We start from the raw sequence: 72089 nt of genomic DNA, 5'->3' as shown, positions 1-72089 counted from the left end.
CCTGACATTGACGTTTGGCCTCTCCATGCATACACGCATAATACACCAGCACACATACATACATACAAGCATATGCACATCCATGTATACAAGAAAACTAGCAAAACCCATCAACCAACCAAAGAAATACATGCCAAGAAAAAGACAAAAGAAAGATGTACATTTTCAATAGAGTTTTATCCAGGAGGAGCCGTGGCGGTGATCTTGCTACTACATTTGTACTACTGAACTCTACTCTTCATTTCGAATGCTTCCCTGCCATTTCACTTCTGTAAGTGCCTGTGCTTACTTACCATCTGGCCATGGGGAATTAAGTCAGGCCAATTGAAGGGGCCACAGAAAAACTGAGGCTGTGACCATTTTATTGAGAGCAATTAAACTTTTTATACCTTTATCAGCAACAGAATATAGTGGCAATCGCCAGGATCAATACAGTTGTAGTTGCCGGGATAGAATGACATTTGCAAGCCATGCAGGGTACACAAGAGTAATGTCTAAGACCAATTGCCCTGCTAAGCTTCCATGCTTCCTTGATTTCTAAGGGAACATAGAGGGAAGCACAAATTTACTCCCTGGGGGAGTGCGTTGGACTCTCAGGAACTGGAAGGCACACTGTGCCCCAGAAGCCATGGACTCTAACCTGAGAAGCCTAATGACACATGCCTCTCACTGCATCTAGACCAGGCCAACTCCAAGGTTCCCTACTCACTTCTGAGATTTAATTTCATTGTTCACACCTGGCTATCTTCTTGTCAACATGTCTGAGCATCTGTGGATTCAGATTTTTTTTTTTTTCCTGTGGGTCTTTGGGGGTTGTTCTGTGGAACCTGCTTTTCTGCGATGTTTTCACCCTTAAGTCTGAAGTGGCCAGAGAGAGCTGTTGTATAAAAGTTCACAGTTTGCCAAGCTCTGCTCCTGTGGATCTTCTAAGAAGTTGTGAGAATACACAGAAATCGGGTCCAGGCCAGATGTTAGGTTCCAGAGAGCAACTGTTGTTCTGCTGTAAATGGGAACGGTGTTTCAGCATAGAGCCTGAAGTTGCTGTCACGTGGAAGCAGCGGTAACTTCCACGGGGATGAGAAAATACTAGATCATATCCTAAGCCTATCACCTACTGAACGGTGCTCTGAAGAAGTCAAACAGGCCAGCAGCACCCTGGTAACCTGATTTTCCCCTCTCCACTGCCAGAGGATAATGTCCCTCAAAGACTCACTCTGCTTTTCACCTGGGATTCCATCATTTGTCAGGTTCTTCATTCTGTCGCCTCCTTGCTAGCTCACTGCTGTGCTACCGTCACCAATATCTGGGTAGTTTGGGGCAGTCAGATCCACCCAGGAGCAACTTCCCAACCATCCGGAATCAGACAAGAATCGCACAGAAGTCTTAGGGAAGGTAAAAGAGTAGAAAGTGTTTGGGGCTCTCCTTTCGGCACTCTGTGCCATCACTGGAAACTTCAGGAGTATAGCTTACAATTCTTCGAGGTTGTGGGATTAGAGAATCCTATCTGTTTCTAATTCTAGCTGGTCCTTTTAAGCTTTGTTGCCGATGCTTCTAACACTCTACACTCCATACCCTTAGTTTATCTCTACCTTGCCAGCCAAGATGACCCTGGGTAGGAAACAGAAATATTTACTTAGAGATGTTCTGGACTTTAACCAGCACTGCAGCCAACATCAACAGCGAGTGTTCTGGTTTTAAAACATGCTCCAGGAACCTCACAGTCGGCTTGCAAAATGAATTACAGTTAGACATTAACCACACAAAGAAATCATGCTCAAAGAATGGCCATGTGCGGAGTCTAATGTCTAAGTAGCTTTCTCAGTTTTGCAGATTTGTGGCCTAGATAAATAGTGCATAAAGCAGAATATTCGAATTTGTTATAGTAACAGGTAATCCCAAGTCCCAATGATTTAGATCAGTAAAAATTTACTTCTTGCTCATGCTTCATGGCCATTTAGGTTAGCTGCAAGCAGCAGGAATTCTTCTGGGCTATGGCTAACATTAAAGAAGGATCGTGGTGCACCACACCCATTTCTTAAAGCTTCTACCTAGAAGCAGCATGCTACCTTTGCACACGTTTCACTGGCTAGCAATGCAGGAGATCAATTTCAACATCAAAGGGAGAGGAAATACTATTTCCCAGGGAAAGCAGCTAGAATTCTCAAAATTAATAAAATTAACTAATGGTTATATTTTTCTGCTAAGGATTTCCTTTTAAATGCTGATTTTAACCGAGCATCTCATTTTCTATGAACTATGTCCCCAAAGACAGTATCTAGTAAATTGTAACTCTCACTGTAAAACAAATGACTTGTATTAGACTGCTTAAGTTTCCACACCAAAACACTACAAACTGTGCAGTTTAACTGATAACAACTGGTTTTTATCACAGTTACAGAGGGTAGGAGATCCAGGGGAAAGCATGGCTGGTTCTAGTAAAGGATTCTCCTGTTGTGTTACAGGAATCTGCTTATTTTCATGACTTCTGTGAGCTCAGAGAAGGACTGAGCAAGCTCTCTAGGATGCCTTCATCCTGAGGGCAAGAACATCCTGAGGGCCTGACTCTTACAATGTTGTTTCACTCTAATTCCTTCCAAAGGACCCATTTCCAGATGTCATCACACGGCTTGGTTAGGATTTTAATATATGCCTACCGGAGGGCACAGAATTCAGCCCTTCTTATGCTCACTCCCACCATCTACAATCAGCTTTGCCTTGGAAGCCCCAACATCCAAGTTCTATTTTTACTTTATTCTCAGTGGGCATATGCCTTGGAGTTCTTTGATTCACTGCGAGGACTCCCAATGTGTCCAGGGTTTTGTTGAACATAAAGTCAGCCGTCTTTTCCTAGCTTGGTGTTCCCTGTTTCTTCTGTGGCCTGACGATGGTTCACCCCTTCCCCAGAGCTGAGCCTCTCATATTATCATACCTCAGTGCTAGAGCTGAGTGAAAATCTTTTCCTTTTATCATAGAAAACTCTCTGTTCCTTGTCCCATTTCATGTGGCCCGCAATTTATCGCTGATTGCCTTCCTTGGTTCTTTCATGTCACAGAACCCCAGTTAATTTCAGTAGGAGAGAATTAATTATTTTTGTGGACGGCTGCCATGTTTGTCTTCTGTTTCCTTTCATCACTCCTCTCCTTTTGTGTCTAGACAAAAAAGTCATTTACAGTTATTTATAGGCTCCGATTCTCCTGCTGGACTTCTGTGATTCTTTTCCTTTGTCACATTCTGATTATTTTACGCCTGTGTTTGAAGCACATCGGAGACAACCCAATGATCTTGGGATGAAAATCAGGGTCAAACCTCCTCACCATGCCTGTGAAGTGCTGCAGAGTTGGGCTCTGGCTTTCTGTCCATTTGCACACGCTTCTCATCCTCGTTTCATCTGCCTGGCTTGCTCTCTGCAGTGGGCAAGCCAAGCTCCTCACACTCCTGGCCCCCGTCTTTGCTCCTCTCTCATCTGCAGGATTTTCATCTGATGGCTGGTTATATCCTTTTCTCCTCAATGAGATTTCCCTGACCCTCTTTCTTAGGGTCAGGGCTCCTGTAGTTTCAGGTTTCTCACTGCCCTGATCACATCCTTTATAACAAAAAAACAACCAATAGCATGTTTAATTTTTTCTCCCTTATTAGAATATGCAGTGAGGACAGAAGTCCCACTTTCAACATGGCTGTGCTCAACCACCTCTCATAGTGCCTGACATGGTGGCATAATTTCCTAAGCTAATGGTTGTATTATCATTGAATCACAATTTGCTTTCTTCTTTTGTTTGTTTGTTTGTTTTGTTTTTTGAGACAGAGTTTCTCCACGTAGTTTTGGTGCCTGTCCTGGATCTCGCTCTGTAGAGCCGGCTGGCCTCGAACTCACAGAGATTGCCTGGCTCTGCCTCCTGAGGGCTGGGATTAAAGGCATGAGTCACCACCACCGCCCAGCCACAATTTGCTTTCTTATAAGTTTTATCCGGAAAACTTAGTTTCAATCTCTAGCATCTTGCAGAAGACTCTCAATGTTCCTTTCATGTGAAAATGTATTAAATATTTGAGGATATTTGACATCTTAGTGGGTATTCTTTTCCCCTAAGTTTAATATTCATGACTCCCTCAGTTATGATATAGACAGGCAATGTCTGTTTATGACCTTCACTACCTGTTCACTATGTGTTTGGTTAAAGTTATTATTACTCATCTCCTTTTGACATTTGGTCCTTCATCCATTTCAACTATCCTTCGAACGATCTAGGAATAGTACATATCTTGAGAAATAGCTGTAGTTGAATGTTTCCTAGACACACTCTGTCCTAAAGATGACAAGCTGTATTCATGCTTAAGAATAGGTTTGCCTGGCGACGGCGGTGCACATCTTTAATCCCAGCGCTCGGGAGGCAGAGCTAGGTGGATCTCTGTGAGTTTGAGGCCAGTCTGGTCTACAGAGCGAGTTCCAGGAAAGGCACCAAAACTACAAGGAGAAATCCTATCTCGAAAAACCAAAAAACCAAAAAAAAAAAAAAAAAAAAAAGGGATAGGTTCATTTGCCATGGTTGGTTGGTTAAAGAGATATGAGGGGCAGACATAGAAGAAAAATGCCCTCTCCTCACTCCAGAGTTTACCTCTAATCACCCCTTTAGGTATAAGTGGAAGAAGGAGTTTTAACCTACTACTTGCCACTAAGATATTACACAGTTCATACTTAGTAGTGAGTGTAGCCACTGTACTTTAAAAGGCAAGATTTTACTTGCTCTCTTGATCTTTTCCTTCCATCCACATAGATTGTTCAACTGCATCCCTAAATCCTTTGTTTTTTCTCCTCTGTCTCAGTATGTGTGTTGTTGGGTTAGCAGAAATAGATATACTCCTAAGACCAGGAAAACCATCATTTTATGTTGAGTGAAGAATAGAGAATCCCCTGAGGATCCTGGTCTTGTGTGGATCCTGACTCCTCCTAGCTTCTCTTTGACCTTTGAGGCAGTATGTTCTATGAAAAAGAAAAATTGCATATTCATGTTGTTTAGTGCTGACATATAATTTTCCATTTCTACTAGCAGAATCTGAGAATCCTGAGCAGATCATGTTAAACAGACATGATTGGAGGTAATGCTTATATTTAGGCTGTTAGACCTACCTGCTCTGTGCAGCAACAGTCTAACACATTGCTCTGTGCTCAGTGATTTGCTCATTCAAACCTGCCACATGAGAAGCACTCTTCAATATATCTGCCTTTAGTTGGATCAGAGTCTCTGTGTTGAAAGAAACTATTCATTTTAATATTGATTCATTTTCTTACAAATCCATCCTATATAGATTGAGTCTAATACATTATGCAGCAAACCCTGAGCTATTTGAAATCGATTGGAAAGACTGACTATATCCTTAGAGCACTTTCTGATAATGAGGTTTATACTATCTTCTTTTGACTGTTAGTGAGAAACTCTAAGTTAAATTTGAGGAAACTCATAGGCAAAAGTGTCTACAGATTGTTTGGATTGTTTATTCAAGTTCTCCTAGTTTTCCTGGTTCTGTATTCTTGATGGGATGATACCAATATTCTCAACTCCATTTTACATAAAGAAACTGATAAATACGTGTATGTACCTGGATATAAAATATTAGCAATTTTCCTGGATACTGCTAATTTTTGTAATTTTAAGTAGAGGCACAGTTCTGATGAATTTTAAGTTAATTTGAATGTACTTGCTAGGGATATTTGCCTAAAATAAAAAACATTAGGAATTCACTTTATTATATTCCTTGTAGACTGAAACTGTCACAGATGAATTTAGAAGAAACAGATTAATAGTACCAATTTATCACTCTTTGCTCTCACTCATAGATTGCTGGGAAATTACCAAGTGCCTCTGACAGGTCACCTAGCTTATTTTTACAGTGGTAATATTTGGATATATATTTAAAGTATCTTATATCTTATTGTGCTTATTGAGACTTAGTGAAGACCCCTTCATAATTTCCGGGTTTGTTTTGTACTGAACAACAAAATAGTTAAAAGAACCCACTGTGTGCTATGTTTAGTTTTAGGCACCGAAGATGCATAAATGAATGAGACAGAGTTATAAGGAGACCACAGCTGTGTGTCTTTTCGCCATCATGTGAAATAGTAAAGTGAGTATTACTCATGTTATTGTGAAGAAATAAGCCTGTGGTTTTAGACATTCTGCCATATTGTGATGGTATAGGGAGAAAGGGAATTGGAAATGCAAAGGGTATTGGGTAAGTAGAGTGGCATATTTAGACCGGAGTGATTTCTTTAGATTAGCAATCTCCTTTGGACTGAGGGCATACTTTATTTTTAATGTTAGACCTGCTGGTGAACAGATGAGCCTACTTAGCTATTCATGGATGCATTTTGCAGTTTAAATATTTGTGTTGACCAGTGGCAGTGTTCACAATAAGAGGTAGTAAACAAAGATGTACCACTGCACTTCCATTGTGTTGAAAGAAAGGGATAAATGAATTAAACACATCAAAAATATATTCAGGCTCAAGTTATGTTGTTCCTTGTCATATGATAGAAATGATTTAAAATAGCAATTAGCATCAAATTCTAGCAATGTTAAAAGTTAGTAATCACTAAAAAAAATTAAAAATATAAAGAGCAGTATAAATATAGATGTGTTTATTCTGCATAAAAGTGCATGCTCTCTGGCCTGAAGTAGATGGCTGTCATAGCATATTTATAATCTGTGGGAAAAGCAGACACTAAAACAATGTGCATATTATATGATTTTATTTCAGTTAAAATATGTAATACGTAGAATTTTATAGATAAAGAATAAATTTTAAAATTGAGGAAGATCTGTAATTTCACTTTATATAAAACTGGAAATTTCTCTCTCTCTGTCTCTGTCTCCTATGTGTGTATGCAAGAGAGAGTGTATGTGTATATGAGAGTATGTATGTGTGAGTGTATATATGTGTGTGTTTGTGTGTGTGAGTATGCGTGTGTGAGAGTGTGTGCGTTTGTGGCATACAGTGAAATTGCATCAGAATATGTATATCAAGCTGAGTTTAATCTAGGTGGCGAATTGTTGTAACTTGTGCCTATGCATTATTTCATTTATCAAAATTTGAATGATAAATATGTACTGGTTTTCAATATGAAAAAATTTAGTCATTTTTTTTAAAAATGAAAAGCCATAAGCCAGGCAGTGGTGGTGCAGGTCTTTAATCCCAGCATTCAGGAGGCAGGTGGATCTCTGAGTTCAAGGCCAGCCTGGTCTACAGAGTGAATTCCAGACCAGCCAGGGCTACACAGAGAAACCCTGTCTCAAAAACAAACAAACAAAGTCATTTCTGTTTTTACTTGTATATTCAGCTTCTACAGTAGACTCATAATAAATATTGTTTTATTTTCATTTTATGTTATGGACGTTTTGACTGAGTGTATTTTTTAAAGACTTTTTTTTTTTAACTGAGTGCTCTATTTGCATGCATGCCTGCAAGACAGAAGAGGGCATCAGATCCCATTAGAGATGTGAGCTTCCATATGTTTGCTGAGAATTGAACACAGGACCACTGGAAGAGCAGCCAGTGTTCTTAGAAGCTGAGCCATCTCTCCAGCCACTAAAAATTCCTAGACAGTTCCATATGTGTATATTGTGAATTTTTTCTTTTCTTTTAACCTTTAATCATCCTTTCTCATCACAACAAACAAAGGCTCCCCCCCCCACTTTTTTTGAGACAGGGTTTCTCTGTGTACCCCTGGCTATCCTTGAACTCACTTTGTAGATCTGGTCTACAGACCAGGCTGGCCTGGAACACAGAGATCTGCCTGCCTCTTGCCTCCCAAGTTCTAAGATTTAAGGGCATGCGCCACCACCACTAGGACTGAATGCATGTTTAGGTACCATGTGTATTTGCATGCCATTCCAACAGAGGTCAGAACAATCCCCTAGGACTGAAGTTACTGATGGTTATTGGCTGCCCTGTGGGTGCTGGGAATTGAACCTGAGTCTTCTGGAAGAGCAGCTAGTACTCTTAACTGCTGAGCCATCTCTCCAGCCCCTCCCATTTACATTTTAATCAATAAATATTAACATTTTAAAACATGCTTTCATTGAATTTCTACAAAATGATATGCCCTGAGATAATGTAAGAATAGTCCCCTTTCTCATTATACGTATGGCTTTAGTTTAAAAAAAAAATGTAGTTTTTTTTCTGGGTGGTGGTGGTGGTGAGTTCAAGGCCAGCCTGGTCTACAGAGAGAGTTGCAGGACAGCCAGGGCAGTTACACAGAGAAACGCTGTCTCAAAAAAACCAACTAACCAACCAAACAAACAAACCAAAAGCAATTTTTGACATCCATTTCAAGACTCTGTTCTTTGTACAGCAGTGTTGCCTAAACCCCTGCACTGAGAACATTGCCAGAGCAATTTGGGTTCTTGGATGCAAATTTCAATGATTTTGATTTCATGAAAATTTCAATAGCGTCCTGCAGCAGGCTTCTCTCTTCGCCTTGTGTGCTGCGCCACCTGAGTGCGGAGTCACTTCTCGAGGATGAGAAAGGTCCTCAAATGTAGTAACAAAGGGAGCTTGGTCTCCTGTGGGTGAAAGCGCATTTGAAATACAAATAAATTAGGTTGCGCTGTCTTTGACTATTTAACTTGTTTTATATACTTCCCGACATAGATGGGGTAAAATCTGTGTATTTTTAACATTGATAATTTGTAAAATGAGTAACAGGTAGAAACATTATCTATGCCCTTTAGTCGTGCTTTTCTGCATTCATGTACTAGGGCATTGCTAGATGAGGATGCATCCGTGAGTACAGCAGAAAGCCTCTGCCATTGTGCTACAGACATTCCAGAGAGTGTGCTCTGAAAATAAACACAACGCATGGTGAGATCATATAGGACTTTATGAACTTACTCCACATGGGAAACGTGTTGGGGTAAAAGAGTTCCGTGGTGCTGGTAATACACTACAGGCCACTGAAGTGACTGAAAATGGTGTGACTAGCTAGAAGACTCATTTTCTAGACTTTTAGTTAAGGTTGAATACTCTGACAGCTTTCATCTGACTCATGTAAACATATCTAGTTGTTACTTTAGAACACATTTCATTCAGCAACTCCAGCGGGTGCTAGAGGTAGAATGGAAATGTGACAGATGTTGTCTTTGTTCTCATGGAGCTCACTCAGTGAGAGTCACATAGATTCGGATATAAAATACTAAGGGAGGGAAGTGGTGTTTCATGGAGATGTTGTAGATATATGGAGTGGAGCCTTGAATCTGTGAAACAGGAAAGGCTTCCCTGAAGAATGAAATATGGGGTACACCATGTTCCCAACAGGTTCATAGTGGAGATCCTGTTCCCAGAAGATGGAGCTTGCTCCCTAAAGCCCAGGAATTGGAAGAGAGAATCACAAATATGCAGATCAGAGACACTCAATGGAGCTGCAGGGAATCAGAGGAAGCATGGTTCCCAGGGGAGTGCTAGGCAGGCTAGTATGGTCAGTGTCTTTTAGAGATGGTAGTAAACTAATCTGAAAGGAGAGATGAAGCCTGGAAGAGACAGGGAAGACAGAGGAGGAAAATGGGTCTGTGGTTCATAGATCTTCAGCAGTTTGTAGAAATGGTTGAAGACAGCACAAAGTTATCGGCTGATGATGAAAGTGTGCCATGTCTAAATTCAACATTTAAGAAGAGAAGTCATTGTCTATGATACCTCTGTGTGGCAGGTAGCTGCATTACATATGACAGAGAATGTCTCTACAGGTAAAGACGAAGCACTAAGAAGCAGTCAATGAATGAGGCAGTGTGTGCATTTTGCATATGGCCAGGAGAATAAATACTGGACCCTGGACTGGTGAAAGGATTTGAATGGATGCAGAGTGACCCAGAGGCCTGGAGATGGCATGAATGGATGTGTTGCATTGCTGATATGTAGCAACAAGCGTGTTGTATTAGGCAATGTACAGCCAAGAGATTTTTCAATTTACACGTTCCATCGTTTCCCTCTACTTGGTTGCGGTCGGTAAGAGGATCAAGTCAGGGAAGTATGATATTTTCTGACCATCTTAAAATAGTTGTCACTTAATTAAGCTCTTCAATTTCAAGGGTCCTTGCACAATGTGCCAGACAGTGTAAATAGCATTCTGGAGCCTATTTAGAATCAGCATTTAAAACGTTGACAGCACAGTATCATCCATCTGTGTTATGCTTTCCCAGAGCTGTGAAGTGACTAGGAAGTGCTTTCTCTTGTAGACCTGAACCACCGGGATTAAAATATTACAATGGTGAAAAAGATGAAAGTTTTAGGATGTGTTCTAGGAAACCATAGAGAAGATTTTTATCCCCAAAGTTTAACACCACACTTTCAAAAATTATGTAGGTAATACAGGTTTGTGGATGGAAAGTGAGGTAGGAGCTGCATTTGGAGAACCAGTGAAGGAGAAATCCAAGGTCAACCCGCTTTTCCTATTGATTATGTACTCTTGGGCAACCTGGCAAGAAGCCAAACTCATCTTGAGTTTCATCCAGCAGAGGAGGGAGAGACTGTGTGCCCAGGAAGCCAGGCAGCATTTCTAGCAGGTGGGACTAGCAGGCATGTTCAAATTTTAGAAAAATCTGACACATGGAGGCCTCCTCCTTCATGACAGCAAGTGCTCTGATATTCAACAGACTACAGTCAGGCTTTTAGCATCTTACACTTCTTGCAAAGGTTTTATGTGCACTGAGATACTTTCCCTTGCATCCAGTCACCGAACCCTGCCAAGAGAGAAGGGATTGAAACATAAATCTCGTCTTATTACCAAACCTAATTTGTTCCCTCTCATTCTGTCTGAATGCCTGATTCTCACCGTGTTCCCCTGGCATAATGAATTCCTTAACCTAGAGTTTCAATAAAATCCTCCATAATTTATTTTTGTCTTCAAATTTGTCATAAAAATGCACTGACAAGGCACAGCCCAAGGTGGTGTGGAGTGAGCTGCCTTGATCTGTTTGTATAGATGGAGATACACTACAGCTCTCAGGTGGGAACGCTGACTCTCTTCTTTGTTCCTTTAAAAGAACATCTATTAATTCCAGCGAGGTTTCACAGTCGGAAAGTACGTACAAGTCTTTTTGCACATAGGCATTGAGAAATTCTGCTGTATGAAAATTTACCTATCTCTGTTAGTATGATTGTTTATTTTGTTTGGTGGAGGTCTGATATTAACATTTAAACAACTAAGGAAATCATGTAAGAAAGGAGGCACTCACATATGTTCTTCCGAGATGGCATAGCTAGAATACTATTTTTAGGATAATAAGCTCAGTGGTTAAAGTGTCATGCACTGAAGATTAAGTACTGGAGGAAATTAATCGGGAGACAAGCACAGGGTTATGAGGAAGAAATCTCAGTCTCTCATTAGTGGAGTCAATCAAGAATTTTCAAGGAACCGTTTTTATCCCTGGCATAATCTTGGGGTCCCTATCTTAAACTTCAGGGAATTCTTTAACATTTGTTATATTTATATCCTTTCTTAATTAAAGATCTCAAGTCTTGAAGGATACAAAATTAGAAGCATCTTTGAGGTTCTCAGGACCCTCAGGAAGTTTCAGTATTTCGACTGGGTCTGAGTGCTTTCACTCTCTAGTAGCCCTTGACATGTAGTCTGTCAAGGGAGACATACCAGCAACTGTCACTCAGTATGTACTTTAGTCACAGTGAAGGCAAAAGGGGAGAGGAACAGAGAAAACAGACATGCAACCAGCACAATAATGGCTGTCAAGGAAAGGCCAAGGCAGGAAGGTGTGGAGAGGAGCCACTGGGAACAGATGACTCCGGCCGGGGGGACTTTCTTTTCCTTAGTTGTCTAAAGCAGTACTTTATTCTGCCTGACTCCCTTTCTTTGCAAAGAAAGTATCTAGACTATTCCTGGGGACTTCAAAGCAGGTTATACTTGTCACTGAGAAACATGTGGATAATTGTGAAGAAACTGCCGAACACCTCTGAGTAAATATGTTGTGTGTGTATGTATGTGTGTGTGTGTGTGTGTGTGTGTGTGTGTGTGTGTGTGTGTGTGTATTTAACATGGTGTCAAGATTTTCATGCTGTGTTTCCATCCTTGCTACCCCTCCCTCAACCCCTCCAACTCCTTCCATGTCTCTCCTTACAATTCATGACCTCTCCTTCAATTATTTCTCTCTCTCTCTCTCTCTCTCTCTCTCTCTCTCTCTCTCTCACACACACACACACACACACACACACACACACACACAATTTATAAATACAGCCTTCTGAGTCCATTCAGCATTTCTCATAAGTATATGTGTATAGGGTTGATGGCTTCAGATTGGGTAACCTATCAGGGCTCATCCCTGGAGAAGACTGCTTCACTTTCTTTCAACAGCTATTGATTGCCTGTAGGTAGGATCTTCATCTAGGGTAGAATGAGATGTGAGCTTTCCCTTACTCCTGTTGGTATCTCCATCGGTGGTGTCATTGTGAATCTAATTTAGAGATTTCATGGATGCATCTTCCCTGCCACAAATAGAAGACATTATCTCACAGTAGACATCCTGGTCCTCTGCCTCTTAAGATATCCTCAAGGGCTCAATAGAGACATTTGTAACTTGAAGGTAATCAGCAGCCATCTAATTGGACTTCAAGCCCACTTAATAGGAGGGGTGAATTCATGCCCGAGACTGTCAACCCAGTCAATTATGGTCAGTGAGGTCCTAGGAATTAGAGAAGAACCTCCCACTGTTACCTTCCTGAATCAGCAGAACTTCTATCTGGATACTTATCCTTACACCCACAGTGGAGCTCCTACTCCTCATCAGTGAAGTGACCATTACAGAAAAACACAACTTGTCAAAATAAATGTGGGGTGCCCAAAGCCAAATGATACCTGCAACACAACTCCTACATGAAAGGCTCCAGGAACATCACAGGAGAGGAGGTAGCAAGACATCTCTGTGTTTAAATATGTAGCTCACTCAAATCTAGTGCTGTCTTTCAGAAGTCACTGACGAAACCCAGAGTGGGGAAAATATGAAATCTAATTAAAAAGCAAGTGTAGTTTGGGGCAGGAGAAGGGTAGAACAGTGAGGGGGAGTGACCTCCCTTTGCCTTGCACTGTCCTCCAGCTCATCTGCCCACCAAACAGAAAACCTTCTTCTCTATTGTCATGGAAGAAGGTGGTGAACAGAGAGAGCATGTGCTAGGCTGTTCTTTTGGAGCCTGGCATTATTTGCAATTCTTCCTTTCAGGCAGGTACTCTTGATTTCCTCACTGAAAATTAATAGCTGCCATTCTTAATGCCTGCGGGCCAAGTTTTCTCTGTGCAATACTACAATTTCTCAGCATTTCACAGCCAATTCCCCATTACTTGAAAATTCATAGCAATATGTCTTTAGGTTTCCTTCTGTCTGAGGTAAAATAGCCATCATACACTGTCAGGAAAATTATCTGAAATATAGAAATAAGCAAAGGAGAATACCGGAAGTCCTTTTGGAGCAGAGAAGAGCATTGCTTTTCACTTTAACGGATTGGGAAATATGTGCTGGCAGAGGTTAAACTGTGTGTTTGAACTGATCAGATATGCCCCTGGTTTATGTTTGTGGCTCTGGTGAACATAAACCAGTTTTGCATCTAAGTCAACAACCTATTATATTGTACATATCCATGTATTTGTGCAAAAAGGCAATCTTCTTAAGCAAATTTTGGGCTGGTTTTATCTGCTCGCTGGTTTCATTGTATGCTTGTCCAAATGATATGATTTTACCAGTTTGAAAATCACTCTTTGACAATATATAGCAGGAAAATAGTAGTCTTTTTGAAAGTAAGAAATTTAATTGTCAAATTGTTAATCTAATGCTCCGGAGTTTTAAACATATTTATTTTTTATGTTTCAATTTATTTATGGCAATCACACAGAAAGAGACTTAGTGTCCTTATCTGAAAATTGTAATGGGGGGTCCTAGGGATTCAGTACAGACTAAATGTCATTTGAAAGAAAATGCAAATTTTAAAGTGGAATAGAGTGGCTGGTTTTGTTTCTTGTTAAATTTTTGTGTATTTTAAGCCCAGGGAACTAAAATAACCATAGGAAAACAACGAAATTAGGAGAATCAGACTTAGAATAATTGAACAAACTTTTGTAAACATGAGAGAACTAATGTCTATCCTCATAGCCAAAGAAACACACAAGTTATTTAAATAAGCCAAGTGCTGTGAATGAACTTCCTGGTATTTGTTTTAGTCAAAAGTCCACTTGTAGCTGGACTGGATATTCATGTGACAAAAAGCCATCACAGAGGCTCATTGTCGTCAGGAGTCAACCTTGTCCTTAAAGTGAGCACTTCCAGGTCTTCAGTGAGCTCTGGCCACGTTCTGGACACAGACTTAAAAATTGCCTCGATGAGACCTGTTCTGAAGAAAGGGCTTCATGTGTGTAACAATTCAAAACAGTCACCAGAGGCTTTCCATTCAGGCGGAATGGGTTCAGGCAAACATTCATTCATGGCCATAGGAAAGACACAGTTGAACTACAGTGATATGATTTTCTGCATGGATATTTGTTCTTGTCTGAAAGATGGCTTGTAAAAGAGTGATTAAGCATATTTTCTTAATGGAAATCAGTATGATTTTTACATTAGCAAGAATGTATTTTAAATGTGATGATTTTAGTTTTAAAAACATATTACTAGGAGCAGCAATGAAAATTTCTAACTCATATATTAAGCCGTTTTACTTTTTAAAACTCTGTTGTCTTTTACATCAGACATTGCTGTGGGATATTCTGTATGTCCTGTGGGAGCCCATTCTTGGGTTCCTCGTGGCTTTACCCAGCAGGTCCACATAGAGGATGATCAGGACCACGGGCCTGAAAGCAGGTGTCTGAGATGATCTGCACTTGGCTGTGCTGTGGGATGGTCTGTATGTCAAGTTGCTCTGATTGGTCAATAAATAAAACACTGATTGGCCCATGGCTAGGCAGGAAGTATAGGCAGGACTAACAGAGAGGAGAAATAAAAGAACAGGAAGGGAGAAGGAGTCACTGCTAGCTGCCACCCTGACAAGCAGCATGAAAAGATGCTGGTAAGCCACGAGCCACATGACAAGGTATAGATTTATGGAAATGGATTAATTTAAGCTATAAGAACAGTTAGCAAGAAGCCTGCCATGACCATACAGTTTGTAAGCAATATAAGTCTCTGTGTTCACTTGGTTGGGTCTGAGTGGCTGTGGGACTGGCGGGTGATAAAGATTTGTCCTGACTGTGGGCCAGGCAGGAAAACTCTAGCTACAAGACATTTCCTTTGTAATGTTCATAAGTGGTCTGATGGGCCTCTCATTCTCATATTGCAGAAAGCAATACAATATTGTTCTGACTTTCTCACTAGGGTGATGAAACAACTCACTAGGCCAAACCCACTCTGAGTCTTCTAGCAATAAGCAGGGGGAATATAATATTTTAGTCTATCTCTTTTATTTACATTGGAAGTAGTTTAAGTCTATTACAAATGAGTACCAGTTTCAGCTAATCTATCAGTTATCTAATTCTGTTAAAATCCCTTCAGCATTCCCATCCCCACCAGCCCCCAGCCTACCTGCGAAATCAATTTCCCCTTCCCAGGGAGATCCATGCATTTCCCCTTTCAGCCTTCCTTGTTACTTAGCTTCCCTGGGTCTGTGGATTGTAGCATGATTAACCTTCACTTAACAGCTACTATCCACTTTTAAATGAGTACATACCATGTTTGTTTTTCTGGGTCTGGGTTACCTCACTTCGGATCAGGCACAGGGGTGGTGGTGGTGGTGGTGGAGGGATAAAGCACTGGGAGAAATCACTGGAGTTGTAGGACATTTGGGGGGCTGGGCAATGTGGAAATCTAGTGCAATGGAAACTCCTTGGAATCTACAAGGATGACCCTAGTCAAGACTCCTAGTAATGAGGAATATGGAGCCTGAACTGGCCATCATTCTATGACCAGGCAAGGCTTCCAGTGGTGAGACTGGGACAACAACCCAGCCATAAAACCTTCAACCTGAAATTTATCCTGCCTGCAAGATGTGCTGGGGCAATTTGCAGAACTTGTGTGAGTGGCCAACAAATGAAGGATCCAGCTTGAGACCATGCCATGAGAGGGAACCCATGCCTGACACTGCCTAGATGGCCAAGGAACAGAGGCTGGATACCCCAAAGACCTAGGGTAGAACAAAACGTGATTGGTAAAAAAAAAAAAAAAAAAAAGTAATGAAATAATCCTTAACAGTATTCTGCTGTACTCATAGACTACAGGCTAGCCCAGTCATCATCAGAGAGGCTTCATCCAGCAACTGATGGAAGCAGATGAAGAGACCCACAGCCAAACATTATGTGGAGCTTAGGGAACTCCGAGGAAGAGTGAGGAGGAAAGACTGTAGGAGCCAGAGGTGTTGAGGACACCAGAAGAACATGGTCCACAAAATCAACTAAACAGTGCCCATAGGGGTTCACAGGGACTGAAGCAACCATCAGGGAGCCAGTATGGATCTGAGCCGGGTCCTCTACATGTATTTTATGGTCGTGGGTCTTGTTGGTCTTGTGAGAGTTGGGGTTGTCTCTGACTCTTTTGCCTGTCCTTGGGATCATTTTCCTTCTACTGGGTTGCCCTAAGCAGCTTTGATTGAGGATGTGTGCCTAGTCTTGCTGTAAGTTGTTATGCTGTGTTCAGTTGATATCCCTGAGAGGCCTGGGGAAATGGAGGAGGAGTGGATTTGGGAGAGAGGAAAGGTTAGGAGGAGGGACTGGGAGGAATAGGGGGAGGGGAAAATGGAATTGACATGTAATACAGGAGAAAAATTAAAAGATCCCTTCAGCAATAGCTTGTAGCTTATTTATGCATTCTTGATAGTCAGGGATCTTACCACTTGTTCACACTATAAAGGCTCCTCACCTTTCCTCTTGCTTAGGGCAGCCCAGTAGAAGGAAAATGATCCCAAGAGCAGAAAGGCTAAAGAATCCTATAGGAAGAGACATGGATTCCAAGCATCACATTATGCTGTGGTGACTGCATACAACAGAGCAATGTTCACTGCAGGGGAATGATTCAGAGCAGTTAATTCCTGTGGGTGAAATGGAGGACAGCTAACCTATTATAGGAAGAGATAGAAATAGCCTGAACTGCTGCTACTTTGATTCATTTCCCGGTGCAGAGCAGCCGTATGGCTTGTACCACTGTGTAGCTGGTGCATGCAGGACAGCACCCTCAGTGGAGCCCTCGGGGACATGCTAGATTCTCAAAGTCATCAAAACGAGGCTATGGTTCATTATTTAGGAATATGGATATGTTCAGGGATGGAATCTCTGGAATCCAATGAACATGGGGACATCTGGGCTGAGACCCAAGTTGCCCTGTGCCTTGTAAAAGTGGCTTCCAGGTGCCGCTTGTCCTCACAGCAGGAAAGGGAAAGGGAATATCATTTTTCCTCTCTTTGTAAGTGTCCCAAAGCCACAGGTACCAGATCATCTACTCGGAATCAAGTTAATGAAAATTTAGGGCTCTCAACTTCCCTAGGAAATCTTAAAATAATGCCTACTTTATACAATAAGGACTCAACATGGATTCTGCAGCTGTCAAGAATGGCAGATATCAGATTATCTGTGACAACAGCAGAAACATCCCTCTTTCCCAGGTGGGATCTGCCATAGCTGAAACCTCTTGCTATCTGTATTTGACTTTCTAGAGCTTTCTGGGAGGGCCTGTAGCCAAATGATTTCAGTCCAGTGAGCTAATACTTGGTTTTTAATACTGGTCTTTCCTAAATTATTCTTTCTTTTCTTTCTTTCTTTTTCTTTTTTTTTTTTTTTTTTTTTTTTTTTTTTTTTTTTTTTTTTTTTTTTTTTTTTTGAGACAGGGTTTCTCTGTGTAGTTTTGGTGCCTGTCCTGGATCTCACTCTGTAGACCAGGCTGGCTTCGAACTCACAGACATCTGCCTGACTCTGCCTCCCGAGAGTGCTGGGATTAAAGGTGTACACCACCAACTCCACCCAGCTTCTAATTCATTCTTGTTGATTACTAGCAAAAACGTGGCTGGAGACTCCCCACTCAAGATGACAATTGACTGTAGGTCAGTGGTTCTTAACCTCCAAATGCTGGGACCCTTGAACACAGTTCCTCATGTTGTGATGACCCCAACAATAAAATCATTTTCATTGCTACTTCATAACTCTAATTTTGCTACTGTTGTGAACTGTAACATTTTCTGATGTTTTTTGGGTGACCCATGTGAAAAGGTCATTCGACCCCCCAAAGGGGAGAAACATTGTTTTAAGCACTAAATGCTTTCGCTCTCCCAGGCACCCACACCACACCGTGTTACCGGCAGCAGTGCCCAGGTGGGGGTTAGGGAAGAGTTACTTGTTTCACTTTATAAGCTCCAGTCACCACAACTTCCTAAGTTTTTGTGGAGTATTTACTCTTCAAATGTGAAAAGGAAATACAAGTAATTTAGAAACTCCTTTAAACCCAAATTAGAGAGGATATTTTCAGCCATTAAAAGGATGTCATTCTGTGATTTGAGTAATCAAGGTGACAGGCAAAATAAGCAGGGATGTCTCTTATTTTCTTCCACAAGTTACGTGATTTAAAAATTGTCAGCTAAATTTTCCAAGGTCACACAGGATTTTGATTTTTAAAGTCTTGTGGGTTATGCCAGCAGAGTCTTCCCCTGATGGACAGAGAAGGATGTTTAGAATGAGACTTTGATGGACAGAGAAGAAGGTGTAAAATGAGACTCCGGATACCAGACAGATTATTAAGCATAAAATGTGGTCCTGGCTTCCTTCGGAGACTCTCAGCACCAAACAGCAGTGCCAGGAGGCTTTTATGAGAAAAGACAAACATTCCCACCAGGTGACATGCCAGCAAGATTCACCTTGCTGTTTCCACTTTCATTTTCTGTAAAGCAGAATTCCCAACAAGGATTTGGTGATATGTGTCCCCGGAGACAAGGTCAAGCCCATCAGCTTTGATTTCCAGTTGTGAACAAATAAGCCAGTGTTTCCAATCAATTAACACCAGTACACTTTGATTCAGACATTCAAGCTGAGTAACAATGCAGTCGGGCGAAAGTTCCATATTGTATGTCTAAAGGTACAGAAGCCTCATAACTCCCTTTTTAAAATTGGGGGAAATGTTGATAACAAACAAAAGACTGAAAAGAAATGAGAACCTGCTCTCATAATAAAAGGAGGAAGAGTCCAAGGCACGCTTCCAACAGAGGATCTGGAAAGGATTCCAAAGGCAGTGACTAAACAGTGATCAGGAAAGGACTTTTGTCTCCCACACAAGCTGGAGCCTGTTCTCCTGGGCTACGGTGCTGCAGTTTGCTGGAGTTTCTGGCTTTCCTTTGGATTTTCACAAAGCTTTCCCGTATTATGAACGCACTTTTGGACCGGGCGCAGCTTAGATGGGTGTCAATGGAGAAAATTTGAGCTCAATAAAAGGAGCCGCTGATAGAGGGAGAAACTCTTTTGTATATGTTCTCTAAATTGTAAGAAATTAGACAAACCAGTGAATAAATCAGAGAAAACGTCCTCTCTGATTTTGCCTGGTGCCCAATCAAAAGCATGAGCAGGCTTGTCTGTTGGACAAGTTGAGGTTGGGGAGAGGAGTGGACAGAGGAGGTGATGGTGGGGAGGGACAGAGCAATAGTACTCAAGAATTGGAGCATATAACAGACTTGACTGCCAGCCCCACATTGCTGTTAGCCGCGTGGGTCACCTCGGCAGGGCTGTTTCACACATTAAACCAAACTCCATGTACCCCTGAAATGGAGAAGTAATAGTTCTTAACTTACAAGAATTTTTGAAGATGGATTAATATAACACCAAGAATACCCTGCACACATTGCCTGGTAAGTGCTTGGTAGTAGTAAATGTTATAACTGTGCTTTCTGCCGTCCTCGTCGTAGAAAAGAAGGGCTCGGATGATATTAAATCCAATTCTTGTTAGTCTCTTAGTTGTGAGTCTGAAGTGATTACTGGAACCGCAGGTTAAGATTTGGGGTGCATGCAATGATGCAAGAAGGTAGCCTTAAAGGTAAATTTGTCCTGCCGAGCACATCCTCAAGGTCCTCAGCTTTGCCAGTTCACCCGTCGGGCTGTTTGCTAAGCAGTTGCCTGTCTTCGGAAACAAGGCTTCATGTCTTGTGAGCGTTCTATCCCGGGTAAGCCCCACAGCACAGTTTCTTTATTAGAAACACAGGGGTCATCTGATAAATCCTGAGCCCTCACGCTTGTAGCAACTGCACTGCCATGTGGCATAACAGCTTCTCGAATGTAACAGGGATATTGCCTTCTCGTTGCCTGGATTGATGAGGATAAAGTGCTATAATGGGTGGAAAGCACAGGACCCAAGTGCTAACCACATGTCAACTTCCTGTGTCTTCTACAAAACACAACAGCAGCCACGGACCCTAACACAGGCCAAGCAAATTCTCAAGAATTTATGTCATTCTCTGGCTTGTCCAGACAAATGGTTTAGGAGGGAAAACATGTCAACATCTGGTCATGTCTATTTCCCTTAAAAATTTATACCTGCCAGGCTTAGGGGTAAATAGCTTTTCTGATATATATATATAAAACAACACTCTGGTTTTTAAGGATGAACAATACTTAAATCTCAATGAAAAGTAATAAGAAATGGGATTTGGGAATCTCTGTTTTACTATAATTAAATTGGGGATATCACCCAGATTATTATATTAAATACTACGTTTATAAGCCTGGAAAAATATAAATCCTAAAAGCAATTTATAGCTCTCACAATATTGACCATTTTCTGGGTTCTTTTTAGTTCTCATCCTAGTGACACTGGGAATGTTTGCAGGATCAACACTGTTACTCGATTAGCAGCTGACAGCTTGGCTGCTTCTCTGGGTATCTGCAGCTTTGAAGGAATTCTTGACCTACTTCTGAATTCATGTTTTTTTCCCCAGTAAGTTCAACCTTCAGTGATTATCTTAGCCACAGATATTTACTCCAATAACTGCTCAAAGATGAAATATGTCTAGACCAAACCTAATACACTCCAGCCACATGACTACTTTCACTTATGAAGAGTGCATCAATTAGAGAAAACTAAAAATAATAATGGTTTTAAAAATGAAGTGATAGTTTGTGTTTTAATTTGTGTTTTTATTTTGAGAGAAGTGTGTTAAGTAACTCTTCCATTGTTTTCTCATTAGCATTTCTTCACATGAGATTTTTCTACCAGACTACCAAAATATGACAGGATGTAATTACTCATAAATTAAATGCTTTTTAAAAATTCATGTGTGTATACTTAAGAACAAAGTATATCCATGATTAATAGAGCTATGTTTCAAAATTTAACATCCTTCTCAAGGGCTTTACTCATAATTGGGCTCCCTTTGAAAGCTTTAACTTTAACACATACACATGTAAGAATCTACAAAAGGGAGATTTGGGCTAAAAAAATCATAGAACTCAAGTTTTTAATATCTGTCTCTATGTGCTCTGAGTAACAATCAACCTCACTCAAGGATAGCATTCAGAAACAGAATCTTTTGAAAGTTGTGTTTTACAAGAAATATAGAAAAAGAAAGGAAGTGATGGTTACTGAGAGCGGGGCATGTCTTGGACAGTATATTTTTTGTTGCTTTATACTTTGTTACATGCTGGGTTAACAGTGAAAATATTTCGCAGTTTAGATGTTTAGACTTGATTTAAGTCTTGGTGCAATGTAATAAAATATGGAGGATTGTAAAAGGTAGTAAGTGGTGAACCTGGCTAACAATCTAGCCCGATATGACTTCATAGGCATGGGCTTTCCATGGCCCATGAGGAAGATGGGGCTGTTTTTGTGTGATGATTATTTTGTGCTAGTCTGTAAAGGAGTGTTGATAAACTGCTACACTCTTTATACATTTTCATTGTTTGGTGCCTGTGGAAGCCTGCATTCATTGATCTGTTTTCTTACCAAATGTTTACTGAGTGCTTACTGTCTGTGAGTGTTTCCAGGTGACTGTTCTTCACAAACTCATGCAGTGAGCTTATTAGGTGGTGGATATTGGAAAAGTGATTGCATTCTGACCACACTGACCAAACCAATGGATTTACCTCTTGATCAGTCATAATGATGGCGTTATTGAGAGGTGATAAAATCAAAAGATGGGCCTGAATGTAGAAAGTAGGTCATTGGGGATGTGGTGTGGACAAGATGTATCCTGTCTCCTGACTTCCCTTTTCCGCTTCCTGGTTACACCATATGTCACACATTCTTACCACCCTGATATTCTGCCTTACCTCATGCAGAAGTGATGGACTTAGCTGAGTCTGGACTGGGACCCCTGGGATTATGAAGCCAAATAAAACTTTGTTCCTTTCGTCTGTTTTCCTCTGGAATCAGAAACAACGATGGAAAAGTCTCACTAACATTGTGTCTTTCAGGAACTATTTCACAATATGGGGTTTAGTGAACAGCACAGACAAATATTCTCATCAGACCTTTGGAGTTTTCCTGTGGGTGTTCAATAGAACATTATGGTAATGTTCAGTTTCATTTTCTAGCATGTGTACTTTACTTCTTAGGATCTCCAAATTTTAGGTGATACATAGCTATGAAGAATAAAATCCAAAAGTCCCAGCATGCCTGGCAACTTGACTGAGAGAAGGAGGAGATCTGGTTTGGCGTGGCTGTTTCATGGAAATTTCTTCTAGATGATGCTACTGAACCCTTTCCTGCCTCTCCTCTCTCCTGTTAGGTGTTGCTTGGGATTCAGGGACAATGGTCAGGACTTTCTCTTGGAAAAGGAGGACCAGGATACATTCACAATAGCAGAGAAGGAAGTTGAAAGTCCCCTGGCGAACAGATGACAGAAGACCTCCCAAACCAGCTTTGGATTACCCGTGGATGCTGTTTAGGAAAGAGAAGCCAAACTCTTCCCAGTGCAGCCAGCTGCAACTAACAGTAGAACAATGAGCTTGAACTTGGAGTTGGTTTGCTGTTTTTCTTTGTTCACATTGCCTTTGTATATTCTCCTCTCACAAGCAATGTCCTACCCGACCCAACCTCTAGACTTAGGCATAGTTTTCTCAGGAAACATGCCTTGAGATCCTGAATCCAACAGTGCTTGAACTGCCTTCTGTCAAAGCTAGAGTTCCTGCATATTGCCTTTGTTGTTGTGGAAGCCATTGTCAGTCCAGTAAAGAACACGGATTTATTAAATAGTGTGGGTGTATTTGTTCTTACTTATGCTGTCCTCATCTTATGTTTGATAAATGCCATAAACAATATCAAATGTAGGTTAGCAGAAGAACCGAGTGTGTGGAGTTCTACCTCTCATTCTCCTATTTTCACAGCAGATGATGTGAATTGCAGAGAAGCTAAACGATTTATTTGCCCAAGCCTCCTTAGTTCTAGTCAACTGTAAATGACACTTGTTTCCTCCAGGTCACCTACTAATTGTACATCTAAACCTACAATTATGTAATCAAGGATGTCTTTCATTGCATTAATCATACTAGAATAGTTACCCTTTAGTGGAAAATTATATATATATATATATATATATATATATGTATATATATATATATATATATATATATATATGAATAAAAGGAATTTGAATAATCTTCCCTCCCGCATTCTTTAAAATCTTATCAAATAGCACAACAGTAGAGGATGTCATACCACAGAGTTCAGTTTCTCTGTGGGGAAGTATCTCCTTGAAAATCCCTCCTGATGTGTTATCCAGTCTGAGTTCAAAAGTCCCTAATGTGGAGGCCTTTGACAATACCTTTGGAAGGTTGTGTTGCACATAGAAGACCAGCATATATTGCTGAATAACTAGGGTCTCAGTAATGGCTGTCCTTTGTGAGAACACTTTTTTTCTCTCTCATTTTGTTCTTGCCTTTGAATATTCTGTCAGTTGCTCTCTGTATGTATTATGTGAATTGCCTCTTCGTAAATCCATTTGACTTACACCAAATTCTAAACAGTTTATAAGCAATTGTGAAATATTTGATTTGAATATTTCATGCTTGGGAGTTAGACTCAGCAACACTTTGGGTTTTTTTGTATAGGTAAAAATTTGACGTAGGGGAACCCATCTAGTAACCCATCATAACCATTTATGTAATTTATGTTATACTCAATACATATACATACATATACATATACAATATATGTATTGAGTATAATTATAATCTATTAATACACATATATAATAGATTTTTTTCATACAATAGATCCTGATTATGGTTTTCCTCCCTCTACTCCTCCCAAATGCTCTCCACCTCCCCTCCCATCCAGATTTAACTCATTTCTGTTTCTCCTTAGAAAACAATCAGGTTTCCAAGGGAGAATCAAGAGGGAAGCGGGAGGGGACAGGGAAGAAGGGTAGGAGTATGGAGAGAGAGACAACTAAAATTAAGAGCCATTTGAGGGGTATTATGGAAACTGAATACAATAGAAACTTCCTAAAATACATTCATATATTAAGGCAATCTAAATGAAATCACCAAATAATGTGGAAGACAGCCTCAATTGGCCATCTATTGTCACCAAATGAGACAAACCAGGATTAGGTTTCCTATAATTGACTTGTAGCCAAAGGGGTCCCATAGGACTCTCCAAACAACCCAGGCTGTTGCCAAGATTGTAGGTTGCTCCCTCTAAACTGACAGCAAAGTCCCATTGCTGAAGACAATATGCACATAACTCATTGAACATGGAGATGTTGAGTGGAACCTACACAGAGCCTTCTCCCCTACCTCTGGTACCTTTGGTATAGGAAGATACTCTGTATGCTACCAAAAGAGAAATGTAAACACCCACCAAGCCATTAAACCCTCTGGTCTACAGTTGTGTCCTGCCTGCAAGATGTGTTGGTGGCAAAAAGCTTGTGGAAGCAACCAACCAATATCTGATTTGACTTAAGGCTCACTCCACAAGATGGAACCCATACACAACACTGCTTGGGTGACCAAGGACCTAAGACTAGATAGTCCAAGGACATAGGGTAAAACCAAATACTACTATTGTACTAAAGGAACATAGCAATAAAATGACTCCTAATGACTTTCTGCAACACTAATACATCAATATCTTACTTAGCCATCAGAGAAAATTTATCCTCAAGCAAATGGGAACAAATACAGAGATGCACAGCCAGACACTTTGCAGAGAGTGAAAGATCCCAGAGTACTCAGCTCTAAATGGGATGTCTTCATCAAATTTAATCCCTCAGTGTTCATGGAACCCTGCTGAAGAGGAGGCAGAAAGAGAATAAGAGACAGAGGTGATAGAGAACACCAAGAAAGCAAGGCCTTCTAAATCAACATGCACAAAGCTTGAATGAAATTACAGAGAACTGGATGGATCTCTGCCTCCAGAAGGCTAGGATTAAAGGTGTGTGTGCCACCAGTTTCTGGACTCTATGTCTATCTAGTGGCTGTTCTGTTCTCTGACCCCAGATAAGTTTATTAGGGTACACAATATATTGGGGGACACAATATCACTACACTTATTCTTCCTTATGGATGCCAGGCCTTTGCTTGGCTTGTTTCTTGCCAGCTTTTCTTAATTTGTCCAATCTACATTTTGCCTCTGGGCTTTTGCCTTCTCTATTATATATACCTTTCTTTACTTCTTACTCTGTGGCTTTCTGTGCTGCTTGGTGGCTGGCCCTGATGTCCTCTCTCCTCCTCCTTATCTTGCTCTTCAATCTCTTTATCCCATATTTCTCTTCCTATTTATTCTCTCTGCCTGGCAGCCTCGCCTATCCCTCCCCTGCCTAGCTATTGGCCATTCAGCTCTTTATTAGACCAATCAGGTGTTTTAGGCAGGCAAAGTAAAACAGCCTCACAGAGTTAAACAAATGCAACATAAAAGAATGCAACACATCTTTGCATCATTAAACAAAAATTTCATAGCATAAACAAATGTAGCACATCTTAAACTAATACTCCACAACAGATAATACTCAACTTCATATGGAAAAGCAAAAAATCCAGGATAGCTAAAACAATCCTATACAATAAAAGAACTTCTGGAGATACAACTATCCCTGATTTCAAGTTGTACTACAGAGCTATAGTAATAAAAACTGCATGTATTTGCATAAAAACAGACAGGTAGATCAGTAGAATTGAATTAAAGACCCAGACATATATCCATACACCTATGGACAGCTGATTTTGATAAAGAAGCCAGAAATACACAATTCAAAAGAAAGCTTCTTCAACAAGTGATGCTGATCTAAGTGGATATCTACATATTGAAGAATGCATTTGGGGATTGATGTGGAAAACTAGTACAGTGGAAACTCCCTGAAATCTTTGAAAGTGATTCTAGGGAAGTTTCCTAGCAAAGGGGAGGAAGGGGGAGTGTAGAGCAGCCATCTTCTATTGGTAGCCAAGGCTTCCAGCAATGAGAATGGAATATCAATCCAGCCACATACCTTATGTTTACAATCTGTCCTGCCTCCAAAATGTGCTAGGGTAATGATGATACAGAACAAGTAGACATGGTCATCGAATGACTGGTTCAACTTGAGGCCCACACCTTAAAAGGAAGCCCACATCTGACACTACCAGAGGTTGGAGAGAGACCCAGGATAGAATCAAACAAGAGTAGGAATACAGTTCAATGAAATGATTGCTAAAGATGTTCTGCTATAGTCATAGACTAGAGCCTAGGCCAGCCATCAGAGAAGTTTCATCCAGCAACTAAGGAGAACAAAAGCAGAAACCCACAGCTAAACATGCGGCAGAGCTTGGGCAATCCCAAGGAAGATGGGAGAGGAAGGATTGTGGAAGCCAGGTGTTGAGGACACCAGAAGAACAGAGCCCACAGAATCAACTAAGTAGGGCTCATTGGGGGTCACAGAGACTGAAGCAATGATCAGGGAGCCAATATGAGTCTGAGCTAGGTCCTCTGCATATAATTTATGGTTGTGAGTCTTTGTGTTCTTGTGGAACTCCTAAGAGTGTGACTGGGGGTGTATCCTACTCTTTTGCCTGATCTTGGGACCCTTTTCCTCTTACTGGGTTGCCTCATCCAGTCTTCAAATGAGGATTTGTGTTTAGCCTTATTGTAAGTTGTTAAGCTGTGTTTTGTTGATATCCCTGGAAGGTCTGCTTGTTTTTTGAAGGGAAACAAAGGAGAAGTAGATCTGAGGGAGAGGGGAGGTGAGGGGGGACTGAAAGAGTGGAGGTAGAGGAAACTTCAGTCATGGTATAATGTATGAGAGAATAGTAATAATAATAACCAAGATATGATATAGAAATGATAAAAAGGCAGATTATTAAATCTACTTTAATCCAAAAACAACTGTTAACCTTATATATTTTAAATCAGTATGGACTTTATTTTGTTATGCTGTATATATCTTTCTACTTTTGTTTAAGGTATTATGTTTATGCTGTTCATTTAAAAATGTAATATATGGAGTGCAATGCTGCAGCCCCAAGATGAAGCCAGCCGTGGATGAGATGTTCCCCAAGGGCACCAGGCCCTACGTGGACCTGGATGAGGCTAGAGGGGGCACTGGCCTCTTGATGGACTTGGCAGCCAATGAAAAGGCAGTTCAAGCAGACTTTTAAAATGATTTTGTACATCTCTCTGATGATGATGATGTCCAGTGAAGCTGTCCAGTCATGTATGCTCCACATTTGTGATGTGTCTCAAATGTGTCAGGACACGATCAGATAATCATAGAGACCTTGCAAAGATCACTAGAAATCAAGAACTGGTGAGCCAAAGAAGGGGGACTGTCTGAACTTGCTGGGTGCTACTGTCTCCAAGAATGCTAGCCCCTTGTCCTTGTTTAAATTAAAAAACAGTACCATAAAAATAAAATAAAAAATAAAAATGTAATATATAATTAAGAAATATGGATTAATATTCATTTATAATAGCCAATTTATAGTCCATGTTAGGTATGTTTTCAAGGTCATACAGAGATATATTTCAGATAGATAGGCAATTTTCAAACACTTAAAAGACCTACAGAATATGACCTTTTAAATGTTTTAAGAACTTAGACTTTTCATGACAATGAGACACTTCTGCTCTTGGCAGCACCAATTATTTCAAAGAGGATGGTGGGCATGGAAGAAATTCCACATGGAGCTTTTTTTATAGCAAAAGCTAGCCATGGGGGCAAAGAAAGTGCCCTTGCCTCGACTGCTGACAGTGTTCTATACAAATTGGACAAGTAGGACACACCAAATAAATTGACTAAAGAACTTTACCAAGACAAGGTAGGAAACTTGTTCAAAAATCCTGCTGCACAGGTAAGTCTGTCAGACATGCTAAGCCTGTAAGCCAAAGATGGATGCCCCAATGTTGTAGAGGAACTTTGAGTGACTGTCAAGGCAGCCTGATCTCCCTGTCATTAGGTAATATTACATCCTTCTGGGGTCTTTGATGGCATTGAAGACTAAATAGTATAATTTTCCTTAGTTATAATAGAAAGTAAATTAGATACAAAACTTTAGACACACCAAGATAAGATAGATAATTATTTTCTCTAATTTTATCAAATGCAAATGGATTGGATATGTTACTATAATTCTTACTTAATAACTGTTTATGTTTTACTATATAAAGGTTAAAATCTTCCTTTTTAATTAGACAAAGAAAAAGGGAAATGCTGTGGGATAATGCTCTTGTATACTGTAAAGATTTGTCACTCGAATTGGTTTAATAAAATGCTGATTGGCCAGTAGCCAGGCAGGAAGTACAGGTGGGACAATCAGACTAAGAGAATTCTGGGAGGAGGAAAGGTGGAATCAGGAGCCACCGGCCAGACACAGAGGAAGCAAGATGAGAATGCCATACTGAAAAAAGGTACCAAGCCATGTGGCTTAACATGGATAAGAATTATGGGTTAATTTAAATGTAAGAGCTAGTTAGTAATAAGCCTAAGCTACTGGCTAATCATTTATAAGTAATATTTTTTTTAAAGATTTATTTATTTATTATGTATACAGCGTTCTGCCTGCATGTATGTCTGCAGGCCAGAAGAGGATACCAGATTTCATTATAGATGGTTGTGAGCCACCATGTGGTTGCTGGGGATTGAACTCAGGACCTCTGGAAGAGCAGTCAGTGCTCTTAACCTCTGAGCCATCTCTCCAGCCCTATAAGTAATATTAAGCCTCTTAGTGATCATTTAGAAATGGCTACAGAATGGGGCAGGACAGAGAAGTGTTGCCCTAAAGGTTACTATGTTACCCTTTTCTTCTCTCTTCTCTCACTCTCCCAAACACTTCTTCCACTGAGTATTTTTTATTCTTCCTTTTCAGCCTCTTCTTATCCACTTATCCCTATTTGTCACTATGATTTTTTTTTTCGGTTTCCACTACTGACCTATACGCTTTGGTATGGGATTGCATGCAGTTTTCTTTTTTAAATAATTGATATTATTATATCCTCTGTAATTCTATTTACTTCACATTGTGTTCTCACATATAGAAAATTAATACACAGATATCATTGCATGAGCTTGGAAGAAAAGAAAATAGATGTTTGAAAAAATTCCATGTTATGTGAAATTCCATTATGACAACTAGTTATTACATGGACTCAAAAACCATGTAGATTATTGTTGAAAAGCAACCAGCATTAGCTAGATTTGTTTCTTTTTTTCTGCATGAGGAAGCTGAGCTGAAAAAAGTCAATTTGTCAAAGGCCATGTAGTTAATGGAACACCTACCAATAAAACTAATCTGTCTGCTGAGTGACCTTTTATGACCTGTGGATGCCTATGCATGTCCCAATATATTCACTGTTGAGTTCTTCAGTATTTGTTACTGCATTATATCTGCATTAAAAATGATTGCAGGCTTAACAAGAAGCCTTCATAACATACTGTCTCCACCTTGTTTTCCTTCCCTGGCTTTAATGTCATATCATGATGATTTAGACACCCCTTGCATGTATTTTTGTTAAGTATTATTTGGTGAAAAATATTTTTCTTGCATTAGGCCGCATTTTTAAAGTTGACCTTGGTGTTGAAAAAGCCTTGCTTCATTAAGTGGTATTCTGAGACCTTGTCTCCCTTCATTCTATTCACACCTATTTCAGATCTGCTGCAGATCCATTCATCAATGGATAGAAGAAAACATACCAAAAGGAAGGCTAGCAAAGTGTTGTGTACCACTAAGTGAAATGTAACATTGTAGGTAGGGCTAGTAAAGGAGGCAGGGATGCTTGCAGGCTGTCGAATGGCTGGAAATTGCTTGGAAAGGACATGTTGCATTTAGTGTTTAGACAACTCATGAAACCATTTATTGTTTAAAACTGTTTTGAGCCTGGGAGAGTAACTTGTAAAGTTAAATAAAGTGATTAGATGTATTCTGGGAAGTAAAGGGTGAGCTAAGGATGATTGGGAAGAGAGTGCTAAGGGCTGTGTCTTAGGGACAACATTGATGAGTTTAAATAATGTCAAAATATGTGTAAAATAGTAAAGTGTCTAGAGATATTTAATAGCTTTTAAACTTTTAATAAGTCCATTCTGGTTTTATTTAATGACCAGTTAGGGAAACCTTTCTTACTGAAACATTAGGATGTAGACTCATAAAATAAAACACAGCTTTTTAGTGGATGTAGTGATACTGCAAGACTTGATGAGAATAAAGAGAGTCTAAATTAAACAATAATAATCGGGAAGCAGAATGTTCCTGGGGATTAATGACAGACTGGATGGAGTTGATGGACCATGGCTGTTCTGTGGTCCATTAACCTCAGTTGATCATTAATTCCCAAGAAATACCTGATGGTGAGGTCATTACTACAATTATCACCTTATAGAGGAGAAGGATTCTAGACTCCAGAGTGGTGAAGTTAAAAGGGTGGTGATTATTTAATCTAATATGAGTGTTTCACAAACCAGAGGGTTAAAGTGAGTATTACACAGACCAAAGGGCTGTAAGGATCACTTGGGTTCTCAGTTTGCAATAGGGAAGGAGGAAGAAATTGACATTCTTTTCATAGAGGTTTTGGTGATTGTAGGGCAAAGAGGTATGGCAGAAATACACATAGTAATGGCAGGGGTGTGGTTTGTTTGTACTGCACTTGCTTAGCATGTATAAGACCCTAAGTTGGAGATGTACACATCTGCACACACACCACTAAAAACAGAAAAAAAAATAGTGAAGGCATTTTGTTCAAATTTGTCTTTCCTCTTGAACAACAATTTGTGTGATGCTGAAAGTATTTCTATTGAGGAAAAATTTTCAATAATGGCAGAGTTTGGGCAGGATATTGAGTTTGGCATAGGTACTATCTCATTTACACCAGTTTTACTGAGTCAAACTCAATAAATAGGACAACTGAAGTGGACTAGGAAGAGCCTGAGATGTATTGAGTGCTTACATTCTTCAATTTTCATTGAAGGTCCTGAGATGGGTGACAGTACCTCTCAGTTCCAGTGGAGCCCTGGAGGTTAGGTAGTACATACTTAAGGAACCAGAGATCTTCTTATGGTCAGGTCCACCATAAATAGTGGAAGAGTTTAATAGGAAAATATGCAGCATTTTTTGTGTGTAAGCAGATCTTCCTAACTCAAATTATTGATGCTATTTATTTAATTTTGAGATTGACTCATTCTAGATACTGGGATTTGAGCAAAACAAAAATTATTTAAATGGAAATCTCCCACTGTTTTAATTGAAAATTGACTTAAGGAAATCCTACAGGCATCTGCTTCCCTGCTCTCCTGCTGTGAGATCCAGTGGTGCCAGAGGGTGGCTAGGATGCTGGTGATATTTCAAAGCCAAAAAGAGTCTATGACTAAATGGAATTTGAATTGAGAGATTAAAGCTTGAAAACACTCCAGAGTTTTCCATGCTGACTCACCTTCTAAATCTTAAACTCTTGTGCTAATTTCAACTTTCTTAGCCTCTTTAAACGGTCACATTCTTTCAGTTCAACTATCTGTTCTTCCAACAGTTGTCAGTCACTCCCCATGTGCCAAGAACCGTGTTGAAAGTCTAACAACAAGTAAGACATAGTTCCTGACGTCTAAGAATCCCTATTGCAGAGGCACTGACATGAAAGAAAAGAAGAAAGCCTATGAGCAACTGAGATAAAAGGCAGAAGCACAAAAAGGAAGTGGTCCATCCCCGGGAGAGATATCAAGAAAGCCAGGTAAGGCACCCTGAAAATCCTTGATCTGAAGGTAAAATGATGAATGGGGCTTGTGTTGTGGCCTATACAGGATGTGGCTTTCTCCATAAGAACACAAGAGAACTGAGCACATATGTGAAGGGCAATTAATTCAGAACGAACAGGAAAAAGGGAAAGTGACTGGAGAGGAGACAAAGTGTCAAAAGCTGTGGATCATGAAAGGCTTTTTACAGATAATGACAGTGACTTTGGACTTCACGGTAGATTTATTATAACATTACATATTTAGTATATCATGAGAGTCATTTATGATTAGATCAGAGTAATTGTAACACAGAGTCCCCTGCTAAGAGTGAACTAAAGTATGTTAAGCAGGAAGTGCTGTTCATATTTATGTGTTATTTAGGGCTGAGCACTTAGGTGGAATAATTTATCAGAGGGCTTCTCCCTGGAGAGTACTAATTCTCCTTTTCTTAGCAGCCATTAATTACAAGTAGCTCTTCATTTAGAGTAGGTCCATACGAGATCGAACCCATCTGTGTGAGCATGCCCACTGATGCTGTCCTTGTGCGTGTCTCATTTATGCAACTATATTGCTGGGATTTGAAGGGCGTAGCTTCTGTCATGTCTGGGCAGCACTCTCTCCCAGCAGATGTCCTAATACTCTGGTTTCTGTTTCCTACTTCTTCTTCTTCTTCTTCTTCTTTTTTTTTTTTTTTTTTTTTGGTTTTTCGAGACAGGGTTTCTCTGTGTAGCTTTGCACCTTTTCTGGAACTTGCTTTGGAGATCAGGCTGGCCAGGAACTCACAGAGATCTGCCTGCTTCTGCCTCCTGAGTGCTGGGATTAAAGGCATGTGCCACCACTGCCCGGCTGTTTCCTACTTCTTGATGCCACCCCCAGCCCCTCAGAGAAAGTGGTTATGTTATAGTTGTATCATTTGGGGGTGTGCACTGCAAAGCAGTTCTCTGGATTTTGGCCAGTTGTGAATCTCTGTAGTAGATTCCATATGCTGCTGAAGTAGAAGCTTCTTTGATGGGGGTGGGGTGAGAATTAAGTTTCTCTGTGTGCATAAGAGGAATATGCAGAGATTACACTTCGAGATTATGCTGGTTTGGGAAAGTGAAAGCAGTAGCTTCTCCTCTAGGGTTCATGGCCTCACTAGCCTTGAGCAGTTACAGTGCCAGGGATTACTTCCCTCCCACTGAGAGAATCCACGTCCAATTAGACAATTGTTGGTCACCCCTATGATATAAGTGGCATTATTACACCCATGGATATACCCTACTAGGCTGATCATCATTATGGTTGACAGGCATTACATCAGGGTAGGATTATTGATTACTTTAGTCTCTTGGCAGTTTGCACATCTTCTGATACTATGAAGGCCGCCTAGTCATCAGAGGAGATTTCAGGTCAGTTACAGATCAATTTCACCAATTCTGTTTCCAAAGTATGTGGTGTTTTCAGCAATAGGCTCTTACCTTCAAGATCTGGAAAGCAACCAAGGGCAATGGCAATAGTTTATACAGTTTTGGGAGTGTGTTGGATTTCCTGGACCAACAATTTGAAGGGATGTTTCCAAAGCCTGGCACCAGGTTTTTGTTTGTTTGTTTGTTTTCCATGGTCTATAGTCCTTGGGAGGAGCATTATTAACCCAAGGAACATTATGTCATATATCTATATGCCTGTGTGTGTTGTTTATGTGTACATGGGAGACATGTTGTTTATGTGTACATCCAAGCAGTGGGCACAGGAGGGAACAATAACAGTTACCAGAGTAGAAGATTGAGGAAGATGGAGGGTCTGGAACCACTGCTGGTTTGAGTAGCAGGAAGATACCATTCCATAAACTGGAGAAGGGACAGGAGTTTGTAGTTGCAAGCTGTGGCAGAGGGAGGGGAGGAAGAGAATATGAGTTTGCTGCTATCCATATTGTTTCTCAGGTTTGGATGAGTAAGAAACATACATGTGATGTGTGGAAATATTTAGCAGGATGTTGTCTGGGCTAAATTTGAATATTTAAATATTTAAAGTAATGTGGTAGATAAAATTGATGGTAAAACTACACAGACCAAAAAAAGAAGATTGAGGAAAGGGTTTTTGAGCACAACATTTAGAAGAAAAATGAGCATAAGAGGAACAAAGGAGAAATTGGAGAAGAAATTACAGGAAGGCGGCCACAGAGAGGTTCAGGAGACAAGTGTATATAGACAGAGAGAACAATGTAAGCTGCTATCAAAGAATAAAAGTGTTCCTCGCTTTAATTTAAAGTTGACTGGTCACTGGTGACTTAGTGTATTCTCAAGAAGGTGGGTAAAGAATGGCAGTGGGTCAGAGTCTGGTACGGCTCAATCTAACTTGCTGGTTAACAGTGTAATCAAAACTGGAACCCAAAGCCTCCGACTCCAAGTTCTACTAGAAAGCATTTCTCTTCCAAATCACACCTTCTGCTCAGCTCACAGTTTTCTCACCATTTCCTGGTGCCCAGTGAAGTCCTGGCTGATGATGAGTTCTCTTCCAGCCCCCACGCTCCACCATCTCCTATGGAGGTGTCCTTGGTATATTGAATATTGAGAATTCCTTTCGCAGGGTCTACACTTGCCAGATGCTACCTTCTCTGCAGTCTTCAGTGCCCAGAGGAGCTGAGAGTGACCTTCCCATGACTCTGACTCTCTCAGCTGTGCCCCTTTATCATGTTTTAGTAATTCATTCAGTAAATATTTTGAGCACTTATCATGTGTGCTAAATGCTAGGTGATAGAATAGTCCCTGATCTCAAGAGACCTGTAACCTCACATTCCCATTTGGAAATCATTTCTTGCTCTAATTTGTTGCTATAATTAAGAAAACTAAAGACCAGGTCAAACAGCCCCATATAAGGCATTTACTTCATAATTAACCGAGACTGGAAAAAATGCAGTTATAACATTTTTAAATTGTCTTTTAGTTTCAGTTGTAAATACAAAAGAACCATGTGAGCATTCAAATGTACTACTACTATTTTGTATTAAGATTGTCTCAAATTTAATACTTCTTTAACTTAACTATACTGTAAATATTTGGTAGTATTGCCTTTAATGTTCGTCAAAAAAGTTAAAAGACAGGTGGGTAGAATACTAACAGGAAGACAGAAAGATCTTGTTTTATCTCCTACTGCCTTTGGGAAGAGTCCCCACCTGTTTCTTTGTCTCTCATCAACAAAATGACAGTGTTGAACTTTATAACCCTTAAAATATCTCCTTGCTATGGGATGTGCTGATTCAATTGCAGCCTAATGTCCACAGCGAAGAATAGGAATCAATAAATGTATTTATTCTTCCACAGTTTATCTACTGCTAACCTTCATTGAAGATAATTGCTCTTGCATGCTATACAACACAGGATCTACCAGATTCCAAATAAACATTTCTGTTTCTTCAGTGACTATGCAGATATGTCAGAATTCCATTTTATGTACATGCTAAGGATCAACCACAGATGTATCTCATTTGAACACTGGGAGTATCCACTTGGCTGACATCCATCTCCTTGCCAAACTAACCACTTGTTTTCTTTACTTTTACTTCCGGAATAAACCTGGCATCACATTTGTTATCTGTATAGTAATTTGTGGTTTTAAAACTTGGTAGAACCTTTACTAGAACCTGACAAAATTTTTACTTACCTAGTTATTCTGTGTTAAATTTCTAACCCTCCTCTAAAATTTCTGGTACAATTTAGCAAATTGCTTGACCTTTGTTCACAATTATTTTCTCATCTCTGATAATGTATCCATCTTTCTTCTGTGGAAGGCAAGTGTCTTAGTTACTGTTGTATTGAAGTAAAGAGACACCATGACCAGACAACTTAGAAAACACATAACTGGGGGGCTAGTTCACAGCTTCAGAGAGGGAGTCCATGATTGCTATGGCAGAGAATGTGTCAGTAGGTAACCATAGTGCTGGAGCAGTAGCTGAGAGGTTTACATCCTGATCTGATCTACAGGCAAGTGGCAGAGAGAGGGGGGGGAGGGAGGGGAGGGGAGGGGAGGAGAGGGGAGGGGAGGGAGCGACTGGGCCTAGAGTGGACTTTTGAAACCACAAACCTCACCCCTAGTGACACACTTTCTTCAACAAGGCCACACCTCCTAGTCCTTCCCAAACACTTCCATTTCCTGGTGACTAAGCATTCAAATCTATGTGCTTAAGGGGGTCATTCTCATTCAAACCAACACAGTAAGCGCCTTTTCATGAGGCATCTCTATCTACACACTTTTAGTTCTGTTTTAAACTGTCCACCTAGAACTTTACACATCTGTTCTTTAATTCTTTAGTTTCCCAGTTTGCCTAGCACTTCCCTTCAGTCTCCCAAAATACTCAGATCCCCACATCCCAGAAAACACTTCCTGAGGCTCTGTGCCTCTCAGAGTCATGGATCCCATTCCTCAGTTTCATTTTTCTCATTTCTCTGTAAGTTGCTTTCTCTGTTTATCCCTTGAGCTCTTTTTAACATGTCTTCTTCACCCTCTGACTAAATTATTTTCTTGAAAATTATCAGAGCCCGACATCTGGATGACACATCTGACTGTTTTTCTTTTGGTGTTCTGAATAAGGTCAGAAACTGACTTCCCTTGCCAGTTTTTGGGAGAGTCATTTCCAACCCAAATTTCATTCAGATTGTGGACTTACTAAGCTCTGTTTTATTATTATTAGTGTGTGTGGTGTATGCAGGTGTATGTGCTTTCAGTAAGTATATCCGTGTGTGGGTGCATGTGCACCTATATGCATATTGTATGAAGGTCAGAGGTCCATAGAGGTATCTAAGTTGTTCTCCATCTTGCTTTTGAGACAGTATCTTTCACTGAACATTGAGCTCACGGACTGACCTGGACTGCCTGCCTGAAAGCTTTAGGAACCCTTCTGTCTCTCTGCTCCCAGAGCTAGGGTTATAGACACATGCTGCTCTGCCCAGCTTTCATGTGGGGGGTTGGGAATGTGAACCTAGGTTTTCATACTTATGTAGTAAGCACCCTACTGACTGAGCAATCCTTCAATATCTTAAAAGACAAAACAAAATCCCCATAACTTTTTCTCAGGGCAGCAAGATGGCTCAGTGGTCACTGAATGAAGCTTAATAACTTGAGTTTGATCCCTGGATATGACATTAAGGGGAGAGCAGACTCCTGAAGTTTGTCCTTGATCTCCATACTTGCCTCATATACTCATTTACACACACACACACACACACACACACACACACCCCATCACCCCCTTCACACACACAATCACCACACACACACACTATACAAATACACACACACAAACACCACATACACACACCATACAAATACACACACACACACACAATCACCACACACACATATACACAAACACCGCCCTCCCCATACACACTACACACCTATGTTCTTGAGGTAAGATTGATAGACTGTCCATGTTTAAGATACACCACATACTGTTTAGTTATGTATCAAGTTATGAAACTATCCCGCATAGGTAAATAATCCTTCCATCGCCCCTCATGTCAGTGGTTTCTTGATGCTCTTCATCTTCCCCTTCCCTTTCCTCATCTCCACCAACCACTGATGTGCTTTCCGTGGCCTTGTGAGGCTTTTATATAACTGATGTATGTGCTGTATGCATCCCTTCTTAATCTGGTTTCTTTCAATTAACTTAATTGTTTTGAGATTGATCTATATTGTGTATATTGGAACAAGTTTTTTCATTAACTTTTCCCATTGTTTTCTGTTTCATTAGTTGCTATTCTTTACTGTCTCTTTGTCAACACTGATTTGCTTCAATTCCCCCCTTTTATTGTTTTACAGCTTTTTAAAATCATTATTGTGTATGTGTGTAATAGGCTTTTTTTGGGGGGGGCACCAACCACTTCCCAAGTCATAATATATAGACATTATTAGTTATTAATGTTCAGATTTAGCTTATGCATGTCCTACTATCTCTTATAACTTAATTTAACCTGTTTCTCTTCATCTATGTTTTACCTTCAGGCTTTTAACCTTTCTTTTATTCTGTATGTCCTACTCTGTGTCTGGCTGGGTGGTAGCTGCCAGCTGGGTGGCCCCAGGTGTCTCCCTTTCATTCTCCCTCATCTCTCCTCTTTCTCTCCTCCTCAAGACTAGATTCCTCTACCTACGCCCACCAACCCTATCTATCCCTCTTCTGCCTAGCTATTTGCCATTTGGCTTTTTCTTAGACCAATCAAGTGCCTTAGGCAGGCAAGGTAAAACAGCAACACATCTTTACATAAACAAATGCAGCATAAACAAATGTAACACATATTTATGTAGTTTAACAAATGCAGCATAAACAAATGTAACACATATTTACATAGTTAAACAAATGCAGCATAAACAAATGTAACACATATTTACGTGGTTAGACAAATGCAGTATAAACAAAGGCAACACACCTTTACATAGTTAAAATAGTATTTCACAACGTAAATGTGTGAATGTATGTTTGTCCTCCCCAACACTGCCACAGTGTGTAATATGTGTGCTGGTAAGTGTGGAGATGTGCATGCCACTAGTGGAGACTTTTGGAGGAGGGTATTTTTCTTTCACTGTAGGTTAGAGGATCAAACTCAGGTTTTCAGTCTTACCCAGTAAGTACTTTTCCATGCCGAGCTAGTTTTTCTGGGCTAATGCTTATTTATTTACCTAGGTTTTTGTTGTGGTTGCTACTGTTGCCAGTTCATTTGTTTCTTTGGTTGTGTTTTTGTTTCTTTGTTTTCTGAGATAAGATCTCACTATGTAGCCCAGACTAGCCTGTAATAGAACTCACTTCTATGGAGCCCATATGTGGTTATTCTCCTGCCTCAGCCTTCCAAGTGGAATTACAGTTCTATGGTATCACTCCCATTTTTTTCTTCCTTTATTTTTTTAATATTTATTTTTACGTTATATTTTTGAGTAGCTTGCCTGCTTACATGCATGTGTGTATGTGTGTCGAATACATGCCTGGTGCCTGTGGAAGTCAGAAGAGAGTATCTGATCACACTGAACTGAAATTACAGATGTTGTAAGCCACCATGTGGATGCTGAGAACTGAACTCAGGTCCTCTGCAGGAGCATTGAGTCCTTAACCACTGAGTCATCTGTGGTGGTATTATGTTCCCCAAAATATTGTGCACCCTAATAAACTTATCTGGGGTCAGAGACAGGACAGCCACTAGATACAAGGGCTAGAAAATGGTGACACTCACACCTTTAATCCTAGATTCCAGAGGCAGAAATCCATCAGTTCAAGGATACAGCCAAGCATGATTTAATCCCAGAAAGCGAGCCTTTAATTCTAGGGAGTGATGGCAAAAGCAGAAAGATATATAAGGCATGAAGACTAGAAACTAGAAGCATTTGGCTGGTTAAGCTTTTAGGCTTTGAGCAGCACAGTTCAGCTGAGACCCATTCTGGATGAGGACACAGAGGTTTCCAGTCTGAGGAAATAGGATCAGCTGAGAAACTAGCAAGGTGAGGAAGCTGTGGCTTGTTCTGTCTCTCTGATCTTCCAGCGTTCAACCCAATAACTGGCCTCAGGTTTGATTTTATTAATAAGACCTTCTAAGATTCCTGCTACAGTCATCTTTCCAGCTCCTTTTCTGGTTTTCTTAATGAGAAGTTAAGGTAGAGTTTGGTGCTATAATTACCCATACTAGTACTAATCTGCTGATACCTTGCTAATTTTGATATGTTGTATGTTCATTTTATTTAGTGTATAATATTTTCCATTTTGATTTCACCTTGACATATACATATTTCATAATTACGTCATACAGTTTCCAAATGCTTTGAGGTTTTCTAAGTACTTTTTGTTATTTATTTTAATTTATTTAGAAAATAGTCTAAGAAAAAAACTTCTGATTGACTCAGGATATTTAAAATTATTAACACTTGCTATTTGGTTCATAATGTCAGTTTATTTTGGTAGGTGCTACACAGTCACAGGAAAACAATGTGTGTCATAGGTATTAAACATTCCATAACTTTCAATCATTATTGAATTTGTTTATAGTGTCGCTTAAGTAAAAGTACTATGCCTTTCCAGACTTTCCCCCTAGCTATTTCTAACATTCCTGATTGAGGATAAGGACTCTGACACACTTGTGCATTTGTTTGTTAAGCTTTATAAATACGTAGATCTTTAATTTTTTTTTTTTTTGGTCAAATTTGGGAATTTCTTAACTGATAGCTTCAGGTATCTTTTTTTCCCCATGGTCCTCTCATTCTAGGAGATGCAGACACTCAGCTATTAAGTCACTGAACATCGTCTTATATTCCACTGATACTTGCCTCATGTTTTTATCGGGAATTTTTTGTGCTTCATTTTGGATCGTTATTAAAACTATGTCTTCAAGTTCACCATTCCTTTCTTCTGAAGTGTCACACTCCATTACTGGAGCCCGAGTTTTTATAAAGCAGACATTATAATTTCTATTTCTAGCAATTCAAATTGGGGCCTTTTATGTCTTTTATTTAGGGTTCTCAGTCTTTTCTCTACATTTGGCATATATCAACTCAGGCTGTAATGGTGGTTTTAGTACCGCCTGTGCCATATCTACACTCGTTTTGATTAGCCAACTTGCTTTGCTTTTGTGCACACTTCACATTTTTTTTTAAATTTATGCCAGACATTGTGAATTCTCATCTGTTGGTTTCTGCGTGTGGTTCTATTTCTAGAATTATTCTTGTGTTTTATACTTGACTACAGTGAGGTTGTATGGATGAAGCTGATCTCAGGTTCCTGTCCCTCTTGAAGCAGTGCCTGTTTTGGGTCCTTCACCAGCCAAGAAACTATGACGCTCTCGCTGCGGTACTAAGGGTGTGGCCCCTGTCCATGCATGATCTCTGGGAGCTGTCATTTCTACTCTTCTGAGTGGTTGGTTCCTCTTCAGCCTTGAGTGTTTTCTTCAGTCCTTTGCACTCCATGGGGAACATTGTCCCCTTTCTCTGTGTGTCTTCTTGTACACTCTGCCCTGCAGACACCACGGCTCCTGACTTTCTTGGATTCTGCTTCATTTCATCATCTCAAGTAGTTCATGTGTTTCACTAGATTTCCCTTCCCTGGGCACAACCAAAAGCACTGTCCAGAAAATACTCCAGGGCTAGCAGAGCTAAGGCTCGCCTCATGTGTTTTGTTTCTCAGATAGTACTTACCTTCATCTCCAAAATGCTCACTATCATGACTTTATATGTTTTGTGTGACATTTAAGTGACTTAAAAGAGAAGAAAAATATGGGCCCTGTTTTTAGATCTTAGCAGTATTGATTTTTTTTGACTTGATGCTAGAGACCCTTATGGGTTTTTAATAGTCCTCATAATTATAGTTATTTATTTAAGTTTGCTTCTTTCCTCAGATACTCAACTCTTAAGGGCCCACAGATTTTACTGTTTTTCATAATATTTTTAGTAATAATTTGGAATGGATAAAATCAAAATAAGGTAAGGGTATATATATAGACACATATATATGCATGTATGTATTTATATTGCATGTGTTAATCTCTTACATTGCATTTATAGCTCTGCAATCCTCTGTTTTATACAGCTAAGAGATGCTTGGTAAAAGTTTTTTTTATAGTAACAAAAGGTTGATTAGCTTTTATTTCAACAAAATGAGCAACAAGGTTGATGCTTAAAATGTAAAGGTGTTACCTGACCAGCCTTTACTCATGTTGAATATTAATAAGCCTGTAAGTATGGTTGCTGAATATTAAAGAAGAAGCACTGATTCCAAAACCCAGAAGGGAAAATGCCATAGCACATAAAAATATCTCATGTATAATTTTTATAATTTCATTGCAAACCTAAAGTAGTGTTTTGTGATTACATTGCCAAATAAATGTGAGCATTTACAGTTCCTAGTAAATATCCATGTCTTTCCTCCTCACAACAGGAAGCCTCTCACATCAGCTCTGCCTGCTTGTGCCAGCTTCAAGAAAGGCAAGGCTGAGAGAATAAGCATAAACTTTGCTGACCTTAGCCCTGACCTTTCATCTGCTAAACAGTGAGGTGGAGGGATTTCTCAGAACGTTAGCATTAGCAGTGGCTGGGCTCCTTCCATTACTTTAATAACATTGTGCTGTGTTTTTCTGCTTGATGTGATGATAGCTTAGGGAAGGAGAATTAATTCCACATATTATCTACATAAAGGATAACGAGCAAAATTGGTTCCCCCTAGGAAGTTTCATTAGATTTGGGTATAAGCCAATTGACTTCAGATCGGTTCCCGGCTCTTGGATGACTTTCAAGCCTGGAGGACCTGGGAGGATGAAAAGGGCACATCCGAATCTCGGGGCAGCAGATGCAGAAGGTTTCTGAGGACCCCTGTCATGGAAAGCCCCTTCCCTTCTGGAAAAGCAAACTGCTAGTTTGTTGACCATCAGGTGCAAAATAGAATTTTTCCCATATCCTAGCAATATGTCCACTGAGGTATTTTTAATTCCAGCAATTTATGCCTAAATCATTTGATCTGTGGATCTGACAGTTCCTGGAGGAATTCCAAGTAATGAAAATTACAAACAAGCCAATAAATAGTGAATTAATAGAAATTCAGGTCCAATAAGAAGAGATATGTCACATATTTTTTTTTTCACAAAAAGGTTGAAGCAATGTCTTCCAAGTTAATTGTCAGCTTTGAAATGCTGTCCTTGTTAAAGTCACATTAGGAGTTGACACTCTAAATCTTATTGACTCGCTTAGAGACATTTAGAATACACAGCTTCATATAGGTTTGCAATGTAATTAATTATTATAACTCTTTAAGAAAACCATTTGAAGCCTAGGAGTGGTGGTGCACATCTTTAATCCCAGCACTTCAGAGGTAGAGGCAGGCAAATCTCTGTGAGTTCAAGGTAAGGCTGGTCTGCATAAGGAGTTCCAGGCCAGTCATGGCTACACAGTCAGACCCTGTCTCCAAAACCCAAAATCAAGAGGGGGTGGGGCAGAAAACCATTGTTTACCATTTTTCTTTTCTTTTCCTTTTCGTTTTTTTTTGGACAGGATCTCAGTATGTACCCCTAACTGACTTGGAACTTGCTATGTAGACCAGGCTAGCCTTGAACTCACAGAGATCTTCCTGCCTCTGCCTCCTAAGTGCTGGGATTAAAAGCATGTAATACTATTCCTGACTAACTCACTTCATTTTGAAGATGGCAGTTTATCAAAAATAAGTAGCAACTAAATTGTTTCACTAGGAAGCTGTTAATAGTTCTTGAAGCATGCATGAATACATGTAGAATTGTTATGTACTAATGTGTTAACACCACAGACAGATGGGGAAATGTAAGACTAAAATAATGTTGAATTGGAATTTATCTCATTGCCATCTGAATATCTGTATCTTTCCAAAATCTCCACATCAAAATCCTAACTCCCAAAAGTTATCATTTTAGGTAAAGAATAGGGTTGTTTCCATCCTGAGGGCTAAAGGAGCTATCTTCCCCCTTCCCAGAAGCTTCTAAATATCTTCACCAGACATTGAATTTGCTGGGGTCTTGATCTGTCTTACCTAGAATGGTGAGATAAATTTCTGTTGCTTAGGAGCTACCTAATTCATGATATATACTTTCCTTTTTACAAAGATTTATGTATTTTCATTTTATGTGTATGAGTGTTTTACCTGCATCGATGTCTATACGTCACTTGCATATTTGGTGCCTATGGAAGTCAGAAGAAGGCATGTGATAATCTGGAACTGGAGTTGCAAATGGCTGTCATGTGGGTGCTGGGAGTCAAACTCAGGTCCTCTGGAAGAGTAGCATGTGCTCTTAACCACAGAGACTTTGCTCCAGCCCCCAAATTTATGATCTTTTGTTAAGCCAATAGTAATGCAGTTTGTTTGTTTTAAGCTATCAACAATGCCCTTGTAAATCAGTGTAAGCTACAGAGTTAATGCCTAGAGGAAGGACCTAGAAAAATGAAACAAATAACAAAGTAAAGAGATTATGATCATTGAATCAAAGTTGGAAAGACTTTGCTATGAGGAAAGTTTAATACTTTACTGAGTGATAATGAAGTAACTGAACAAATATTTAAGTACTTTTTACTTTTATATTGTTACCTTTCTAGTTACTGGGACAAAAAATACCTGAGAGCAAAATGTAAAGGGAGGAATTACATATTGTAGCTCACAGTTTCACAGGGTTTGTTCTGTGATTGGTTGGCCTGATACTCTTGGAAGGCCATGTGAGGGTCAGCAGCATGTGGAAGAGTTTCTGGAGAAGCAGAGAGAGGCAGGCAGGAAAGAACCTAAGACAAAATGGGCCCATGGCTCATCCCAATGGCTTGTTTCTCTCAGCAAGTTTCCACTTCCAAGTCTTCTATGACATCCCTCAAAAATGCCACTGGTGGGGACCAAGAAGTTAACCCATGAGTCTATTGAGAGGATTTCATATTTAAATAATAAAAATCTTAAATTAAAACAAAATGGCCAAACACCCCAATAGTCGGGCCAGAAACCCCATCCAAGGACTGAGGGATCTGGATGCAGAGATCTACAACTAGGCCCCGGGTTTAGCTCCGGGAGTCTAATTAGTGAGAAAGAGGAGGGTTTATATGAATGAGAATTGTTGAAACCAAGGTTGGATAAAGCACAGGGACAAATAACCAAATGAATGGAAACACATGAACTATGAACCAAAGGCTGAGGGGCCCCCAACTGGATCAGGCCCTCTAAATAGGTGAGACAGTCGATTGGCTTGATCTGTTTGGGAGGCATCTAGGCAGTGGTACCGGGTCCTGTGCTCATTGCATGAGTTGGCTGTTTGAAACCTGGGGCTTATGCAGGGATGCTTGGCTCAGTCTGGGATGAGGGTACTGGTCCTGCTTGGACTGAGTCTACCAGGTTGATCTGATCTCAGTCCTCGGGGGAGGCTTTGCCCTGGAGGAGGTGGGAATTGGGGGTGGGCTGGGGGGAAGGGGAGGGACAGGAGGGGGGAGAACAAGGGAATCCGTGGCTGATATGTAGAACTGAATGATATTGTAAAGTAAAATAAAAGGAAAAAAATAAAACAAAATGGAAAAATAAACTGCATATCCCTAATATTTCCAAAGTTTCTTCCAAATGACTATTCTTAATACTCCTTTATCTTCAGTTACAAGATTAACAGAAATCTATTAAGGGAAAAGATCATCTTAATCAATGTCAATCTCCAGACTTCCTCTTGTCTGAATATCTTCAAATTCCAACCTGATGAAACCAATATGTATGATGGCTTGCTGTATTTATAATTGCAAAATAACACAGCAAAGGGGTATGAGTTTCTGTGGATACTCTATAATTAATCAAATAAATGAGCACTTGAGCTAATATCACATAATGATTTTCAATTTATCCTTATCATGTGCTTAGTCCCTTATGGTGATTTGGGATCAGACAGAATTTAGAAATACTTGAAATATGAAATATGTGGAAGGACTTGAAATATGAAATATGTGGAAGATGACATGGGTTGACTAGGAAAGAATTCTCACCTAACAAATCCTAAAAATAATAAATTGTTGATTGATGCTGACAATATTTGTCTAGATCTTACAAATGAGTAGAATGACAGGAGACAAAGTGTCAGGGGGACCTAGTCTTGGGGTTCAGTCCTGACCTATCAAAGGGTCCCTTGAAGGGGGGAGTGAGGAATTAAGAAGTAATAGGAAGAAATGTAGGTGTAGAGAAAGACAGAGACACAGGCTAACTTTGGGAGGGCCTTGGGTCAATACCCAGCATCCTTGAGTTTATTTCTAATGGGCTTTGTATACACTAGCAAGGGGAGAGGCAAAAGACCTTCCCTTTTCAAGATCAAAGTACAAACAAATGTAGACATTTCAAAACACCTGGTAACCATGCCCCATGGCAAAGCATCTTGTGATTAGGTCTTGAAGACACCTGGTAACCATGCCTTTGCACCCTATTCAGCCTTGGAGAGTACTCAAACCACAAGTTGGAATCTTTGTGGGCTCCCACAGCAAAGGTCAGCCAGAACAAAGATACTACTTATTATTCAGGGTTCTCTAGAACAACAGAACTTACAGAATGACTTTATCTACATGTATAGAAAGGGGGTTTATTAGAATGACTTACAGGCTGTAGTCCAGCTAATACAATAGTAGCTGCTTATAAATGGAGAGTCTGAGAGACTCCAGAATAATTCCATCCACAAGGCTGGATATTTCAGTTGGTCTTCAGCATGTGTTAGAATCATGAAAAGTAGGTTCTAATGCCGGTGAAGGAATGACAGTGGATTTGCTAGCCAGGGCAACAGCAGATAGGTAAAGAGAGTATGCTTCTTTCTTCAATGTCCTTATATAGCAGTGGTTCTCAACCTGTGTGTTGGGACCCCTTTTGGTCACCAAAGACCATCAGAAAACACACATACTTACATTGTGATTCATAACAGTAGCAAGATTATAATTACGAAGTAGCAGTAAATATAATTTTATGGTGAGTCACTACAACACAAGGAACTGTATTAAAAGGTCACAGTATTAGGAAAGTTGGGAACCACTGTTATATAGACTGCCAGCAGAAGGTGTGGCCCAGATTATCCATGGGTTTTCCTACCTTAAAAGATCTGGATTAAAGGTGTGTCTTCCTATTTTAAAGACTGGGATTAGAAGTGTACCTTCCCATTTCAAATGATTTAAATCCCTCACAGGTATGCCCAGTCATTTTTAGGTTTTAGTTAATTCCAAATGTAGTCAAGGTGACAATTAAGAACAGCTATCACAGTACTTACTGCTCCTACGTGCTCTTTTTTGTTAGTAACAGCACAAAAATTGCTACCATTTTGTTGAAGAATTGTATTTAGGGTTAAATATTTTAATTTCAGCATTTTTAGGTTAAAGAAACCATTATAGATTAAATGGCAAGAATCAGTGTGTGTGCTTGTGTGTGTGTTGTGTGTGCAGGCTAATGAATGTGTCTATAAATGTATGTTGGTGCATGCACACAGAGTACATGTGGGTGTAGTGGTCAGAGATTGCTGTATTGTGTCTTCCTCTATCATTCTCCTGTAGACAAATTTCTAAATGGTCTTATTAAAAAAAACATGGAGCCAAATATAGGGGTGAAAGCCTTAGAGAGGTCAGGGAAATAGGGAAAGTCACAAGCCAACCTTACCTCACCAACACTGCAGCTTCCAAATGTGAGTTACTTCCTGTCTACCCACGCCTATATGCCTTGCTGTTCTGCCATCTGATTTTCTCTCTCCATTCAGCTACACCACTTCCTCTTCCTACATAGCTCTGTCACTTCCTGTCTGTCTCTACAGACCTCCAGATCTCCATGGTTAACTAGTGTTGGAATTTAAGGTGTGTGTCACCACACCTGCCTCTGTTTCCAGTGTGGTCTTGAACACACAGAGATTCTGCCTGCTAAGTGATAGGATTAAGGGTGTGTGTGGCCATTGCCCAGCTTCTTTGTTTACTTATAATGGCTGGCCTTTTCCCTCTGATCTTCAGGCAAGCTTTATTTATTAAAGCACAAATATAATATCACCACATTTAGCACAAATAAAATATCACCACATTCTCCACCTTATGTTTAGAGATAGACTATCTCGCTCAACCTGGAGCTTACGCTTGGAAAGACACATGGGTGAGCAAGCCCATCTCCACATCTCCACTGCTGGGATTGCAAATGTGCACCACTTTGCCCAGCTTTTGTATGGGTGCTGGGGTTCTGAGCTCAGGCCCTCTTGTTTGTGTGACATCTATGTGTTACAGGCTCACTGTGCAGTACTGTCATTGATTTTCCTCAAGCATGCTTAGACCACCTTTGATAGTAGTCCACAGGGAGACAGGGAGACCCATGTCTATTATTATTACTAGAGAACTCACTCTGGCCTAGCTACCCAACACATGGGTCATAAACCTAGTGGTGCTTAGAGGAAGGCAGGACTTATGTTCATTGAAGTGCCAGTACAACATTCATGCAAACACACACCTCTCCCACAGAAGACTCTGAGGTGCAGCATTGGGAGATAATAGTGGTGAAAAAGATGGGATGATTGCTATGATGTGTTCCTTAAGTGTTTATAGAATACCAGTTATGGCCTTTAATCCCAGCAGAGGCAGGTGGATCTCTGAGTTCGAGGCCAGCCTGGTCTACAAAGTGAGTTCCAGGACAGCAAGGACTAAACAGAGAAACCATGTCTTGAAAAACTAAAAAACAAAATACCAGTTATGGTTCCAAGCATACCTTACATTCTTTTGAATGTAAAAAATACATCAATCATGCTTACTAATGATAAAGCTTGGAAAGAAAGAAGGGGGATATGAATGAAATATTGAGGCATGGCTTCCATGGAGGATATTTAGGGAAGATCTCCTGGATCACATCTGTAAGACTCACTTTGTTGACAAACTAAGGAAGAAATTGAGGAGATGGTGTTTCCACCAAGAAGAGCTGATACAAAGACATCAAGGGTGAAGTGTGCTTGGCTTGTTGGGAGAACAATAGTAATGCCCATGCAGTTAGAGAGAGATGGATGAGGAGAGATGAGGCCAGAGAGATGAGCAAAGATGGTCATAGGGTCTGGATATGGGATTTCATATGCCACTGAAAGGACTTTGGCTTTTTGAACAGAAGATAAGGCTGGGTTATATCACCTTAAGTCTATGAAGGCCTGAGAGAAGTCAAGAAACTATTTGGGAGGCTTTGTAATAATGAAGGCTAGCACTAATGGTTGGTTGCCAGTGATCAAGAAGGAGTGAAATGAGCTCCTGGAACGAGAGCCAACAAGATCCGCTAATGGCTAGGATGTGTGAGGGAAGGAGGAACAGCTCAAGGGCAATGCTTAGGCATTTTGGTCTGTGCTGCTGTGAGCATGCATAAGGATGGGAAAGACAGCGAGAAATTAAGATTGTAGGCACGGCAAGCTTATTAAACATCTGTATGATGTCCAAGAAGATGAGACAATGCAAGTGGGTCTAAGGAGATTGGGCTGGCGATGCAAATTAAGGAGAAGCAGCAGCTTGTCAATGTTCATTTTAAAATGCAGAATGAGATTGTGGAGAGAGGGCAGAACAACAGGAAAGAGTTGTGAAGAGTAGATAGCCATGGCCATTCTGACAGAATGTCAGGAAGACTGAGAACCAAACAAGGAGAAAGGAGTGGCTAATGAAATAAGAGGACAGTCTTGAAATAAACAGTGACCTGAAGCCAAAGGTCAAGAGAGAGAAACTGACTCATGAAGTCCTGGCTTCTGGGACCTCTGACCACAACTTGTATTTCTAAACCAGGGATCTATATGCTACAGCATTATATAGTCAAGAGCTTCCCAGGGAAATGTATGGACAGGGGATCAATCAGGAATGATGCTGCAGGTAACAATGCTTGGAAAATTCCTATGCCTTCTTTACCTTGTAGGACTCTTGGCCATTTGGACAATTTCTCAAATTTTGAGTGCTTTTGATTTTTATTAAGGAAAGCCTCCTTCTGCATTTATCACACAGAGGGCATGGCCATTTCATCTAGAGATAAACATATTTTAGTCATCTAGTATGCAACCTAAAAGAAGGTCTTTTGCAAATGAAGAATGATGGCAGGGCAAGGAACTATGGTATACTCTGTGGTGTAGCTCTTGGGTCCAATTGGAAACTGATTGTCTGCGCTGTGCATTCTGGGTATGTACTAACTACCCATGATGAGAATTAAAATCAAAACTATTTTGCACTTATATCTTATCATGCTCATAAACTGAAGTGCTTTAATAAAAATTGTGGACATTATCATATCATGCAGCTATCAGAGAGGTGTGAGGAACTTTCTCTAGGTTTAGATTGACATCTCCACGTAGCTCTCCTTGGCCCCAGGAGACACTGGGATCTCAATGTATTCAAGGCTTGCTTCTAAGTTCATGGTTTCCACACAAATCTATGTTGTTTTGCCTGCAAGACAGGGCTTAGCACTTTGGAGCCTATCTCAAAATAGTCAGCACGCTGCAAGCATGACAAACAATCACACAGAGCTTTATATGCTTTCTCATGTCCAGTCAAAATGAATGCTGTCCACATTCAAAGATAAGGCTAATCAGTTTGGGCTGTGATGAGGAGAAAGTTGTCAAGATGGATGGAAACTTTATAAAATTCTGAGGTGCAAATTGAACTTGCTGTTGCAAAGTGAGAGGTGGGTTTCAGCATTCGGGAGGAAGACTTAGCAGTGACAGTGTTGTAGGGAATGACACCCCCTGGAATTCCAACTTTCTTCACAGTGCGCCCCTCTATATCATCATTATTATTTTGGTGAAATTGTAATGTCTTATGGTGGAGTTCAAGTATTAGAGACCTTGAAAAAAAGAGAGCTGTGAGGACAGGCAAACATTACAGGTATTGACTCATGAAGCTGTGAAAGGGAAAAGTCCCACAATATATTGCTTGTGAGCTGGAAAGCCAGGAAAACTGGCAGAGGTTCAAAAGGTGCAGGGCTAGAGGGCCATCGGAGCATGTCCCAGTCTGAAACTGAAAACCTGCAAACCAGGGTGTGGAGGACAGCTGATGGGTGCCTCAGGTTAAGCAGTGAATTTAGGCTTCTTCTGCACATCCATTCTTTTTAGATCCCCCTGTGAGTTGGGACCCACCTTGGGAACAGTCATCTGCTTTATTCAGTCCACTAACTGGAAACTTTTCTACACTCATTATTTTTGTTGCATAAACATACCTGTAAATAAAGTTATGTGCATATTTTGGCATCCTGTACTCCAATCATCTCTTCCATTGTTACCCATAAGAAATTAGCCTTAGTTTTGGGAATTGAGAGTTTTATTTATTTTTTTTTTAGTTATAACACACAATTGTTAATACATCTCTCAGCATTATCTTCCGGTGTTAACTAAAATAGCTCATATGCTTTGTAAAGTGTAAACACTATCCAGACATACCATAGGTGTCATTATTCAGTTTCATCAAGTACAGCAATGTTAGAGGAAAGACGAAAGCAGTAATAAGCATTTCCTCTGGCTCTTTGCTTGTCTTGTGACCATGTTTGACTGAAGGGTCTGTTGTATGTTGATATGATAACTTGGAAAAGGCTTGAGTCTTGTGCTTCCGTTGGACGTGTCTGTCTCTTTATGGAAGCACTGTGCTGTATCCAGCTCAACTGCCAGCAGGCTTGATGGAATACAAAACAGAGATGGGATGCCTGAGCCACAGTCTTGATTGACCCAAGGGCTTTACAGCTAAAATAAGCCAGTTCTGCTGTTCTTCATCTCCTTCAAAACACGAAAGCAGACAGAGTGCTCTTGTTATGACAAAGGACATAGTCAAACAACTAAATAATACCGATAACTTCAGCCAAGCAAGTGAACAACCCACTGGATTCTTTCCCAGAAGCTGGCCACTTGGAAGTTAAAGACCCTGTCTAACACAGAGGATGTCTTTTGGGGAGAGGAGAGTTTCTAGCCTGACTTCAGTTTGATCTCCAGCATTCCATATAAATCACTCCATTTTGCCTTTTAGGGAAGTAGATAAACAACATGTTATTTATTCTGTAAATAGATCTTTAAAAGGTGTCCAGGAAAGTCCTTTTAGTAACTCAAAATGTTAATGTTCAATCCAATCAGCTAAGGGAGCCCCAAGACTATAAGTAACCTTTAAAACGATGCACAGGACAACTTGCCTCACATCCTCTATAACTACAGACTTCACACCAGAAGGGAAAAATCCAAAGAATATTATCTTCTTTTTCCTCTGTACTTTAAGTGGGGTCTATTAGCCTTTTGTATATAATAACAGGTCCTTTTAGTTGGGGGTATTTTTTTAGAGACCAGCGAAGCCTGTTCAGAGTAATTTGACTCCTGACATGTTAAGATGATCAGTATGAGCGAGGTATATGGTATATCTAGACCACTGCTGGTTGGCAAGGCACACAGAATTCATCTCTGCACATAATGTACTCCTCAAGCTACTGTGGGTCACCTTATAAATACCTAACATTATTAACATTATGGACATTGTTCAACCAGGTTCTCTTTTTTACTTTCTTCCAAGGCTTGATAGCCCTGTGTGCTGACTACTCTTCCAGCAATGACCCAGGCAAATGCCTGTGGTTCTAGTCTGTGCTGAAGGTCATGGGAAGGCTGTCAGAAGAAGGACATGTGGAGGAAGTGGGTCATGTGTAGCCACATTTCATCCCTCTCACTGGTCTATTGATTGTGGCTGATGCTTGTCCTTGAACAAGATAGAGAAGTGCTTCCTCAACTTCAGTGTGTCAGAAACATCTTCAAGGGCCTGTTGACCTTCATTCATACTGTCCTGTGTAGGTCTGAGGGGAGGCCTGAGACTCTGCATTTCTGACATGGTAGTATTCATGCTGTGGAGACATAAGAAGCATGTTGAGAATCAGGGGATTTATTGGTCTGGGAGGCTCTTAAACATTCCAATTAGATTCTGGCTCCACTCACAGTGAAAGCCCTAATACGATGTACAACAAAGAAATATTATCATTTAACAGCATTTCCACGGCCTGTCCCCTAGGAACTAGCATAAAATGATTTCATTATATTTATCAAACCCTCTCTGCAAAACATATTGCTATAAAAAATCAGTTAAGCATTTGTGACCAAACACAATGACTAAAGTGCCGTAATTGTCTAAAGAGTGATATACAAGGAACTCACAGTGCTATCTGGGTGCAAAAGATCTTATAGCCTCTTTCATCCATCAAAGGTTTTCCTCTATAGACGTCAGCCAGGAGGTTATCGGTATCGTAAACACTATGCAAAGCTTTTTGGATCCTTTCTCCGGGACAGGTTGCCTCCATTGACTATGTTATCAATCAGGGCATAAACCGCAGCCTTAATGTTATCTGAATCTCAGAAGTTCACCCTGGCGCAGTAACTGCTGGGGAATTATGAGTCATGGGATTGCTTGAACACGGAGAGTATTGTGCTGTGAAGATTACAGAATCTTATTAGAAAAGGCTCTGCTCCAGATTTGCAGCAGTTAAAATCAGAGGATTTCTTCAGATACCTTGGGGAAGATGGAAAATGTTGGAACCTGTTTCTATTTACTCATGTGCACTCCCAGGATGCAGAGTCAGCCAGCAGGAGCTACAGCAGATCTTACTTATTAGTGCGAATTTCCCCTTTGGGGCATTATTTAAAAATATTTGTACATATTTCAAATCCCTCAATCTGGTTTGTGGCAAATGGTTGCTTAAGCAGCTTCTTAATTATTTTGTTCCAGGTTTTGCAGAAGGAGTGTTGCAGATATTTGGCACAAAGCTTGGGGTTTTCAAGTCTTTAACTACCTCCTCAATACATCAGGAAAGAAGAAAAACCAAGGGGTGTTAAATTATTACTCTCTTTGTGCAGTATGCACAAATAGAATTGATTGTGGACCTCAGTGCAGGGGAGAAATACTTGCACAGCTGCATGGCAATAATTTTTATGTTTGTTAAAATTACATTCTTGCTATTTTGTCATAATACTCCAGAGTGCAGCCTGGGAAAAATGACATGCTTGTAATAAGAGTAGATGGAGTAACTCTGCCAATCTCAGATAATAAATTATCTCATGAACATTCAGATTAAATGTAAGCAGGATCATTTGAAATAAGTGGTAGATAAATATGAACAAATAAAAAACAAGCATTATTTTATGATGGTGCTGGGCAGAATCATTTAGTTGAGAAGATGAATGAGTTAGGTGCCCAGTTTAGATACGTTTTTCATTCCTTCCCTGTGGTTGAGCTACCACAGGCAATTGGAAAGATGTGGATCAAGTGTGGGTGATTCAGCATTGTCCAATTTATGGAAGGAAGATGTCCAGGACCCTAGATATTCTGGAGCCATCATATAGTCAATTCATTCCTCTAGTCTTGCTGAAAATTAGATGGTATTGCTTCCTAATTTAAACCACTAAGTTGAGTTAAACCATTAGGCAGAGTACTCAGAGACACACCCAAGTCCCCACGGCCAGATTTTCTAGCTATCTAATTATGTGCCATGTTGTATTACATTCCATATCATATGCCTATTCACATGTACATACACAAACACAAGTATGTTTTCAGTGTAGAGGAAAGAATAGTAATAAGTGTGAGATGGGCTCTTGACATCGCAGGACTGTCCTGTAAATGAATCAGCCCATTAACAACATTGAGCATCTCAACCTCTATTTCATCCAAAAACAAACAAACAAACAAACAAACACCCTTCACACTATTTTTTTTTGTATATCTGTGAACCAGAACTTAAAAAAAAATCCAAGGTTGGAGCGAATGCAAAATTTGAATTCTTCTAAAAATGATTTAGTTGAGTAGTATGCCATAAAGACAAAGAGTGCTTTGCTTTCTGGCAAATTAAATGGCCATGGCAAAGTAAGATACAATGCATTGTGTGTGTGTGTGTGTGTGTGTGTGTGTGTGTGTGTGTGTGTGTGTGTGGTATGCACAAGTTTGATACATATGTATATGCATTCCACATCACAGGAGCACTTTGAAGACTGTCTCACTGAGATCTATGACCTGTGCATTCCATTCCAAGTTCCTTAGGTTGGAAAGAAAAGAAACACATCAACAAGGTTATGTTGAAACAACACTGAGATAAATTTTTGTAATAAAATAAAATTGCAATAAAACTGATAATCTCCACTCAGTCAATATCATTTTGTGGGCACTGGTTTGGCAATAAAAACAACAGATAGATGTCGAGATACTTCAAGCTGCTTGAATCCACAGACTTCAGCTTTATATAGGAGATTAAATAGTCCCTGAGAGATTGGCGGTCACCCACACTACATTGATAGGCATGAACTGTAATTGGCCAAGTCTAAACTGTAGACAGCACTTCTTACAGGCACATTTAGTCAAATGACTAATGTGCTAAAACCATCACAAAACAAAACAAGATATAAGACACCAAACAAAAACTCAAAACAAGGAGAAGAGATTCTGCAGTGCAAATTGTTTAATTCTATCAAGAAGCCACTCTAGAAAGAGTTTCAATCTCTGAAGTCACATAGCTGGTAGATGGCAGAGCTGAGATGAGACTCCTTGGTCCAAGGCAGGATAACCTTGCCGCAGAAGCTGCCACCCAAGGGAAGTTTCTTCTAAATTTCTTTTGAAAGTCTTTTGTTCCTGTCCTTCATTTTTACTAATAGCACTGTGTTTCTACTAGTGGGTGTGAGGATCAGGCAGGCATAAGACGGTTAACTAGGGGCTTGTTTATTTTGCATAATGAAGAACACTAGGAAGAATAACAGATGGTAAAAAAAATACAGAACAAGAGTGGGGTGGGGTCCAACCCAGGTCAAGATAATGATGGGGCTCTTGAGGAAGCAGAATCTGAGCCTGTCCTGGTGGGTGAGAGGGCATCCATTATAAGCAGAAGAGAAGCTGTGTGAAAGTCAGAAGCAAGGACTGACATCTAGGCAGGACTGACATATGCAGAAGAGTGGACCCTTAACCATCCCATACAATCAATAGTTGGTATTGAGTTGTTTCCAGCTTGGAACAAATATGAATAACACTGTTATAAAAATTCAAGTAAGGTTTTTTATATGGAACGAAGAAAGAAAGAGATCCCAAGCAGCTGAAGAATGAGGATGACCCGAGGCCTGGCATCCAGGAGGAAGGGAGATGGGTAAGGTCTCGAAGGGTCTGGTGTGGATTCCTAGGAACTACCTTGACACATACTGAAATGTCTGTCTTGTCATCCACAGAATAGCAACAGTATTAGCAGAGGAAGAAACCTCAAGTCTTGGTATCCAGTTTTCCCTTAGAATTCCGACTGAAGCTTTCAGATCTGTGGCACTGCTCACAGAAAGGACAACTCTCACAACTTTGTAAGGGACAGGGCGCCAGGCTCTGGTACTCCATCAGGTCTTACTCTCTAGGCCACCAGGGGCCCCCTTGTCACCTGTTGCCTGGGAGCAGTAGTTGGACCCATCCCATGTCACCTTTAGTTTTGTTTAACAAGTTTGCTCCCTGATAGCCTCCCCTCTTGGGTTTTAAGTGGCATATAGGATCGCTCAGTCAGTTCCTACACGAGACAAGTCCTTGGCTCATAAACTCTCATTTTTGCAGTTTATACATCTAAAAGATAGGACCTTTGTTCTCATCCCTTTAATCATCAGCTAGGCTGACCTTCCCTGGGTGTCTTGGTCTGTACTCCGGCATGGGTATTCCTCAGTACAGTTATAAATGGCGGTTCTCTTCCTGGGCAAGGCTACAATTGCATTAACCATCTGGCCTCTGCACAAGGGAAAATGGAACCAGGCATCTCAGAAGAGAAGAAAGGAGGAGGAGATTTTTTTCCCTCTCCTCTGAGTGAGATTTTGAAAAAGGCACTTTTTTTCTCTTTTTCTTTTGTCAAATTAAAGTGTCAAGAGAAAGCTGTGTGGATGGGGGAGAAGAACTGCAAGGAGAAACATTAGCTGTTACTGAATCACGGAAAGGGGTCCCCAGAGTAAGTCCTCTGTGACATGGTAGGAACCTGGGCTGAGTGCAGAGGCTGGCTCAAGCTACTGTCATCTAGGACTGCAAACTTGGTGTGGGACCAAGAAGACTGAGTAGTGATTGCTTTGTTTCCTTGCTTTCTGGAACTGATGGATACATGTTACTGCAATTTCTCTCCTAATACACGTCTCTCCTGCCTATCTGTCTGTTTCTCTCTATGTGTCTGTCTCTGTGTCTCTCTCTGTCTCTGTCTCTCTGTCTCTCCTCTTTCTTGTTTGTTTTTGTAGTAGTTGGAGAGTAGACATAGCCTTGATCGTCTCTAGATCACTCTGTGCTGACGTCAGTATAAGTGACCTTTACCAAAGACAGCCCCAGCAGTCCCAATCAGCGACAAAGCCGAGGCAGAGGTGGCAGCTGTGGGTGTGATGAAAGCCACAGAGAAGTGCAGCAGAGTCTTTTCAGGGTCCCCTCAGAGCTGCAGGGTGGAGCAGCCCACTCGTGGTCCAATCCTTCCCGTCAGAGAAGCCAGGCCACTAAGAAGATAACAGAAATCCTCGAGATAAAACTCTAAGCTTTTCGGGAGCTGGGGCTAGGGACATGGGGAGTTCTCCAAGCCTGTGCTGGGTTTGGTGGGGGCAGGGGCACAGACTGCAACCTTTACAGCTGGTGGTAAAGAAGCAGACCTTGGGGACAGGAGGGCACAATAGGATGGGGGCTTCAAGGCAGGACACCAAGCTTTGAGGTGTGTGCCACAATGGAAGTGGAATCAGAGGTTGTCTTAGGTAAGTCTTAGGTTGTCTAGGGACGGCAAGAGCTCATTTCCTCTGGCTGGAGCAGCTAGCAGGTGGCTAGACACCTTCTTCAGTTATCCCGGAAAATTGCAACGGAGATTCACTTTCTTCAAAATTCATTCATTTTTCTGGTGACTAATGTTACTGTGCTGACTGGAACAACTGTGTTGACTTGTTTAGGTAGACCTTTTTAAGCAGTGTATCAGGCAGGCAGGGTTTGCGATAAGCACTACTCAGGTTGGGGTCTCCCACTGCACGGCCATGATCACCAGTCTTAATGCCCTCATAAAGGGAGAAAAGATCCTTGCCACGGATCTGGGGGAACGAAGGGATCGAGACCCTTCTCAGACATCCATGCCCTAACATACAAAGCTCTGGATTCCCGTGAGAAGGTGTGTGCTTTTTTAGCTCAACGTCTTCCGGCCTGGAGGGAACAGTGATTCCCAGTGCTATAGCTATGGTAGATATAAAACTACATTTTCTGAACGTCAGAAAAGCAGCTGCTGTGAGAGTCTTAGAAAGGAGGGCGAAGTGTTTTGCCTGGGGCTGGTCACAGTGCATCAGGAAGCTGACTTCCCCTGGCAGGGTTCTCCAGGCCCTCTGGAACACAGGCAGTGCAGCAAACCTCCCATTTCTTTTTGGATCTGGCTCTATGATCGTGTTAAACCTGATTTAAACGCTTGTCAGGGGGCTTGGCTTTCGTTAAACAAAAGCTGGTTGTTTTGTTTTCCTGCACACCCCGCCCCCACTGTGTTCTTTTTTCCTGGCGTTTTCAGCAAAGGAAAGGTGTTTCTTACCCAGCACAGCCTGACTAGGTGCGCTACAGTCAGGCAGAGGTGGCATTTCCTATCTACAAGGGAAACCCTTATTTGCTACCAGTAGCAACAACTCTTGCAGAGAAGCCAGGACATTCCCTGCAGTTCTGGGTTTCGAAAGAAAGCAGTGTCCAGGGACACGGGCTGCTGGAATTCAGGTGGTTGAGGTTTGACGGCCCTCTAAAATGGGTCGCTGTACTTCCAGCTCACGGCATAGGAATTTGGCAGAGGAGGAATACAGCTGAGCTCTCTCTGACTTCGCCTCTGCACCAGCTGGGTGTGCTGGTTTTGTGATTTGTAAGTTGGTTGTTTTTTATTTGAAGTTGATGGTAACTTTTATCCACTAGGTGGCGCTACATACTTTGTTCTCTGATGGATCCTTACACTTGTCTCTAAAATACTTGGTGTGGGTGGGGACTGGTTAATAGAGTATAGATGGCCTTCTTTTCCCTTCCCTTGCTGTTACAAGTATGGACTTGGGCTGAAAAGTGGATGGAGAAAGGGCGTTCTGTCAGGATGGGAATCAGAGGGGTGATGCTCTAGGATGTCCCTCTTTAGAAAGCTGAAGGTTGTTAGACTGGCTTCTGACGAGGTTGACTTGCTAAATGCACAGAAAATGGAATCTTACTAATCCTGTTTCTTAATTTTACTTATTAGTTTTGTTAGATGTTAAATAGCCACTTGGAAAAGGTTTTGTGTGTGTGTGTGTGTGTGTGTGTGTGTGTGTGTGTGTGTGTGTAGTAGTAGTAGTAGTAGTAGTAGTAGTAGGAAGTATTTAGCCAACAACTTGGGAGAGAAGAATTTCCTCAATAAGCATCAGTTGTTGTTACTATTTGTGATTTTATTTTTCATACTTTATTTAACTTGGATAATACCTACTGAGAGGCAGCTTAATATTTTCATATTAAATGTGAGATCTTGTTGCCATTATTTTACTTAATTTCTGAGCTGCCTGCCCTTTGGGTCCCTGCATACTTTAACCTTCTCCACCCTTGGTGTGACAGTATGTCTTCCCTGTAACATTGTCCCTCAACCTTTGCTGTGTGTCACCTGGGAAGAGGGAACCTCAATTTAGGAATTGCCTTGAACAGGTTAGCCTATGGGTAAGTCTATAGAGTATTTTCTTAGACAGTGATTGATGTAGGAGGGCCCAGTCCTCTGTGGGCAGGACCATGCCTGGGCAGATGATTCTGGGGTGTATAAGAAAGCAGGTTGAGAAAGTCATGAGGAACAAGCCAGTAAGCAGTACTCCTCCATGGCAGACTTTAGTTCCTGCCTTCTGGTTCCTGCCTTGAGTTCTTGTCCAAGCTTCCCTGGTTGATGGACCTGTAAGGGACATAAAGTTGGGTTCAGTTGGTGTTTTATCACACCAATGAAAAGCAAACGAGATCATTACCTCAATAACACCAGAGAGGATGGGGAGCCCTAGTTGAGGCAACTCCCTCTCAAGTTGAGCAAGAAATAATAGGCGGTTCTTCCATGGTGAAAATGACCTTCTGCGGCACCATGCCAATACACCACACAGTGAGTGGTCACATGGTTGCTGGATAGTAAGTGCTCTGGGGGAGTGTGGCAGCCTAGTTGAATCCAGCTGCAGTGGTCAGGAAGCTTCCATCACCCGCTGTGTGACCATGGGAATACTAGTTCACGAACCAAGTATATCTAACAGTGGTGACTTTCACTGATTGTTATGACATCTCCCTTTGGGCTGAAGTAAATGAAACTTCGTGTATTTGGCCATTTTTAAATTAGAAATCTGGCAATCATCCATGGTTCAAGCTAATAAAACTTCTGTATTTTAAACTGGGCACATGCTTAATGGAACCATTTTCCTAATATGTTTTTAATTCTGAGGAACTTCACTCCTGATTCCCTGTTCACACTGCACATCCCTCCAAATGGTGGGGAGACAGTAAAAAGGAAAAAAAATAAGCCTGATGTTGGTTGGCACTGTAAAAAACCTCAGTTTTCTTCCCAGTCTAAGATGCTCCTTCATTGCTGTTTTCTCATTGGAAGAATGACTCTCCTTCACTAGAAACAACTGGCAGATGTTCCCCACCGAACTGGCTCCGTTTCTGCTGGAATGCTGTGCTGTGGTGTTCATAATCCACCTGCAGGGTTGACTTGCCCACCTCCCAACCCCCAACTCCAGACCCAGGAACAGCTTTCCCTTCCTGCTGTACCTGTTCAAAGTGCACAGACTCTCTCTCTCTCTCTCTCTCTCTCTCTCTCTCTCTCTCTCTCTCTCTCTCTCTCTCTCTCTCTCTCTCTCTCTCTCAGTTTCTGACTTGAACACAGGTGGATGAGGTTAGCCTTGTAACCGATACCTGACTCTCAAGATAATGTTTCCACTAGGCAGGGAACAATGTCATTGTCTTAAGAGAGCTTTTGGTTTAAGAAAACCCTTAAGATCCATCTGACAATGACAATACCTTAGCATTTAATAGTCACTCAGCAAGCACTTCCCTAATGTTGATTATATACTGGGAACCTCTGACCGCTGATTCTTCATAGGATGTATTTATCGAATCATTCTTCACAACTATCATCTGAGTCTGTTGCGGAGGAAAATTAGGAAATGCAGGAGGAGGGTGTTAGAGCATGCAAAGGAGGTTCCAAAGGTGGCCTCTGCACAGGAGGGAGTGTCGTTGGCGAATTGCATCTGCTTCAAATTCTGCCTCACTTGACTATGTATGCCAATCATTGAAGGGTAAGGTGGGTATATAAACATAAAATTTTATACCAATAGATCTGATTTGTATTGCATTTATTTGTGTGTGTGTGTTTGTGTGTATATATGTGTATGGATCCATAACTGCACACACACAATGTGCAAGGTCAGAAGACAGAATTTTGGAGTCAGTTCTCTCCTTACTATGTAAATTCTGGGACTGGAACTTGGGTTGTGAGACTTGGCAGCAGGTGCTCTTCTTGTCTGAGTCATATTTCCAGCCCCAGGCTAAGATGCTTGTGGAAATCTCTAGAAAAGAGGAGATCAGTGCTATAGTCATGGCCACAGGTCAAATCTCTTCAAGATTGCACTCTGGACATTCCACTTGGCTTGTTTAAAGCCTCAGTTTCCCCATCTACAAAATGGTGACCTAATAGAAGTTATTTTGTGGCGTTGTGGCAGGAAGGAAGAAAATGAATAAAAATATGTAAACATGTAAAATAATGTCTGATAGGCAATGGAATCTATGTAAATATTAGCAACTTCTTGTTTCAGAGAATGTCTCAAAATTTCTAAATTGTACGAGTATGTGATCGTTCATGAACTGTGTCCTGCAGGTGCTGTGGTCTCCTAGGCCTTCCCTGAGGTCACCTGCATTCCCCATCCATATTTAGTTTTGGATGTTCTGAGATTATTATCAGTACTGGAATGTGATGGGTTTATTAGCAACAGGTTTCTCTTGCATGCCTTGATATTCAATTGAAACCTCTCCCTTGATCCCAGTCCATCTTTCCTCATCAACATGCATTTGCTATGCTACTGCTTTTTTCTTTCTCTGTCTTCACCTCTTCCTGATATTTACTGAAGTACAAGCTCAGTAAGGCAAACTCTCCTGGAGAGAACTCCCCTGGGCTCGCTTACAGAATCAGAGTCCTCAGAATGACACCAGCTGCAGGAAGTATGGGCCTGGTGCCCTGGGCTTTCCACAGAACTTTTCATGAATCCAAGCTGAGGCAAAGCAAAGAATATACTTTCTGAATTAGAAAGATTGTTTCACCATTCCTTTTGAATTTCCTCAAGGGCTTTAACTTACGAGATGGACAGACTCACAACGCATCACTCATTCTTTATATCAGCATTTATAGAGACATGTTAGGATGTAGGGGTTGGCTATACACATGGTTCACACTGGGACTCTGGAGAACCAGAGATTCTAGCTGAATTTGGGTTGTGCATGCATCCTGGAAATGTGTCTCTTGCTTTAGCATCTCATGATTATGTGATTTGGTTTGTTGTGTGGGTCATGTTTGCACTTTTCTTCTCTTCCGTACCACCCTCCCACTCTGGAGTCTTTTAAACCCCCAAAGGAGAGACAGATGTTAACGCTGAGTTCTACGAGACAAATTACTTTTATGTTCACTGGTTTTCATAGTTTTTCCATGTATCATACTTGTTGGTTGGCTTATTTATATCAGGAGATCATATGTATTGCACAGTCGCGCTGATTTTTAGCATGCTGAGAAGTTATGTTCCACTTAACTTTTCCTTAAACAAAATCCAGTGATGTTTTGTTCCTAACTCTGCTTATTAGTCTTATGTCAACTTGACACAAGCTAGAGTCATTGGAGAGGAGAGAACCTCAACTGAGAAAAGGACTCCATAAGATCAGGTTGTAGGCAAGCCTGTAAGGCATTTTCTTAATTAGTGATGATGGGGGGAGGCTCAGTCCATTGAGGGTTGTGCCATCCCTGGACAGGTGGTGCTGGGTTTTACAAGAAAGCAGGCAGAGTAAGCCATGAAGAGCAAGCCACTGAGCAGCACCCCCAACCTCCACGGCCTCTGCATCAGCTCCTGCCTCTAGGTTCCTTCCCTGTTTGAGTTTCTCTCCTGACTTCCTTCAGTGTTAGGGAAGTGTAAGCCAAATACACCCTTCCTCCCCAAGTGGATTTTGGTCATGATGTTTTATCACAGTGATAGTAACTCTAACTAGGACACTGAGGTATAGAGTAGGGAGTCAGCACCAGTTTTATTCTCTCATAAAACAGATTAGTAATATAAATGTTGGAAGAATCCAGGTTCTGAGAGATAATATAAGAATTGAGTAGCAGGGTGGGTAGGAGATCTGCATGCTGATTTATGAAAACATAACATCAGCTCAAACAATGGAGTGGTATTCTTTACGGACTCACTTTTCATTATAGTTGATCAGTTAGATTTCATCCTTACACGTGTCTCAGATGGTGCCTATTACGACACCAAGATGTCATCATGTGGAAATATAAGCCAGTTTACTGTTCTTTGTTCTCTCTTCTTCTGCTTGCCCACACAACAACCTTAAGCTGAAAAGTCACTGATGCGCTATTGACCTACAGCCTTGAACTATAAAGAGACAGAAGGGCACTGTGGCGGGAGGCAGCCCTGGTGCTGATGGTGGAAGAGTTACTGGTCATTCAAGTAACAGGTGGAGAGCCTAGTGATTCCATGCATCTGTGATGCTAATGATGTAGTAGCTCATGGAATGAGAGTGTGGACCAGCAAATTCCAGCTATGTCCACTCGTGTGCACATGGACATTTGGAAAGGAGGTGGGTTTGTCTTCTTTTGCATGGTCAGAGCCTACGACAATGAAGTCACAGTAGCTAGTGGCTTACTTAGACTGTGCTGAGAGACCTAAAAGCAAGGAAATAGTGTTCCTTCCTGCCTAGTCCAGTGTACTTCCAGTCTGTTGAACAGTGGGATTAGGCTCGGGTAGGCAATAGTTGATGGGCTTTGTAGTTTTTTCCCTAGTGAAATCATTTGTTCATTTCCTGCCTTTGGTGAAACTTTGAACAATGTGGACTCAGATTTCATCTTGTCTAAACAAAGCTGCCATGCTGCTGTTCCTACACAAGGACACACCTTTGGCATGTGGCTCAGTTTCACCACAAGTAGCACAAGCCACATTCACAGAGCTCTTGGGCCCTGTCTCTCAGTCCACATCCCCCCTCTGCACATGTCACATCCCACTAGTGCGAAACCATCCCCCGGTTTACAATGAGTTTGAAACAAGCTTGATCATCTAATTTTTTTCCCTCTTAGAGATGATTTCCAGCATTAGGAAGGACGTGGAGAATTTCTAAATTCTAAATCTGAAGCATTAATGTTGAACACTGCTATTTAGCCTCAGGAAATTCTTACTTTCGGTGCCAAATTAAACTAATTTACACTTACTAACTAACTAAACATTTTCTTAGCATGGCTCGATGCTTACATTTTCACCATAATATTATACTTGACAGCCTTCTTAGTGTTTTATAAAATTGTGTAAGGAGTGAAATGTATGAAGCGTTGCACCCTGATTCTTCATGGCCTCCTGCAGGTTCATGATGCCAAGGTTCTAAATATACTGATGGTAACTGCCAGCAGATGTTATAAACTGTCCCCGTAGATGGCATATCCTGCTGAGCAGAATGTCATTATCATGAGGCACATCCTGAAACATGGCGATGCAGGTATGATCTTCCCGGAGCATTCCTCTGTGTCTGTTATCTCTCATCCCTCAACCCAGCAAGATGCTGTGTGCAGTATTCTCTAAACAAAACACATAGACAAATTAAGTCAATTATAGATAATACAAAGGGGGCATATTTTGTAAGCTTCTTTGAGGAAGTTTACCCCACGTCTATTTTTTTTTTTCAATATGTTCTCTCTATTCTCACCTACGTTCTAACTACAGGCTCGTTTATTCACAGAATGGCATCTGTCCAGACTGCCTAGTGAATGGGAGCCCTTTGATGTCTGTGTAAGCATCAGGAAGTTCATTCAGGTAAACTTGGAGGTGGGACTTTAATTGTGTGCTTGTTCCCAGCTGTTCCCCTGGAAAGCCAATGTCTTGATCAGGAGTTTGGAAGGAGTAGAGGACATTTTAGGATGAAGATTTACCTGGATGGCAATAAGCCATTCCATGCTGGACCTGAGACTTGGGATCTTTCATTATCTGTGGGAAGTTTAGCATGATTTCTGACACCTGTGTCCCCTGGAACTCAGACACCGTGTCCCTCACGTATTGTTCCACACCTCGGCCTGGCTTTGTTAAGCTGGGCCAGTGCCATGTCTATCATAAAGACAGTAGGGAGTGTCTCACCTATATTGGTGATTTGAGTTTTTGTCCCATTTTCTAGGCAAGATTTCAAACTTTTAATTATCCACTTAGCAAAACCCAGATGTCCTATTTTAAAGACCTATTCCCATTAGGGAATTTTCATTTCCAAGCAACAGTTGGATGAAATCCTAGCATTTTACTACATCCCATTTCCAGTACTTTAGTTTTACTTTTTTCCTGAGTAAATAGGACTATAAACTTTTAATTCTAAAAACCTATTTTAGGTAGAACTGGGAGTCTACCACAACCTACTACATTGAGGCTTTCCATCTAAGCTCCGAGTGGCTCTTTTCAAAATCTCTTTTAGCATGCATTTGGTTCATAAACCTTCTTGGGGCACTAAGAGGATAAGTGACTTTCAATTTGAAAACACATTACAAAGTGTTCCATCTCTTACAGTTTAAGGAACACCCTGGTCAAGGTCTCACAACATTTACCTGACAGTGATTTTGATAAACGGATTCATCACCGTGTTGGCAAAGGGCCAGAGTGAGATGGCTCTTGGATCAGTTTCCTGCGGGCATGTGTATTGGCAGAGAGTGTGGGGCTTGTCTGACCTTGTTTACACAGGCTCTTTCCCCAGCTGGGCTCATTCAGAGTCTACACTTCCACGGCTTATCTTCACTGACCAAACCGGAAGCTTTAATTACCCATTGATGGTGGTCCGCATCAAAAAGCTATTTTCCAATTTTGAGAGAAAATGCATAGGAATTTGTATGTGTTATTCTGGTGTGTATGTAAAAATAACGTGAAATTTAGCTTTAATAATCACGATTCACCTTAAGTCAAAGAAGAAATTATAAATAATTAAAGCCATTATTTCAAGGTGACCTTTAGATGACCCAGGGGATGAGGTGTCCTGCTTGAGAAGGACATTTTTAGGCTGGGATATAAATGTTGACTCTCAGCTAGAGACCATGTATTGGCATTTCATACTTTTCCAAGAGCCATCACAGCCATGTGGGATCACAGTATTTTTTCCTACAAGTGGAAGTATGCTCAAACATGGAAGGTCTTGTATTATTGAATCATAGGCTTCTCAAGTCTGTGTGAGTGACATCCTGGGAAGCATGCATGTCTAGAAGGCTGGAGGGGGAATGCATAATGCTTTATAACCTTAGATTTGCCCCATGTCTGTGCTTCAGTTCTGACCTCCCCTTTCTCAAATCTCCTTTAGCTTCAGCCACTTGAACCTTCTGGTGGGTGACACACCCATACATTTTGTCCTTGGGGATTTTGCACTGGCTGTTTCCCTATTCAACACTTCATTTCTTTCCATATTTCCTATACTTGCTCCTTAATTTTTCCATCATCTGTCACTGTTTCAGAAGGTATATAGGTAGTCTGTCTTGTATGTTTATGGCTCTTTTCTTACTGTCTCACAACCTACACGTGTGGTGGTTTTAGATTCATCTTTTTCCTCTCTCTGTCTCTCTAATGCTGTAGCCTCAGCCCTCAGTCCAGAGCCTGATATACATTAGATGATTCATAAATCCTTTGGGAATAAATTGCTAAAATGAAAACTAACAATTCATAATCAAAGACAGATGAGAGTTATTAGCATGCTGTGCATTCTCAACTCTTCTAACATATACTGTATTTATAAGAAAAGGGATATTGGAAGATTTTGCTCTTTTTTTGTGGTGTGATATGTAATGTATTCTGTGATAGAAAGGTAGGGATATCTTGGAATGGGAGATTCTACCTATGTGGATTGAACCTAAGAGAAACTTGTAGAAAACTGAAAGCCTTTTTGCTATTTTTTCAGATGTCAAGGCTTTTTGATGTGGATGCTTAAACCCAGAGTAGCCTCAGTTAGTATGGCACTCTAAGAGTCAACAGCCTCATGCTGCAGCTTTTATGAAAAATGAGCTTTGATGCTAGAGGCAATGGCTGATTTTTCATTTATGTCATAGACAAAGCCATCTTGATTCCTCTGATCCCGGGCTTTGCCTTCCTGCTTCTGCACATGCGTCTCTACATGCTTGCCTTACTGAATTCTTCTGCTCATGTCTAGTACATCTCTTGTGTGAAAAAACAATGCCAGAGTTGCCATTCTGCCCAGCTGATGATATACCGTCATTGGGCTAGATCTTCAGGGAAGTCATGATTTATCAAATAAATGACTTATTTGGAAACATGTTTATTTTCATGGTATTTCATCTGTAGTGTGTGTTTTCTGTTAAGTATATTTTAAATGATTGGCAACATGTGGAGAAGTTATATATAATTTTAGATGTATGTTCTGTATGTCTTCATTGTAAATACCCAAATATTTGTTCTAGAGGCATGACTTTTATTGCCTGTTTAGTATTTGGCACGTCTGTCTATCTATCATCTATCTATCTATCTATCTATCTATCTATCTATCTATCTATCTATCTATCTATCTATCTATCTATACATGTATCTTGAAAATTATACAGAAAGTGCAAAATATATGAAGAGTACTATTATTTTTGTATGATATGCCTGCTTTTGAATGTGACATCTGGCACTGTTCTTTCTGCCCTGCTGAGAAGAGAAGCACTGTCTGATTAGGTGCTGTGATGATGTTCTCACTGACAGATTCCCCGACACACAGGCAGAGGGATGGGCCATCTTTAGCTAGCATGTGCTTCCATCGTAATGTGTTTCTTTAATTGTCCAATTTGTTTTATGTTACCAGGTGGTTTTGATTAATGATCCCAAACAAGTGAATTTGTGTAAAGAAGACAGAAAGAATTATAACTCAGATGGTTGCTTTTAGGTCAGAACAAGTTACAATAGAAATGCATAATCTTGTTACTGATGCAACATTAATTCCCTCCATATTGAGAAGGAAGAAGTGCCTAATTAAAATTCTAACACCTCCCTCCCCCCCTTTATCTTCCTTCATATTAGCAAATATCTCCAGTGCCAGGAGTGAAATCTTTCCATCCCTTGACATGGTGGATATTCATAGAAATAGCCTGAGTGATCCCAAGTGTGATGAGCAAGGTACATCCTGTTTCTGGGATCTTCCCTAGTGTCAAGAAAACAGGTGGCACCATCCAGGCATGCATCAGCAGGGCAGAAGCCTCAAATCTGTGTGCCTCCATTTCTGCAGTTTTAAAATTATTTTACTTAAAGATTTTCTTTCCTTAACACAGACACTGTGCTTAATATGTGACAAGAATGTCCTAAATATTTTACAAACATTGCCTCTTTTCTGCTCCTCCCCTTTCTTCTGCCTTAGTCCCTGTTCTGTTACTGTGAAGAGACACCATAACCACAGCAACTCTTATGGAAGAAAACATTTGACTGGGGCCTGTCTTAGTGAGAGTTTATATTGCTATGAAGAAACAGCATGACCATGGCAACTCCTATAAAGGAAAACATTTAATTGGGGCTGACTTACAGTTTCAGAGGTTTAGTTCATTACCATCATGACAGGAAGCATGGCAGTGTGCAGGCAGACATGGTGCTGGAGAAGGAGCTGAGAGTTCTACATCTAGATCTGAAGGCGACAGGAAATGAACTGTCCCACTGAGTGTGGCTTGAGCATATATGAGACCTCAAAGCCTGCCTCCACAGTGACACACTTCTGCCAAAAAGGCCACACCTATCCCAATAAGGCCACACCTTCTAATAGTACCACTCCCTGTGGTCCAACCATTCAAACATGTGAGTCTATTCAAACCATCACATGGCCTACTTATAGTTCCAGAGGGTTAGTCTATTACCATTATAGCAGGGAACTTCCTCCAACAAAGCCACATCTGCTCTAACAAGGCCACACCTCCTAACTGTTCTAATCCCTATCAAATAGTGCCACTCCCTGATGACTAAGCATTGAAATTTGTGGGACTATGGATGCCATTCTTATTCAAATCTCCATACTCTTGAATTAATTTGGTTCTTTTCTCTCTATAAAATCCACTCACATATTACAAATTTCTGATTGCAGCCCTTCTCCCAAACATTACTCAAATTCAAATAGTGACTAGATTTGTCACAGTGAACAATGAAGAGTCTGACTGGAAAGCTGGGGAAAGTCACTGACGTTGCTGCTGAATCAAAGAGTCACTGGTGTGTGCTGGTAGGTTTGCGGTGCTCACCGGGTCACATATTTTCTGACTGTTTTACTCTTACTAAGGAAAGCTGAAGCAGACTGCTTGTACCCTAGAGAAAAGAAAATAGTGCTTTGTAGTCATACATGAGAACAAAAAGCATCTGCGACCTCTGAAATGAAGCATTCAATATGTGCTAGTCCTGCAACAAATGAGTTAAGAATGCCTAATTTTTAATGTGGAAATTGTGATAAATATTTGTGACAGGAAAACATTATTAAGTTCCAAACAATGGAAGAATGATATTCATGCCAAATCTGTTATTACGGTGGGAATAGTAGACGGCAACAGTGGACTCTGAATGTGTAGATGAGGTTGGATGAGGAGTCTTTGCTCCTTAGGACCAGTGTTTCACACAATTCTCAGTACACAGTAGGTGCTCACAATATATTTGTTGAACAAATGGATCAATCATCAAATTGGTTTCTGAAGGTTAAGAACTATTAGCATCATGGAGCTAAGCTGCAATAGAACGTGTGTCCTCAGTGCACTTTAATATTTTCACTGGTATCTAAGAGTCAGGGGAGGGATCACAGGGCGTAAAGAGCGTTGGCACTCAGGGGAGGAAGGGATGGTTTATTGTGCTTCCACAAAGGTCAGCGCTGGGGAGTATTAATTGTAAGGGAGACTAAAGAACATTTGGGCTGAATGTCAGGGGAAGTTTTTGAAGAGAAAAATGTGTTAAACTACATAACAGAGCCAGAAGCAGGGACCCCAGGGAGTCAATGGGGGTCTCCATGGAAAAACAATTTAGAAAGAAAGTGGGCAAAGTCCGGGAGAAGTTGGGATGGACTCGCATGCCTTGGGGGTTGGGGCACTAGCAGAGCTTTGGGATTTTTGTCTTGCTCTCTGTTTTGCACAGCTGCACTGTGAGCTCCTCAGATGCAAAGCAAAGTCTGCATGTGTGTGGTTTGAGAGAGGGTAGTTTTGCAATTTGGAGGATCTTACAATGACACAGGATGCTGAAAGGGTTAGTGTGTTGGGGAAATTAGGCTACACCAAGGCAAGGTTCTGGGAGGGCAATCGGGAGGCAGATGACTCATACTGACATGCTTTGAAATGGTGTACTTATCAACTATTCATATGATTAAATATAAATGTCTACAACAAAGGACTGCAATGCAACTCTAATTAGAAAAGTGAATTAGTAAATTCCTTTCAGGTCTATGATTCTCAGAAAATTAAATTTGTGGCCATTGATGCTACATAGCTTAAAAGTACTCACAATCTCTAATGTCCCCTGGAGCTAAAAATCCTCTAAAATCAGCTTACATAATGAAGCCTTTGTTACAGCTCAGGCTCACTTATATTATATAGAGTGCTTTGTACTGTGTATTTTGTAAGTTAATTTTAAAAGTTGAGCTATTCTCATGTAGGAACTGAAACAGCAGGTCATGTCATAGAACTGTTTTATGGAATGAAAATAGTTTCAACTAAATCCCCAACACAAATCTGGAGAATGGTTTTTGGCACCTTTTTTAAGGTTAACTCAACCCAGAACAAATCTGGTGTCTTCAACTTCCCGGTGCTACTAAGTTCACTTGGCACTAAGAGAATCACTTTAAAAGAAAGAGTCCTAGCTCTCTTCCCAGTATAGCCTCCCAAACTGGAGACAGAATTGTGATTCATTTTGGAGAAAAATGGTATTTATGGAAAGAAACAGGTGTCATTGGTCTTATAGATTTGGAAATTTGAGGGAGGGAACAAATGGGAGGTGAGAGAGAGGACAGGTAGAGAAAGGGAGAAAGGAAAGATGGAGGGGAAGTGAGAGAACTCTGAATTGCCATTTTGCGTTCATAGTATTTTTCTGTTGGTTTTAAGAAGTCTGAATTTGCTGTGACACCAGCTAAGCAAGTACATACACTCCTGTTACTTATGTTTTAGTATGAAAAGAAGCAAGTAAGATGACAAACTATTGCAAGCTGCAGTTTAGATGGTCTGACCTGAAATACAGGTTACATGGAAGACCCAGACTAAGGCACTTATGTATTCCCAGGGTGGATCCTAGAGGAGCTAGAGAGAATGACTCCATGGGAGAAGTTAAGGGAAAGTCAAGGAAGGAGAACCCTTGGGTCCAGACTGCCTGCTGCACAGTTCCCCATGGGTATCTCAGAATTAGTGCTGCTCCTCGCTGCAGCAGGCATGCTAACTGGACCTGCCCGGGGACCTGAAGAGAGCAGCGTCCCTGACCTCTTTAGGCTCTTCCACACCATTGCAAAAGGCACAGCAGAGGAAGGAGCTGTCTGCCCAGAGTCCCAGGCACAGTTCTCGAAACTGAGAAGTGCTGATTCCAAGGAAAGCTGTTTTAGTGGGATGGTGGCTCATACCTTTAATTCCAGCACTCAGAGGACAAGGCCAGTCTGGTCTAGATAGCAAGTTCCAGGCCAACCAAGGCTACACTGTGAGACCGTGTCTCAAAAAACTAAACAAGCAAACAAGAAATAGGAAAGAAAGTCCGCTTTAACAGACACACAAATGGTACTCACAGGAAAAAAAAAAAATTCTACAGCATAGAAAAAAATTCCTGTTTTTCCTCTTAATCAGAGCAAACTTTACCTTGGATAATTTAAGTAATTTGATTATGAAAAGGTAATCATAAACATGCTGCCTTTGATGAATTTTGACCTTGTTCTCATCTTTATCACATTCAGTTAGTGAATGATAAAGATTCTATCAGATGAAGAGTGGTGACAAGTCTGTGATAGTCCCTCACTTCTTGATGAATTTTTAACCCTGTGGATGAAACTTTTTGTAATGGTAGGTTCTCTGTGTCCCTTAGGTCTGCTGATGGCTTCTGCTGAAAGGGTGCCTTCTAATAAAGTCCACGTCTTCTTAAAATTATTAGTAGCCTTTACCAATAACTCTAAACCATGAGAGTAGGGACTTCCAATCTTCTCCAAGACAGCTTATGCTTTTTCATTTGGAAGGATTAGATGACCTGGTTTTCATTCTGAATTATATTTTACAGGTTATTATTTAAGTGTTCAAAGACTGTCAAGTTCCCTGGAAATGTCACTTTTGTATGAGAAGATGGGGATACTTAAGATCTAATAAACTCTAAAAACATTGGTTTTGTGAACCTGTA

At 40.7% G+C, this 72089-nt stretch overlaps 1 long non-coding RNA gene and 1 pseudogene across 1 annotated transcript; both read left to right on the top strand.

Moving 5' to 3' along the window:
* The first annotated feature begins 27430 nt into the window (after positions 1 to 27430).
* On the top strand, positions 27431 to 27604 carry LOC102904206 (COP9 signalosome complex subunit 9 pseudogene; annotated as a pseudogene).
* Positions 27605 to 31887: 4283 nt separating this feature from the next.
* LOC143271642 (uncharacterized) lies at positions 31888 to 71544 on the top strand. Its single transcript, XR_013048847.1, has 3 exons — positions 31888 to 32114; positions 64504 to 64577; positions 68842 to 71544. It is a non-coding gene; the product is annotated as an uncharacterized LOC143271642 (long non-coding RNA).
* Positions 71545 to 72089: the final 545 nt, after the last annotated feature.

Source organism: Peromyscus maniculatus, chromosome 2, assembly GCF_049852395.1.
Source record: "Peromyscus maniculatus bairdii isolate BWxNUB_F1_BW_parent chromosome 2, HU_Pman_BW_mat_3.1, whole genome shotgun sequence".
Lineage (NCBI taxonomy): Eukaryota > Metazoa > Chordata > Mammalia > Rodentia > Cricetidae > Peromyscus > Peromyscus maniculatus.
Note: the sequence above shows the minus strand (reverse complement) of the source record. Positions and strands in the feature narration are given on the sequence as shown.